This window comes from Lycium barbarum, chromosome 3, assembly GCF_019175385.1.
Source record: "Lycium barbarum isolate Lr01 chromosome 3, ASM1917538v2, whole genome shotgun sequence".
Classification (NCBI taxonomy): Eukaryota; Viridiplantae; Streptophyta; class Magnoliopsida; order Solanales; family Solanaceae; genus Lycium; species Lycium barbarum.
In genome coordinates, this window is record NC_083339.1 from 14,206,002 (window position 1) to 14,278,090 (window position 72,089).

The 72,089-nt window shown below is 38.2% G+C and overlaps 2 long non-coding RNA genes across 2 annotated transcripts; both read left to right on the forward strand.

The window, feature by feature from the left end:
• The first annotated feature begins 28,039 nt into the window (after window positions 1-28,039).
• LOC132633750 (uncharacterized) lies at window positions 28,040-31,201 on the forward strand. Its single transcript, XR_009579782.1, has 3 exons — window positions 28,040-28,323; window positions 29,271-29,321; window positions 30,819-31,201. It is a non-coding gene; the product is annotated as an uncharacterized LOC132633750 (long non-coding RNA).
• Window positions 31,202-32,282: 1,081 nt separating this feature from the next.
• LOC132633751 (uncharacterized) lies at window positions 32,283-35,287 on the forward strand. Its single transcript, XR_009579783.1, has 3 exons — window positions 32,283-32,491; window positions 33,439-33,489; window positions 35,004-35,287. It is a non-coding gene; the product is annotated as an uncharacterized LOC132633751 (long non-coding RNA).
• Window positions 35,288-72,089: the final 36,802 nt, after the last annotated feature.

Here is a 72,089-nt window from a genome sequence, read left to right on the forward strand (position 1 = left end):
ATTTTCCTTTCGGCCTTCCCATTTTGTGAGGACGTATGAGGACAAGAAAGACGGAAAGACATCCCATTCGACTCACAAAGACGCCAAAAATCATTATTTTCAAATTCTTTCCCATTATCACATTGGGCATTTTTTATTTCTCGTTCAAAATGCGTTCGGACATGGGCCCGAAATTCTAAAAACTTAGCAAAGACATCATATTTCCTAGCTAAAGGAAAAGTCCATAAATATTTAGAGAAATCATCCAAGAAAAGAACATAATATCGATGACCCATGGAACTTAAGATAGGAGAAGTCCATAAATCACTATGAATAATATCGAAAGGCATACAAGTGTTCGAAGTAGATGGAACAAAAGGAAACTTAATATGTTTTCCAAGCACGCAAGAACGACAAATACTAGAGCAACTAGAATTATTACATTCAATGCTTTTATTTATCCTAAGAGAATTCAAAACTGACGCTCCCGGGTGACCCAAACGATCATGCCAAAGAGAAGAAGACAAAGCAGCAAAGGTTGATGGAGAATTGGCTGTGTTTGTGTTGGTGGTGGTGATGGGATATAGATCGCCCTGGCTCTCACATCTCATTAGTGGCATCCCCGTCTGAAAATCCTTCACAGAAAACCCATATGGATCAAAATTAACAGACACATAGTTATCAGCAGTGAACTTTCTAACAGAGATTAAGTTTTTAATGAGTTTTGGGGGGTGGAGGACATTTTTCAACGATAAAGGAGGGTTTGGGGGAGGCAAATGAGTTTGACCACAACCGTGAATTGGAATTGAATGACAATTACCAACAACAATACCATGATGATGATTGCTCAAATTAGAATAAGACGAGAGATTACCATTCGTGGATGTCATGTGAGATGTGGCACCGGTGTCCATGTACCACTTCTGGTCCGGAGGATTCAAAGTCATCGTATGCATTGCCGATTCGATGTCTGTGGGAGCATAAGACGAGACATACATCTGCTGAAACGGGGAAGCAGCATATGCCTGCTGCGGAGGCTGGGGAGCAGCGCCGAGAATGCCTGGCTGTTTGGCCGAGGGCCCTTGCGAAGACGTCGGCCAAGTGGACGGATACAGGCAAGGTGGCACGACCCATTGTGGCATCCATCCCCAAGCATAATTGGGAAGCTGCCACGGCTGAGGAGACAGTTGACGCGACCATCTGCTTGGCGGTGGCTGGTGATTTCCGCCGTTGTGACCACGACTGCCGCCACGGCCAGCTTTGCCGCCAGCGTTGCCACGGCCAGTGCCGTTCCGGCGGCCAGAATTGCGGCCTTTGTTGTTGTTATTTTTGCCCCTGTTATTCACAGCATGACCAGACGAATGAATATTATAAAAAAAAATAGTCGAACCCTCACCACCTGTGGCAGCCACCATTGCCGAAGGAGTAGAGTGGGCTGCCTGCATCGCCTGTTCTCGTTCCTCTAGAACGAGTGAGGAGCGCGCCTCGGTGAAAGGAGGAAATGGTTTGCTGTGACGTATCTGCATTTCTGTTATACCCCGTATATTTATACGTCAAATTATTCGCAAGCAAGTCGACTCAAGTTAAAGGCGGAGTCATTTTCGGACACGAAATAAAAACCTTTAAATTTCAATTTTAAATTAGAATATAAATTAATCATAAATTTTATTTAGTGTAAAAATATTATTGGAGGTTAGGAGTTAATTAATTGTGATTATATTATTAAGTGGGAATTAGTAACTAATTAAATTAATTAAAGTTAATTACAAAAGTGGGCCCCACCCGAATTAAAAAAAACAACAACTAGATGACACATTAGGGGGCACGTGTAGGGACCAAGGAACAAGTATATATGTGAAAAAGATGATTCACAAATCATCAAGGCAACATTTCATTTGAATTAGCACAAAAAAGAAAAAAAAAAAAGGAGCAAGAACATTGCCATGGCTGCCAACCTCTCGGCCAGCCATGGCTGTTGGGAAAAAATATTTGGTTCCTTGTTTCGATTAATTTTCAAGTGTAGTACAAATTCAAGGAGGTGATAGCAACATTGGATTTTAAGTTGAAGAAGAAGAAATTGCGAAATTGGAGCAATTAAGAGTAGAAATTCCTCCGAGAAAATTTAGGTAAGATTTTCTTGTTTTATGATGTAATTGTGTTAATAGTATTGTAATGGAATTATTAGAATTGGATTGGACGAAATTGGAATTAAGAAAATGCATGAAATCGATGTTATAGGAAATTGTGGGTTGAAATGGATTAAGAGAAGTTGTTGGGTTGTTAGAATTGTTATGGGCTGAATTGTGAGAATTTTATGTGTATATCGTTGTTGTTGGTATTTCTGTGTTGATAGGAGGACAATTAGAAATTCGGGTTAGGCAAATATATAGGGGAAATGCTGCCCGATTTTCGTTAAGCCCTTAACTAAAGGAAAACCCTAAACGAGAATGTATAGGTTAAAGAACAAGTTCTATAAAGTGATGGGCTACGGATTTACGAACTAGAAAGTATAGTTACTGACGATAACGTTACCTTTATGCTAACTAGGCTAAAAGAGCGACAAAGCGAACAGTTTTGCGATTAGTCGTCAACAGGTATGTAAAGCTGTCCCTTCTTTCTTTTGGCATGTCTTAGATTTAAGTGATGAATGATATGAACTTTGGGGTAATTCCATTCATAAGCTTTGAGTGATATTTATGATTTCTATTCACTTCTTGATATTACAATTCTCAAGTGATTGAGCCTCCCTCTTCAGTTTTCTGTACGTTGGTTAATAGTCGATATATATCCGTTTCTATTCTTAGGAACTCTATGATAACTAGTGACTGGACTTCTATAAGGTGTTTCATACTATAGTGACATATGACTATGATCATTAGGGCTTTGTGATATACTTATGATGACATTCAAGGGATGTTTGATATGTTCCGAGTGACATTCGAAGGTATTTGATACGACTATTGTCCTGATTTTCAAATGGTTGTTATACCCCATTTTAAACCGAGTTAATTTAGGAGTACAACATATTGGTGATTCCTATTTATTTTGTTTTAAGGAGTTGCCACCTAATTAATTTAACGGTGAATTAGGACACCTAGAGATTAACTAAGGCAAAGTTAAAACTAAACCTCAATTAATAGTCTACTTAACCAGTGTGATTCTAGGTAAGGGCTCTATATTATCCTAAAGGGAAGGGTTTAGGCATCCTTTAGAATTCGTTAACTTACGGTTATCCGACCAAACTTGGGTTAATTAATTAAGAGGAGAATTTGTATAAAAGAGGACTTTGAATGCTATTTTAAATAAAACTTGTAAATATTACTAAGGCTTTAGAAAAAATGTTGTTTAGAAATAAAGCTCATAACAGGTAGTTTGCATGAAAGAGAATTTTAAATGCTATTTAAAGAAAGCTTAAAATGTTGCTAAAATATAGTAAATGCAGTTGAAGATAAGATTTGTAGGAAATTTAATGATTTGCCTATAGATAATAGCTTTTGAGAAAAGGTTTAGCAATTTTAAACTTTGGGATAACTTATGTTGTATGAATGTGACAATGTAGAAGAATCTAGACTTATAAATAGGATTCAACAAGAAGTGAGTTTCCTTTATCATTTTATTACTTCTTATTAATTATGCTTAATTAAAAGTATGCATGATTGATTCAAACTTGAGGAGTTATCTATAAAATATACTTTATATTTGCCTATTAGTGACTTCTTGGAATTTCTAGGATAGAAGGATAAAACACAATTCTTTTAATTCAGAATATGCAATCATGCTATTTTTTTTTTTGAGAATCAATTATTCGGAAAGTGAGTTGATCGCTAATTATCTTAGATTATCTACCCATTACTAAACCCACTAATGTCTCTAAGATTCATCTAACTTAGCAAAATAAAACATTAGACATACAAGTTAAGTGTAAAAGATAGAATAGGGGAGAGAGTTAAATGGGATCAGCCCATTTTTTAAAGACAACTGCAATTTGTTTGCCATTGGGCTTGGCCCAGAATTCTTTTTTTGTATGCTTGCGGGCCGCTGCTGCTATGTACATGTTATTGGGCTTTGGCCCAAAACTCGTTTCTTTCTTTTGAATATAAGCTGCGGACAGGACTGGAGAGAGGAATAATATTTTCGTTGGGCCTTGGCCCAACACTGAATGCGGATGACGAGTCTCTCGGACTCGTATGTGAGGTTCATGCATAAAAAGATACGAGAGAAAAAAGATTAGTATACAATCAACAATGCTAAACCTACATAATGTAAACTTGAACAAACAAATCAACGACTTGTATACATACTATACATATTTGAGTATTACTTTAACACCATATTACTTTTTGCAATGAGGAAATATCTGATGGTACAGGTAAGACCAGAATTCATACAACACGAAATATGGCATTAGCAGGGAAGTATGAATACCTATTTATGAGCAGACATGACAACATATATTCAAAGGCTAATCCCGAATCATTTTTATCACCACAACCAACCTCAACAAACATTACCATTATCTCTTAAAGAGGAGAAATATCGTATATCACAGACTTGTAGATACTCATACTAGCATATTATCCCTTATTGAGTCAAGACATATTCTATACCAAATCCGAATCAGTTGATAGCAAACAGGCAGTGTTCATTAAAAGATCACATCAGGGGGCACTCCCAAGTCCAAAGTAATAGACTGCGTAGCTAGACTGATCCATTTAGGACTTAAGCATATAAACATGGTCAATCTATTCTTATTTATACCACACATGCAACCAGCCCTCATCCTAATCAGACAAACATACAACTAAGGTCTGCCATGAGCTTAACACTGGGTAGAGAAAGCAATACTGACTAAGACAAAATCGAAATCCAAAAAAAATACCTCATGAATCAGGCCAGTTTCCTAACATGCAAGATTTTATTTTAGACATGTTTAGGTCAACAGATGATACTTGAATACCTTAAAGACAACACTTGAACACTTTAAAGCGACACGGAACCCATACTCAACACAGTTCTCAGCAAAACAATAGCTAAATGAAATAAGATTCCTTTGAAGGTTACTTAGTTTTAAAGCAGTCTTGGATAAAGAACAAAGACAGAAAAAACATTCAAAACAGCTTAGTGCACAAGGCTTTAGTAACTACCAAACCAGCACAGGATGGGAATGTATCAACTCAACATAATTCTTAAAGAAAATACCAATTTGCCAAGATTGACCATATAGAATAAAACCATCAGGTTCAAAGTTTAGGGCAATGAAAAGGAAAACACACTCAAGGAACATACATTCCAGAGAACACTGATCAAAACAGATGACTCCTTAGAGTGCAAGATAGGCTATTTAGGTTGTCCAAATGCTAAACAACAGCTTACACAATCCCAGCAGGTTCAAACCAATGTTCAAATTAAACACACAGAGGCAGGCAGATATGCAATGTCACAGATAACGAGCAGGGCATTTTGAACAGGGGACATAGGTTTAATAAGAAACGACAGCAAGAGTATACACTAACAAATGAAAGACCAAAATCTGAACTACTTCCTCGTTAAACAGCCAAGTTTGAAACTACCACTAGCAATTATTTAATGGGCATTCAGCTGCTTCTTAACAAGATGAACATATATTTAAGACCACAACACAATTTGTAATGACATAGATTTGGAATACCATGGGCTTAAAAGAATGTGCTCGATCATAATTGAATCAATAGTAAAATCACAAACCACAATATTGCACCTACTAACAAAGTATTACTAAACTAATGCAGGTTCTGCCAACATAGCTTGAAACTAATCAACATCTAATCTTTATTATGGAATGACCAACCTTGTTATGACAACCAAAATTAATCAGCATGGAATGCTTACTCGATATATTACTGATCTAAAGGACACTTAAGGCAGTTGATCTAACATGCTATACCAATCAACCAATTCAACTTTAATATAGCTAACTGCTGCAGGTAGGTCGAGCATAGAGGATCATATTAAAGTAGTCTATGAGGGCCATGAAAACTGGGTCAAGCCGAGATGCCTAGGCAAATTCCATTATCAAACTGAAGCTAAAGTATTAGAAGAAGAGAAATTATTTATGCTGACAACATGAACAGGTTCACACATAATAAGCTTTCATATGCAAAAATGATTAAAGCAACTTGAATTAGATAGGAAGAACACAACTCACACATTTTGAACCGACTAAAATCAAACTACTATGCCCAAAATATCCAATGGCATAAAAAGAACTAACAGGATTGATTACATCCAAACTAATGTCCACATACAAATAGGTTTATCTATTAAACTGAGCTAATCAACTCTAACCAAACCGCATATAGAATAGCGACTGAAGGATGCGAAAACAAATAGAAAAGGGGAATTACCTTCTCCGGGTGCAGCGAAGTGGGTACGGGGCTTCAGATCTACACTCAAACACCAACTCCGAATTTGTATAGATCCGAAACCGAACCCAGAGCATAAAACGGACAGAAATGATTTGATATGTTTTTATCAATCACCAAAATATATGACTACTGCAAATTGATATATTTTTTTTAGAGGGGATTTGGCAACAGAACTACTTGTTCTTCGGGAATTTTATCGATCCAAAAATCTCAGGTCCTAGGGGAGTTTTCAACAATAAAAAAAACTAGGTTCTAGGGGGTTTCACCTCTCCAAAAAAAAAATACCATCAGGTTCTAGGGGGTTTTCACCAATCCAAAAACCATCTATTTCCTGGGGTAATCTCATGAATCCAAATCTCCCTTTTCGATTCCACTCCACCACTATTTATCGGGATATTCTAGGGTTTTTGTGTTGAAGAGAGAGAGAGAGAGAGAGAGAGAGAGAGGAGCGGGGGGGGGGGGGGGGGGGACAAACAGAGGTGGAATGACAGTGAGCATGGGGAACAGGCATGGTGGAGGCGACAGTGGCGTGGAGGGACAGGAGAAGGTGGAGGCGTGGGAGTTGCGTGGAAGAGGAAAGGAGAGGAGAAAGAGAAAGGGGGGTGGCGGCTTGCAGAAAAAATGAAAAATGAACAAGGAACCCTAAAGGTTCCTTGTTAAACGAAAGACGGGTCGGGTATTATTTTAAGTTGGGCTGGTCTGGGTTTAAATGGGTAATGGGCTGGGCAATTAAAATATGGATTGGGCATTAAAATGGACTGGTAAAAATAAAATGTGGACTGGTTCTGAATTGGTCCGAAAATAGTATGATTGATTGGGCTACTACATTTAAATAAAAGACCTATTTAAATAACTTGTGTTAAAATATTACTTAATATAAAATATGTAATTATTAGTGCTCAGATAAAAAATGGCGTTGTAATGGCCATGCAATAATATGTCGAAAATCCACAGTAAATAAACACTATTATCTAATCATGCAAAGATAAATGCGATGCGTGTGCGTAAGCTGGCAAAAATGCCGAAATGATAAAATTGTGAATAATAATAATAATAATAATAATAATAATAATAATAATAGGTAACTGTAATAGAATAATAAAACGTGGGTATTGATAAAAGGCTAATAATTATAGTAAAAAATACAAATATATATTTTATAATTTTCCAAAAATATTAGAAGCGTAAACAGGTATTTCGGAGGAGAGGCGGGACAAAATTGGGTGTCAACAACTTGTTCCTCTTTGCCCGGTAATGATGAAAAGAGTTGTCGGGCAAAGACGTTGACTCAATAGCCTATTTTGTCCCGGCTAAAGGAAACTTGAGAGGATTATGACCGAACTCCGGCCTCTGAGTTGCCTACATATCTCGGGCTGCACGAGAATCAGGTCGAGTGTAGTTCTGGGAAAACTACGACACCTTATGATTAATGATTGGCGCGAATCTTTGCAAAATATTGTCCCAGTGTCGAATTAGAACGACACTGGGTATGATAACAGAACTTGAGAATTTTGAAAAATTGAATTGCTGGAATGCAAAAGAATATTTGTGATTAGAGACGAGTGTTCGAGGTAGATCTTTGACCCGTGTCGGGAAGTCTGATTATCCTTCCCGACAAATTGCCCCAGTTCGCTGCCGAAGAAATAGTTCCACGAGTTGATGAGTGATGCCAACTTCGATATTGTCAAAAACCACCAGCTAAAAACAATTGTTAGCAATAAGGAAATATATGCGTAAATAAGACAGGGTTGGAGAAGTTTAACTTGTAACCCCTGTTTCGAAAGTTGAATCCACAACATACTTTGGAGATGAATTAAATTTATGGCTTCCAATTGAGTTGACATTGAGATCCACTTTAACGAGAGCTAAATCCACATCCACGTTTATTTTAAGGAAAAATATAAATCTACACCCACTTCCACTGTACAAGAAATATAAATCCACATCCACTTCTGAGTTGAAAATTTGAAATACCCGCATCATAAGGTGGGTGCCTGAATCGAAATTGGAAATACTCGCATTATAAGGTGGGTGCCTGGATTGAAATTTGAAATACCCGCATTATAAGGTGGGTGCCTGGATTGAAAATTAAAATACCCGCATTATGAGGTGGGTGCCCGAAATGAAATATAAAATACTCGCATTAGAAGGTGGGCGCCTGAACTGAAATTAAAATACCCGCATTAGATGGTGGGCGCCTGAACTGAAATTTAAAATACTCGCATTATAAGGTGGGTGCCTGAATCGAAATTTGAAATACCCGCATTATAAGGCGCCTGAATCGAAATTTGAAATACCCGCATTATAAGGTGGGTGCCTGGATTGAAATTTAAAATACCCGCATTATGAGGTGGGTGCCCGAACTGAAATATAAAATACCCGCGTTAGAAGGTGGGCGCCTGAACTGAAATTAAAATACCCGTATTAGAAGGTGGGCGCCTGAACTGAAATTTAAAATACCCGCATTAGAAGGTGGGTGCCTGAACTGGAATTTAAAATACCCGCATTAGAAGGTGGGTGCCTAAACTGGAATTTAAAATACCCGCATTATGAGGTGGGTGCCTAAACTGGAATTTAAAATACCCGCATTATGAGGTGGGTGCCTGAATTGAAATTTGAAATACCCGCATTATAAGGTGGGTGCCTGAACTGAAATATAAATCCACGTCCATTTCCACGGTACAAAAATGTAAATCCATATCCACTTCCACAGTGCAGAAAGATAAATCCACGTCCACTTCCACAAACTTTAAAATAAATCCACTTCCACGTCCACAATGTTAATATGAATCCACATCCCCTTCCACCATTTTATTTTTTTATAATATAAATCTACTTCTACTTCCACGTCCACATCCACAATGTAAATCCACGTCCACTTTAAAGTAGTATTGTAGAAATGTATCCACGTTTATATCCCAATCCATGTCCCGTTGTGACGGAAGTTAAATCTATAATTGTCCCACAATTTAATATATGATGCAAGATCTCGATCTTGTCATCTTAGTAAATATCACATTCTAAAAAAAAATAACTTGTTATCGATTTGAAATAAATAAGTATATATAAAGTGATGAAAAAGTTGAGGAATTTAACCCGATAATAGGTGACCATGTCCGTATCCACCTTGAAGAAAGATAACTCCACGATTATGTGCCCTTGATCCATCGAGAAATGCCACGAGCTAAAACAACTGTTAGTGATAAGAATATGTAAATAGTTGGGTTTGAAAGAATTATGCTCACAGCCCTTGGTTGAGAAGATAAATTCATGTCCGCTGTTGCGACCAAAATTTCATGAAGAATGGAACAACATCCACCGTTTAGCGCAAGCTAAATTTACATCCACATTGAAGAATATTTTCCTTTTGCAGAAGGCTAACTCTTTGTTCACGTCCATAACTAAAATTTGAAGAAGAGTCAAATATGCGCCACATCTATGTTAATTGAAACCTGTCTCATCAAAGAAAAGTTGTGAGTTTAAAGAAAATTGGTTGACTTGTGCTTGTTGGGGAACTTGGCCCTTGAATTGATTTTTGCTTCGGTCGCGTCCACGTTCTTCGATGTCCCACCAGATATTTTTCTTTGCCCGGGAGTTTCAGTTATAAGTAATAAAAGTGTATTTTAAGAATAACGAGATTTGGATGACTTCGAAGGGAAATACTTAGTGGCTCTAATAGATAAAATGATTGTGAAGACTCGAATTTGAATTTATCAACATTTTTAGAAAGATATGGGCGGACTTTATTTAAAATCGTCAAACATTTAAGACCACTTTTGTGCTAACTTCTAAAAATTGTCCCAGTTTCAAGTCTTGGAGGCACTTGGTTCTAAACGATTGAAAAGTGAGAACTTATAATGAAAGTTTTTGGAAGCGATTTGACCGATTTCAAAAATTTGTCCCAGTTTCAAGCTACTAAGACATATGAATTTAAACAGTGGGAAGATCAAAATCTTATATAAAAATCCTTATGTATCTTATAGGAACCAAAATGGTTGGACAAACCGAAGATATTGAAAATTTTAAAATAGAAGGGCCGAACCCGCCTCGGGTTGCCTACGTATCCCAAAGGAATCTGGCCAGACGTAGTTCGTGAACAAAATAAGAACTTTTGAGTTTTGTTTAAATAAAAGGGAGGGCCGAACCCGATGTGGGTTGCCTACGTATCCAGAAGGAAATCAGGCCACACTAGTTCAAACTACAAACAAAGACACTGAAATATTTTGAAAAGAGTGGCCGAACCTGATGTGGGTTGCCTACGTATCCAAAAGGAAGTCAGGCCAGACGTAGTTCATTACAAACAAATGACAAAGTCCTAATTTAGAAAGGCCGCAACAAAACATAGAGGTAACATGACCAAAGAAACTAAATGTTCCAGCTGATGCCTCCGGCCTATTACAAAAAGAAATTTAACTTAAATTACTGAAACTCCCGGTGGACCGGGGCTAAGATAAAATCCAATTCTTCAACTCAGGTCCTGGCTCAGCAGCCTACAAGGTCAGTATTTCAGCAAAGTCTTTGATTACCACAGCATGATCATCTTCATCTTCCACGAACAGGTTCTTGATCCCATCCACAATATCATCATAGGCAACTTCAATGGTCAGATCTGAAGTTTTGAAGCTGGCAGGTTTTGAGAAAGTTTGATCAATGGTAGGAATGGGTTTTGGCAGTGGAATCTCCTTCCCTTTATTCTTTCGTGCTTTCTTCATTTCTTCTTCAGTTGGTTCATAGCCCAAACCAAATGTAAACTGTTGTGCAGGGAGAACGACTGGCTCAACCCGCCCATTTAATGTCTTCCCTAGCCCAAATCCAGGTTGATACCCATTTTTCAGCATTTCCTTTGCAACCATGATTGCGGCACATGACCTTTTTGATTCTTGAGTTTGACACACTTCACCCACTTTAGTAACATTCACAACCTCCCAAGCATGGTAAGTTGCTCCATCGAACCCTCCTGTTGCCTCGATGAATGGGATGGATTGCTCTCGATAGATAGACGTGTCACCTTCTCCATGTATGCATATTTGTTGTTGATCCCACTCAAATTTGACCGTCTGGTGCAAAGTAGATGGCACAACTCCAGCCATATGGATCCACGGTCTTCCTAACAGCATGTTGTATGTCGTGGAAATATCAAGTACTTGAAAATCCATAATGAACTCAACAGGCCCAATCAACACTTTCAACTCTATTTCTCCAATAGGACGCCTTTGAGCCCCATCAAATGCTCGAATATTCACATCACTTGTCTTGAGCTCGCTAACATTATATCCGATCTTCTTCAGACTTGTTAATGGACAGATATTAAGTCCAGAACCCCCATCAATCAACACTTTAGCCACAAACATGTTACGACATTTGACAGTTATATGGAGCGCTTTGTTATGATTGCATCCTTCTGGCGGTAGTTCTTCATTATCGAAGCTGATTCGATGACTGTCCAACACGCGCTCGATTATCCCAGCTAACGTCTCACTAGTTGTTTCGCTTGGGACACATGCTTCACTCAAAATCTTCAAGAGTGCATTTCTGTGCACATCCGAACTCAAAAGCAAAGAGAGAATAGGAATCTGGGCATTGGTCTTTTTCAACTAATCCACAACTGAGTACTCACTAGCCTTAATCTTCCTAAAAAATTCTTCTGCTTCTGCTTCTGTCACGACCCTTTTGGGAGGTACATTGGTTTCCTTAGTTTGCCCCAATCTAGCTAGTTCTTCTGGAGTATAGCATCTTCCAGACCTTGTCATTCCTGACGTCTTAATCTTGTCAGTAATCGCTTCCTTTCCTCGACACTCCATCACAGCTTGTTGATAATTCCATGATACGGCTTTAGTATCGAGCACTGGTAACTGATTTGGTGCTTGAACTACTTCCACAGGCGTCGACGAAGCTCCTAATATCTCGATAGGTACACAACCCCTTATCACTACAGCCGGAGAAGCAACGGCTACAAGACCATGATCTTCCACGCTATCCACAGGCACTATGAATTCGGCTGGATCGTCATCATTCTCATCTATTCCAATCATATTTATCGTGGCCCCATCATGGGTCGGGAGTGGATTGTTAACCACATTTGGTGCCGGTTGTTTGACCATGATCTGTTTTGCTTCAATAAGATCTTCAACCTTATGTTTCAGTGCGTAACAGCGATCAGTGGAATGGCCTTTTACCCCCGAATGATATGCACATGTTTTAGTGGGATCAAAACTTCTAGGTAGTGGATCCGGAATCCTACCTTCCACAGGATATACTAAGCCTGAAGCTTGCAGTCTTTCAAAAACAACGCTCAATGGCTCTCCCTGTCACGACCCGACTAGGGGCCGCGACGGGTACCCGGTACTTGTACCGAGCACCCCTTAGCTCGTGTCATACTCTTACTACTAAGTTGTCCACATGAGTTATACCGTTATTATTTTTTTTCTTAATTCTATCATTAATAGCGTGACCGTAATCCGGTGTTAATAAAATCTGCTAGCATGTTATACAACCCCAAAACGAACAATAGTACAAACCATCTGACTGTACATATCTGTCTACGAGCCTCTAAACCTAGCACACATATATATACAAGAAGGGCCGGGTTCTACCGTGCCCGAATATGTACACAAAAGTAGTACCAAGAAGCTGAGGCTCCGGAACAACTGAAGCGCTGACACAGTACTGCTGATGGAGCTTCTAGGAGTCAAATCTGTCTACCTGCTGACCTGCGCGGCATGAAACGCAATGTCCACAAGAAGGGACGTCAGTACGAGTAATGTACCGAGTATGTAAGGCATGAATTATAACATACAGGAAATATAGAACATGGATAACGACATCGAAGAAATACCGAGCATATCATGAGGTAGAAAAATAACCTGTGCATATAAGTGCCCTTGGGCGAATACCATGCATGCTTGACGCTGCGGAACGTGCAGCCCGATCCATATGTGCATATACTATAACATATTGCTGCGGAACGTGCAGCCCGGTCCATATACATATATTACTTTACTTTCTTAGGAAGACATTTCTTTCCATATATATAGAAAATAGAACATGTCATATTGCCGAGGCGTCGGCTCCGATCCATTTAACCATATATCCCGTGTCCGGGACGATATCATGTACCAACTCCAACTGATCAGGTGGCTGTGCGTCTATAGCGCCTTCCTTCTTTTTTCCAATCTTCCCCATATACATATACATATACTTATAACATATAAACATCATGCATGAGAGCCTAAAGAAAATCGTGTCCGTATCGGAGTGACATAAGGTCGGTAACCTCCGATTACCTTATGGAATAACCATGGCTGCTTGTCTCACCTTGAAGGAACGATACTTATAAGATGAGACTATCAACGAAGGACAACACTAAGAAAACATAGAATAAAATTATGGACATCATAAACGTCAATTCATATGCTTTGGAATCCTTAGAAAATAGGGTCATAACCAAGGAATAGAATTAACGATCAAGATCTAGTTTGATACTTTCATGCTCATATTGAATTCTTAACTTAAGGCTCTTAGTCGCAGAATCATTCTTGTCATACTCATCATAGACATATTCTCTTTCTTAACATCATCGTTATCATTATCATCATAGAAATATCCTTATTAGAATAGTCACAACACTTATCGTTTGATAAACGGAAAAATAAAGAAAAATCCGGGAACCATGGGCCCACCTCGGGTCAAATGAGGCGGCGTACACAATTTACGTACGTTACATTTTATGACGTCACTGGTGAGAGTTTTAAGGTAGTCGGGTCTCATTTGTACAAGTTCTAGATGTTTAGGAAGTTTTTTTTTTTTCAACATTTCACACAATTTCTAGTTCAATTCTTCTGGATGAAAAGGGGGAAACTTTAGACGCGGATTCCGGAGAATGGAGTTGTCCCCGAGGCTCATATCCAACCTAGTATGTCTAAGACATGCCAAAGAAGGAAGGGTAAATCCTTACATACCTTTTCCGCTTCATACACGTCTCCAAAATCAAGTTTCAAGTTCGCCAAAATCTACAATTTGGTCACAATTACCAAATGTTAATCGTAAGGCTTTAAGATTTCAATCTTAACCAATACTTGTCTACAAAAATTTGGGCAGCATCTCCCCTATACATACAACATCCCCGAGATTTAACTCGGCTCAAATATCAACAACCATACCAACAACAATACCAATAATCATCACAAAACACAATATAGCATAACTAGTCTCCTTTCCAACAATAGTGTAATAGTTTTCATCCCAACTTCACATTTTCAAATCAATACCAACCTTCTCATATTCATTACTAATCAAGATCATTACAATACAATTTGGAAATGTTTCATATCATTTCTACGAAATATTCACAAAATATACAAAATATACAAACTTTCCACCAAAACCATAATCCATCCAAAACTTCTAATCTTCAATCTACATATTCATAACATATTTCCATCTTCCAATTTCATCAACCATAATCATAATTTGCACCTTAACAATTTCATTTCCATAATTACATAAATCTACCATAAAATCACAAAACTTCTCATAACCACTTAACAACCAATCTTTCATGCCAATATGGACTATTATCCTTCCAAATTCACCAACTAACATAATAATTCACATTTAGAACTCCACTTCCATAATTACATAAAAACTTCATTAAAATCACATAATTTCCTATAACTATTTCCAATAATTTTCCATGCCAACTTGAACCATTTTCTTCCATTTCCAATATAAGGTCCACCACAACTACAACTAGAATACAACATAAAATTCAACTTATCTTATTTATACAACATTACATACATATGCACACATGCAAACCCACTTTGTAAACTTCCATATTTCTATAAATTCTACTCATTTCTACATACTACAACATAAACCAACCTTCATAACATAATAAAAAGGAATTAATTCTTACCTTTTTCTACAATCTTCTTCACTTGACCAAGTTGTCAACTTGAAGAAACAAGTGCTCTTTCTTCCAAAATAATTACACAAAGTTGTAAAGGACCCTTGAATTAGTGTAAATACCACAAGAAAATAATTTTTGGAGAAAGATTTCAAGGGGTGAAATTTGGAGGGTCTTGGCCGTATACCCCTCTTGTTTTGCTCTTCTTTCTTTTGTTTTTTTCTTTCTCTTATTTCTTGAATGTTCTATGGATTAAGATGATGAATATATGGTCCCTTTTTATTTATTCATCACATGGTAATTAATTAATTTTGTGGGCTTGGGCCATGTATGGCCGGCCACCCCCTCACTTGGGCCTCAGTTTTCTCTTTTCATTTTTTTGGGCCAACCCGGTTGGTCCCGAGTTGGGCCTAGCCCACTGACCTTTCTACCTTAAAACGTCCATATCTCCTTGTACCGACGTCACCTGGGAACCCACGACCTATAGTTGGAAAGCTAATTCAATTATCTACAACTTCTATTTCTTGGTATATTTCCAAATTCCAAACTTATAATACCGTTGTTGCCCCCCAAAGTCAGGTCACCCGAAAACGTTTTCTTAAAAATATTTGTTTGGAGGACTTCCACTTTGATTTGGCCCAAGGGTCCTTCTTGAGTTGTGTTTAACTTCACATATGTGATTCATATGACTTTTCAGATGTCCCAAAAAAAATCTCGATGTGTGGGCCCCACCTCAGCTTACAAATAATCCGACGTTCAAAAATACGGGATATAACATTCCCAATGGTGTGAAATTGCGAAACGGTTTATTTGGGCGAGGTGCGGATGCATTGTTTGGATGATGAGATTGTGATGGTGGAGCTGGGTATGTTGGTGGTCGTGGAGCTCGGTATGTAGGCTGGGTGTTGTAGACGGGGTAGGAAATTTGTGATGATTGAGGCGGGTAAGATGACAAAGTTTGGTTGTATGGATGTGACGAATATTGGAAATATGGTGAGTGGAGAGCGTTAGAATTGTATCGCGGAGGTTGTTGATGGTGGTATGAGGTGCTTCATAGAGCCATTACCGCTGCCGCGTCCTTTTCTTTTTTCTTTCCATTTCCGAGAGCACCAGTTTGTATAGCCCTACTAGTAGACTGTAAAGCTGCTAGACTTGTTATTCTCCCTGTCTTAATGCCATCTTCGATCATGTCTCCAGCTTTGGTCACTTCTGCAAATGTTTTTCCGCCCATTGTCACCAAACGTTCATAGTACTCTGGTTCTAGTGCCTGAATGAAGAAAGTAACCATTTTTGTTTCCTCCATGGGCGGGTGCACCCTAGATTCTTCTTCCCTCCACCGTATGGCATATTCTCGGAATGATTCGGTTAACTTCTTCTTTAACTTTGTAATTGAGATTCTGTCAGGAGCGATCTCAACATGAAACTTGTAATGATCCACAAAAGCATTTTCCAAGTCATCCCAAGTACGTTATTTGGTTGTATCTTGTTTGGAATACCATTTCAAAGCTTTTCCACTCAAACTCTGATTAAATAGTTTGACTCTTATCCCTTCGTTCTTCCCCACACCAATCAACTTTTCACAATAGACCTTCAGATGGAAGAAAGGGTTTCCCGACCCATCAAACTTCTCAAATTTTGGAATCTTGTAACCTGGTGGCAATTCTACCTCAGGAAATGCACATAACGCTTCATATCTCACGCTTTGGTTACTACCGAGCCCACGCAAACTCCTCATGGCATCTTCTAAACTTTTGAGCTTTCTATTTATCATTTCATCATTAACTGCCCTTGCCTCATTCTCGACTTCGACATAATGATCAACATCTGTGCGACAATGTCCTTGGGTTTGTGTCATGGGTGGAGCTGTGGTATAAGTATATACCGGCGGAACTTGATGCGTATTGGTAACATCATGTGTCGGCGGTATGAACTGAGCCTTTGAAGAGGCGGCTGTAAACAAAAGAGGAGCATTTTGAGTAACTAGGTGGGCAATGGTTTCGGAATGAGCTGGTTGAGAAGTGGTAAAATAGTTTCCTTGGTTAAGTTCATCCAAATTTGGGAATGGAGGTGGCATAGGCAAAGTCTGACGAACCCCGTGAGATGGAGTCATATGTGGCGGAGTTTGAGAAAATGACCGATTTTGAAGTACCATGTGACTTAATTCAGCAACTCGTCGCTCCAGACGAGCAATGATCTCCAAATGTGTTTCTGGTTCATTAGAGGATGTGGGATCACTTGTGATCGGTAAACTAAGAGATGGCTCAGGTGAAGTGGTTGCATTGATCAAACTTTGCTCCATTTTAGAACGAGTCTTTTTAGTTAACCAGGTGATTAGTGATGAGTCAGAGTCTGATTTCTTGGCTCTAGACCGTGTGAAATATGGATGCTCCGCCAGTTCCCCTTTAGCACAAGTCAACCTTCTTGTTTTAAAAATAAGTTTGAAAGAAAAAAGATAAAATAAGAAAGAAAAAGAAAAACGAGTCAGTATACGGTAAGGACATGTTATTGCACATAAACACATTATTGCACATAATACATCGCGTTCTATAATGCAAGGGACCTCTTTATGCCAGAGGTAGGCCTAACGAACATTTGAAGGACAAACAAGTTTTTTATGTATCATTCCATAACTCTTCCTAAAACTAATTTATAAGAATAATAAAAATTTATTACATGTCAATTAATAATACAATTCAAAGTTAATCTAAGATATCTAATACTTCATCTCCACTGATTTCCTTTAGTTGTCTTCAACCCTCCGACATTAATTGGATGCTCCACGACAACCTGCAACAAAGTGTCAGTTTTTCCTGAAATATTTATCTATAGAGTACTAGGTCCACATATTCCACATATTTGTCCTTCAAATAATGCCCATAGATAGTGAATAGTGTCACTTAGAGTCATAGACTCATTTGGACATTTGGTAAGGTTGACTAATGAACTTAATACACCAAGGGTATTAAGCCTCCTAGGTTTAAAATGATGCATGTCCTTACAAGGTTTTGGTTTTCGCTCTACCTAGGTAGACTAAGAGTGGTTTTCCTATGACACAAGGCTCCCCCAAGCGGACAACTTGGGAGTGGAAAGTCCGTGGCCGTCGACTGCACCGCCGATCGACTAAATCCACAAGATCGATCCAACTAAAGGGGTAATTTAGTAGTGCACGGCCGCGAACCGCGAAACCGCTTTAAGTGTGTGAATTTGTGTGAATTTTCCAGGAGTGGAAGAAGTATGAGCGGAATGCCAATTTAAGGAAAGCAATAACATACATATTACATAGAAAAATTTACATAAGGAATAAAATACAAACACCCAAAAGCATATAAGGGAAAAGCAATAATGAAGGCAAAAAGAAAGCAAACAAGATATTCAACAAATTAACTATTAACCTAAGTCTGTTATGGTTAGAGCCTAAAGTCCCCAGCGGAGTGGCCAAGCTGTTATACCCCATTTTAAATCGAGTTAATTTAGGAGTACAACATATTGGTGATTCTTATTTATTTTGTTTTAAGGAGTCGTCACCTAATTAATTTAATGGTGAATTAAGACACCTAGAGATTAACTAAGGCAAAGTTAAAACTAAACCTCAATTAATAGTCTACTTAACCAGTGTGATTCTAGGTAAGGGCTCTATATTATCCTAAAGGGAAGGGTTTAGGCATCCTTTAGAATCCGTTAACTTACGGTTATCCGACCAAACTTGAGTTAATTAATTAAGAGGAGAATTTGTATAAAAGAGGACTTTGAATGCTATTTTAAATAAAACTTGTAAATATTACTAAGGCTTTAGACAAAATGTTGTTTAGAAATAAAGCTTATAACAGGTAGTTTGCATGAAAGAGAATTTTAAATGCTATTTAAAGAAAGCTTAAAATGTTGCTAAAATATAGTAAATGCAGTTGAAGATAAGATTTGTAGGAAATTTAATGATTTGCCTATAGATAATAGCTTTTGAGAAAAGGTTTAGCAATTTTAAACTTTGGGATAACTTATGTTGTATGAATGTGACAATGTAGAAGAATCTAGACTTATAAATAGAATTCAACAAGAAGTGAGTTTCCTTTATCCTTTTATTACTTCTTATTAATTATGCTTAATTAAAAGTATGCATGATTGATTCAAACTTGAGGAGTTATCTATAAAATATACTTTATATTTGCCTATTAGTGACTTCTTGGAATTTCTAGGATAGAAGGATAAAACACAATTCTTTTAATTCAAAATATGCAATCATGCTATTTTTTTTTTAGAATCAATTATTCGGAAAGTGAGTTGATCGCTAATTATCTTAGATTATCTACCCATTACTAAACCCACTAATGTCTCTAAGATTCATCTAACTTAGCAAAATAAAACATTAGACATACAAGTTAAGTGTAAAAGATAGAATAGGGGAGAGAGTTAAATGGGATCAGCCCATTTTTTAAAGACAACTACAATTTGTTTGCCATTGGGCTTGGCCCAGAATTCTTTTTTTGTATGCTTGCGGGCCGCTGCTGCTATATACATGTTATTGGGCTTTGGCCCAAAACTCGTTTCTTTCTTTTGAATATAAGTTGTGGACAGGACTGGAGAGAGGAATAATATTTTCGTTGGGCCTTGGCCCAACACTGAATGCGGATGACGAGTCTCTTGGACTCGTATGTGAGGTTCATGCATAAAAAGATACGAGAGAAAAAAGATTAGTATACAATCAACAATGCTAAACCTACATAATGTAAACTTGAACAAACAAATCAACGACTTGTATACATACTATACATATTTGAGTATTACTTTAACACCATATTACCTTTTGCAATGAGGAAATATCTGATGGTACAGGTAAGACCAGAATTCATACAACACGAAATATGGCATTAGCAGGGAAGTATGAATACCTATTTATGAGCAGACATGACAACATATATTCAAAGGCTAATCCCGGATCATTTTTATCACCACAACCAACCTCAACAAACATTACCATTATCTCTTAAAGAGGATAAATATCGTATATCACAGACTTGTAGATACTCATACTAGCATATTATCCCTTATTGAGTCAAGACATATTCTATACCAAATCCGAATCAGTTGATAGCAAACAGGCAGTGTTCATTAAAAGATCATATCAGGGGGCACTCCCAAGTCCAAAGTAATAGACTGCGTAGCTAGACTGATCCATTTAGGACTTAAGCATATAAACATGGTCAATCTATTCTTATTTATACCACACATGCAACCAGCCCTCATCCTAATCAGACAAACATACAACTAAGGCCTGCCATGAGCTTAACACTGGGTAGAGAAAGCAATACTGACTAAGACAAAATCGAAATCCAAACAAAATACCTTATGAATCAGGCCAGTTTCCTAACATGCAAGATTTTATTTTAGACATGTTTAGGTCAACAGATGATACTTGAATACCTTAAAGACAACACTTGAACACTTTAAAGCGACACGGAACCCATACTCAACACAGTTCTCAGCAAAACAATAGCTAAATGAAATAAGATTCCTTTGAAGGTTACTTAGTTTTAAAGCAGTCTTGGATAAAGAACAAAGACAGAAAAAACATTCAAAACAGCTTAGTGCACAAGGCTTTAGTAACTACCAAACCAGCACAGGGAGGGAATGTATCAACTCAACATAATTCTTAAAGAAAATACCAATTTGCCAAGATTGACCATATAGAATAAAAACATCAGGTTCAAAGTTTAGGGCAATGAAAAGGAAAACACACTCAAGGAACATACATTCCAGAGAACACTGATCAAAACAGATGACTCCTTAGAGTGCAAGATAGGCTATTTAGGTTGTCCAAATGCTAAATAGCAGCTTACACAATCCCAGCAGGTTCAAACCAATGTTCAAATTAAACACACAGAGGCAGGCAAATATGCAATGTCACAGATAACGAGCAGGGTATTTTGAATAGGGGACATAGGTTTAATAAGAAACGACAGCAAGAGTATACACTAACAAATGAAAGGCCAAAATCTGAACTACTTCCTCGTTAAACAGCCAAGTTTGAAACTACCACTAGCAATTATTTAATGGGCATTCAGCTGCTTCTTAACAAGATGAACATATATTTAAGACCACAACACAATTTGTAATGACATAGATTTGGAATACCATGGGCTTAAAAGAATGTGCTCGATCATAATTGAATCAATAGTAAAATCACAAACCACAATATTGCACCTACTAACAAAGTATTACTAAACTAATGCAGGTTCTGCCAACATAGCTTGAATCCAATCAACATCTAATCTTCTTTATGGAATGACCAACCTTGTTATGACAACCAAAATTAATCAGCATGGAATGCTTACTCGATATAATACTGATCTAAAGGACACTTAAGGCAGTTGATCTAACATGCTATACCAATCAACCAATTCAACTTTAATATAGCTAACTGCTGCAGGTAGGTCGAGCATAGAGGATCAGATTAAAGTAGTCTATGGGGGCCATGAAAACTGGGTCAAGCCGAGATGCCTAGGCAAATTCCATTATCAAACTGAAGCTAAAGTATTAGAAGAAGAGAAATTATTTATGCTGACAACATGAACAGGTTCACACATAATAAGCTTTCATATGCAAAAATGATTAAAGCAACTTGAATTAGATAGGAAGAACACAGCTCACACATTTTGAACCGACTAAAATCAAACTACTATGCCCAACATATCCAATGGCATAAAAAGAACTAATTGGATTGATTACATCCAAACTAATGTCCATATACAAATAGGTTTATCTATTAAACTGAGCTAATCAACTCTAACCAAACCGCATATAGAATAGCGACTGAAGGATGCGAAAAAAAATAGAAAAGGGGAATTACCTTCTCCGGGTGCAGCGAAGTGGGTACGGGGCTTCAGATCTACACTCAAACACCAACTCCGAATTTGTATAGATCCGAAACCGAACCCAGAACATAAAACGGACAGAAATGATTTGATATGCTTTTCTCAATCACCAAAATATATGACTACTGCAAATTGATATATTTTTTTTAGAGGGGATTTGGCAACAGAACTACTTGTTCTTCGGGAATTTTATCGATCCAAAAATCTCAGGTCCTAGGGGAGTTTTCAACAATAAAAAAAACTAGGTTCTAGGGGGTTTCACCTCTCCAAAAAAAAACATCAGGTTCTAGGGGGGTTTCACCAATCCAAAAACCAACTATTTCCTGGGGTAATCTCATGAATCCAAATCTCCCTTTTCGATTCCACTCCACCACTATTTATCGAGATATTCTAGGGTTTTTGTGTTGAAGAGAGAGAGAGAGAGGAGCGGGGGGGGGGGGGGGGGGGGGGGGACAGACGGAGGTGGAATGACAGTTAGCATGGGGGACAGGCATGGTGGAGGCGACAGTGGCGTGGGGGGACAGAAGAAGGTGGAGGCGTGGGAGTTGCGTGGAAGAGGAAAGGAGAGGAGAAAGAGAAAGGGGGGTGGCGACTTGCATAAAAAATGAAAAATGAACAAGGAACCCTAAAGGTTCCTTGTTAAACGAAAGGCGGGTCGGGTATTATTTAAAGTTGGGCTGGTCCGGGTTTAAATGGGTAATGGGCTGGGCAATTAAAATATGGATTGGGCATTAAAATGGACTGGTAAAAATAAAATGTGGACTGGTTCTGAATTGGTCCGAAAATAGTATGATTGATTGGGCTACTACATTTAAATAAAAGACCTATTTAAATAACTTGTGTTAAAATATTACTTAATATAAAATATGTAATTATTAGTGCTCAGATAAAAAATGGCGTTGTAATGGCCATGCAATAATATGTCAAAAATCCACAGTAAATAAACACTATTATCTAATCATGCAAAGATAAATGCGATGCGTGTGCGTAAGCTGGCAAAAATGCCGAAATGATAAAATTGTGAATTATAATAATAATAATAATAATAATAATAATAATATTAATAATAATAGGTAACTGCAATAGAATAATAAAACGTGGGTATTGATAAAAGGCTAATAATTATAGTAAAAAATACAAATATATATTTTATAATTTTCCAAAAATATTAGAAGCGTAAACAGGTATTTCGGAGGAGAGGCGGGACAAAATTGGGTGTCAACAATGGTAATTCGTGTTGATTATTCTATTGAGTCTTTGAAAATGTTTTTAAATTGCATATAGTTTCTCACTACTCTGCTCGTGCCTGCCTCAATATGTCTTTCACTGAGTCCCGGGCCAGGATATGTATTCGTGCACAGTTTCACTGCATTGTTCACCGAGTCCCTCACTAGAGGGCCGGGTACGGTATATATATATATATTATGGTGTTATGCTGTGTTATGGTGTTATGCTATGTTATGGAGTTATGCTGTGTTACGGAGTTATGCTGTGTTCTGGAGTATGCTGTGTTATGGCGCCAAAGACGGGGTGGCGACCATGTTCACCGAGTCCCATAATGGGCCGGATATGATATGTGATATTGACATGCATGATTTATGTTTCAAAGGCAAGCATTTTGGTATTATGGTTGTTGTACTCGTTTTCTGTACTCCTTATTTCCGTTATGATCCTGTTTACTGTATTTCATGCTTTACATGCTCAGTACATATTCCGTACTGACCCCCTTTCTTCGGGGGGGGGGGGGGGGGGGCTGCGTTTCATGCCCGCAGGTGCAGATACTCGCTTTGGTGATCCGCCAGCTTTGGACTCCCTTTCTACTGTCTTGGAGAGCTCCGTTGTTCCGGAGTCTAGACTTTTGGTTTGAATCTTATGATATATATATGTATATGCTATCCAGGGGTACGACGGGGCCCTGTCCCGTCATATTTTGCTATTCGTACTCTTAGAGTTCTGTAGACATATGTGTGGGTTGTGTATGGGTTCTGTTCAGCTGTGTCTATACGATGTGCTGTGGTATGATGTTCGTCTCTAGTAGCAGCCTTGTCGGCTTGCATACGATATTGATATGTGATGGCGGCCTTGTCGGCTTGCGTATTATTTCATGATATGATTAGTTGTGACTCCTCAGGAGACCATTGATCTGGAAGTATATATATATATATATGATGTTACGAACTTTGGAGTTCCTTTATAAGTTTCCGTATTGTCGTAGTTTCAGTTTGATGTTATATGTAACAGGTTGGAAACCGGAGCCCCCACATTTTTTAACTGATCGGAGTTGCTCTTGAGCCTCTGACAATACGCAGACGCGTTCGAGAAGTCTTCCATCCTAGTTGTAGAAAACTCTTGTTCGAGCATAACGGCACGAGAGTTTTGATGGTTCTGGAAGATATCACGTAAGCGATCCCAGGCTTCCATGGCCGTTGCTCCAGGTTCAAGAATTGTAGTAAGGAGGTCATTCGAAATCGTAGAATAAATCCACTGGAGCACAGTCGCATCAAAGGTCGACCAAAGTTCTTTGTCGTCATCGGAGGGAGGGGTTGCCTGCTTCCCTTTCTCTGGTGCGATGATATGGTGTATGACCCTATGGGATATGGCGTGGATCCTAAACAATTCCGCCCATGTGCCGTATTGTGCATTCTCCATTTCAAGAACCACAGGAATGTGATTACGGATGTTGAAAACGGCGAAAGCGGGGTGGAAGGAAGATTTAGAGGTGGACATGGTGGCAGAAAAAAAAATGAGAGAGGTGGCAGCCGACGGAGCTAGGGCAGCGGAGAGGAGAGAGGAGAGGAAAAAGAAGAAAACCCTAGACTTCTGATACCATGAAAGAATATTTTTCGTAGTTTCCTTTCATTCCTTGAATTGGTTAATATACAAAAATATCCTACTCAAAATAGGAGAGTATAAAATATTACAAAATATTCTATCCTAAATAAGAGATTACAAAATATTACAAAATATTTACATAATATATCAGCGAGGAATAATTAAATTTCCTAAGAGGGGTTGAACGGGTTTTTAATTAACTTACCATATTAGGTTAATCAAGTTGGATTTGCAATCCATAAAAAATGGAAGAAAAGGGAATACATCATATGCATGCCATTAAATTTTTGTCATAATCTTGTCATTGATTTTGCTATAAAACCCCCTAAACCTTCAACACCATTATTTGTACAAACCATTAAACACTTTGCTTCATATGAAGAGGGTCATAAGAAAGGTCATATGAGTGAAAGGAGACTCCCATATATAATTTTTCTACAAGTTGATTTGTGAGTTTTAATTTTTTCTTATGTATTTTGAATGCTTATATTTTTGACTTAAGCATGCACGTCATACACTATGTAGAATGAGAGTTTTTAAGGGCTTCTCTTATACAACCGCATGACAGACAAAGAATCTTGGTAAGACTATGTAGAATGAGAGTTTTTAAGGAATGAAGGAAGTTAGTAAATTCTTGTTCTCCTCCCTCACTTATCTTTATTTTAAAGTTCGTTTAATTTAATTATTTGGGGTTGTCACGATAATAAAATTAAAGCATTTAAGGTTCAATCTTTGTTCAGTATGGAGTTTAGTTATTGCAAATTCATACCAGTATTTGGTGTTATACAAAAATATTAATTTAAACAGTTAAAATTAAGATGATTAAGAAAGGAGAGAGTTTTTTTGTTAATCTTATCATATTGACAGTTTTGAGGAATCTGCTCCTAGATTCCTAGATATATAGCTCATTGATGGAGCCTTCTTGTACCGAAAATGAAAGAGGCTAAATGATCTGTAGAAGTCGTGGGTTGTCAAAATACATCATTGGCGACATTTTAATTCCTTGTCCACTATTTACAGTATTTTTTGAAAAACAAATTTAGGAATAAAGAATATATATCAAAGAAAAGTCTAGCTATTTGAGTCATTTTTCCCATTGCTACTTGGTACAAATTGGCCAATAACATTAGTGAATGAGATGAAAATGTGAAAGAGAGCAACTATTTAAACATACTGAGATAAGATCTTACGTAATGAATAAGTTGTACATATCTACAATTCTTGAAACAAATTTATTGTCACGACCCAAACAGTAGGTTGAGCAGGCACCCACACATTCTCTTCTTGTGGGCGAACCTCTCCCTTACCAACATACAATCTAACAAGCGGAAGATTAATAAAATATTAATAAGTCTCCAAATATTATAAATAAGATAATCAGTGTGCAGGGGCGGATGCAGTAAGAGGCCAGGGTGTTCACCCGAACACCCTGGATAAAAAATTACAGTGTATATTTAGGGTAAATTTTTTGTGTTCATGTACATATATTAACTTTTGAACACCCTGAACATATATTACAATATATATTTAGGTCCAGTTATTTTTCCGAACACCCTGAGTGAAAATTCTAGATCCGCCACTGTCAGTGTGGAAAACATAACTACTCAAGGCATCTTGTCTATATGAGCACAAGAGTTACTAAATAATACATAAGTCTGAAGAATAAATACATAAGTCTAAATATGAGTATCACTGTCTGAAATAAGGATAGATAACAATAATAGATGGAAACTCGGGCTGCAGATCTGGCAGTGGCTCACCCTAAGTCTCCAAATGGAATCGCCTTAGAATCACTCACGAGGGCCTGAGTTAGAACCTATCACAAACTCTACACCCTGAAAAGAAGTGTAGCAAGGTAGCATCAGTACAAATAACACGCATTGAGTAGGCATCATAGGCCGACAACAGCTAGTTGACATAAATAAAAGAAAGACATAACAAGTAAGCAATTAAGCATTCAACACCAACAAAATGGTATTAGTAAGTTTCCAATTATAGAAGTCATAGCCTAAGTGAAGTGTCTACTCCCCAATTTAGCAAGTTCAAGTAAGGTTTCACATCACAGTACATAAATCAATATTTAATCCAATACATAAGACAAAAAATCAGGAAGAGGTAGAAGATGCAATGCAAATGGATGGTGTGCAATGCAATGGCCATAACAATCCTATACACACATGAAAGCGGGCAGAAATCCTCCACGCCTCGTCAGTCATGACCTATGGGGGACTCGCGAAGTCCATATACCCTCGTCATTCTACATTCAACCAGGACATGGCTTCCATATATCAGCCACTCCGTACATATTCTAGAGGCAACTTACAAATCAAACTTGTTCGCGTTCCTTCCGCTCCGGTAATGACCTTGGATCACAGATTTCCATCTCTCTTTAACAATCCGACAAGATTTTGGATATTTCCTTTCTCACTTATCATCATTAATACCAATCACAGTTATGTCAATGTATCACATGAAATGAGTATGAATGTCATGCATAATATCAACACCAGCAGCAAAACATGATCAAGAATCGCATTTGTGACTTTTATAAGCATATATCATAAAGTAACTCATTATTTGTTATATCCCGTATTTTTTTTTTTCGTCAGATTATTTGTAAGCTGAGGTGGGGCCCACACATCGAGATTTTTTTTGGACATCTGAAAAGTCATATGAATCACATATGTGAAGTTAAACACAACTCAAGAAGGACCCTTGGGCCAAATCAAAGTGGAAGTCCTCCAAACGAATATTTTTAAGAAAACGTTTTCGGGTGATCTGACTTCTAGGGGCAGAAACGGTATTATAAGTTTGGAATTTGGAAAATACCAAGAAATAGAAGTTGTAGATAATTGAATTAGCTTTCCAACCATAGGTCGTGGGTTCCCAGGTGACATCGGTGCAAGGAGATATGGACGTTTTAAGGTCGAAAGGTCAGTGGGCTGGGCCCAACTCGGGATCAACCGAGTTGGCCCAAAAAAAAAAAAACGAATTAAGGCCCAAAGAGAGAAGGGTGGCCGGCCAAGCCTAAGGCCCAAACCATGATTCTAATATTTCCCATGTGCTAAAATGAATATAAGGGTCATTTATCCATTAGAAAGTTCTTGAAACATAGAAGAGAAAAACAAAGCAACAAGAAGAGCAAATTAGAAGGCCATACACGGCCATGACCCAAGAAAATTCACCCCTTAAAATCTTCTCCCAAAAATTATTTTCTTGTGGTATTCCTACTAATTCAAGGGTCCTTTACAACTTGGTGTAATTATTTTGGAAGAAAGAACACTTGTTTCTTCAAGTTGACAACTTGGTCAAGTGAAGAAGATTGTAGAAAAAGGTAAGAATTAATCCCTTTTTATTATGTTATGAAGGTTGGTTTATGTTGTAGCATGTAGAAATGAGTAGAATTTATGGAAATATGGAAGTTTACAAAGTGGGTGTGCATATATGTAAGTGGACATATATGTATATTGTTGTATAAATAATATGAGTTGAATTTTATGTTGTATTCTAGTTGTGGTTATGGTGAAATTTATATTGGAAATGGAAGAAAATGGTTCAAGTTGGCATGGAAAATTATTGGGAATAGTTATAGGAAATTATATGATTTTAATGAAGTTTTTATGTAATTATAGAAGTGGAGTTTTAAATGTGAATTATTATGTTAGTTGGTGAATTTGGAAGGATAATAGTCCATATTGGCATGAAAGATTGGTTGTTAAGTGGTTATGAGAAGTTTTGTGATTTTATGATAGATTTATGTAATTATGAAAATGAAATTATTAAGGTGCAAATTATGATTATGGTTGATGAAATTGGAAGATGGAAATATGTTATGAATATGTAGATTGAAGATTAGAAGTTTTGGATGGATTATGGTTTTGGTGGAAAGTTTGTATATTTTGTATATCTTCTGAATATTTGGTAGAAATGATACGAAATGCTTCCGAATTATATTGTAATGATCTTGATTAGTAATGAATGTAAAAACATTGAGATTGGTTTTGGAAATGTGAAGTTGGAATGAAAGCTATTGCATCATGTTGGAAAGAAGACTAGTTGTGTTATATTGTGTTTTGTAGTCATGGTTGTTGTCATTGTGTTGATAGTTTGGCCGGGTTGAATTCCCGGATTGTTGTTGAAAAAAAAAATTGGCTAAGTTGAATTTTGGGGATGGTGTATTTATAGGGGAGATGCTGCCCAAATTTTTGTAGACAAGTATTGGTTAAGATTGAAATCTTAAAGCCTTACAATTAACATTTGGTAATTGTGACCAAATTGTAGATTTTGGCGAACTTGAAACTTGATTTTGGAGACGTGTATGAATCGGAAAAGGTATGTAAGGCTTCACCCTTCCTTCTATGGCATGTCTTAAACGTAATAAGTTGGATACGAGCCTCGGGGACAACTCTATTCTCCGAAATCCGCACCCAAAGTTTTCCCTTTTTCATTTAGTAGAATTGAATTAAATATTGTATGAAATGTTGAAAAATTGCCTAAACATCTAGAACTTGCACAAATAGGACCCGACTACCTTAAAACCCACACAAGTGACGTCATGAAATATAATGTACGTAAATTTGGTACGCCGCCTCATTTGACCCGAGGTGGGCCCATTATTCCCGGATTTTCCCTATTGCTCCGTTTGACTTATTTTGGAGTAGAATCCAAAGGAAACTTTTGATCCTCGTTCCGATTATCAAACGATAAGTACTGTACCATTCTAATGGAAATATGTATATGTATATAAAATATATATATGTATATAAGATATGTAAAAGTATATAAGACATGTATATGTATATAAGATATATATATATATATATATGTTTATAAAATATGTACATGATATACGTATATGTATACGATGAAAGATCCAGAGCGCTATAGACGCTGATATATGTACGTGATACACGTATATGTATATGATAAAAGATCCAGAGCGCTATAGTCGCTGATATACGTACATGATACCAGTATATGTATATGATAAAAGATTCAGAGCGCTATAGACGCTGATATATGTACATGATGTATGCATATGTATACGGGGAAGATGGGAATAAGGGCAGAGCGTTATACACGCATATCCACCTGATCAGTTGGCATTACATGACATGATATCGTCCCGGACGCGGGATGCCCGGACGCGGGATGTGTATTTATGGCTAAATGGATCGGCTGCCGACGCCTCGGCAATATGACATGTTCTATTTTTATATATATATGAACAAGAAAAGATTTTCAACGGAAAGCTAAGCTATGATATGATATGCTATGATACGCTATGCCATGATATGATACGCTACGACAAGCTATGCTATGATATGATAAGCTATGCTATGATATGACAAGTTACGCTATGGCATGATACCCTATGACACACTATACTATGACATTGACATGATATAACACGACACGACATGCTGTAGTAAGACATGACATTACACGATATAATATGCCATGATAAGACACGATAGGATACGACCTGATATGCCACGATAGGATACGACCTGATATGCCACGATAGGATACGATAGGGCACGATAGGACACGATACGACAAGATACGACATAATATAAGTTCTATTTTCTACGTTCATGGAGGGGAAACGTTTTTAAAAGGGAAACACAAGCCATGCATGATAGCCGCCCAAAAAGGGGCCTTCCTATGTACAGGTTACTTTCTTTCCTCGTTATATGTCCTGTGACTCCATGATATTATTAATCGCACTCTATGTTATTTCTTGCATTGTCTTCCATGCCTTACATACTCGGTACACTATTCGTACTGACGTCCCTTCTTGTGGACGCTGCGTTTCATGCCGCGCAGGTCAGCAGACAGGTGGACTTGATCCTTAGGAGCTCTACCAGCGGTACTCTACAGTGCTCCAGTTGTTCCGGAGCCTCACTTCCGCGGTACTATTTTGTGTATGTATATTCGGGCACGGTAGTACCCGGCCCTTTCTATGTATAAGTGTACTATGTCTAGAGGCTCGTAGACAGATACGTACAGTCAGTCAGGTACAGATATATGTATAGTGTTTTGGCATGTTAATATTGTTGTACAAGGTAATAACGGAGTTTATTAGTTTATGTTCAAGGAAAAGATGGCTCGGTTTACACGGCTTGCTAAGAGGTACAGGTAATACGATAGATAAGGGGTGCTCGGTACAAGTATCGGGTACTCGTCACGGCCCCTAGTCGGGTCGTGACAGAAGTGGTATCAGAGCAGTTCAGTCCTAGGGGTTTGTCTACGAGCCGTGTCCAGTAGAGTCCTGTTTATGGGTGTGTAGCGCGCCACATTTATAAACAGGAGGCTACGGGGCATATAGGGATTGTTGACCTTCTTGGTATCTTAGATCGTGCGATAGAGCTGAGTTATAAGAAAATGAAATTCCTTATATGAGCTTTACATACGACAGGAGAAGGCAAGGGATGACATGGAAAGTCATAAAGGTAAGTTTTGAAGTATTTATTTTGTTATCTAAAAGTTGAAAGTTCAGAATGGCTGGAATGTGTTATATAGCTGTATGCTTTGTAAGGTATTGTTGATATTGTTGATATTTGTCGCGTACAGATTCTGAATAGTAAGGATGATAAAGGAAAATAGGGTAAAGGATAAGGAATGGGCATGAAGAAAAGGACGACTAAAAAAAAAAAAAAAAAAGGGACCCTCCCCGAAGTATTATAATACACTATGAGGCCAGTTTGACATTCGAGGACGAATGTTCTAAAGGGGGGGAGGATGTTATATCCCGTATTTTTTTTTTCGTCAGATTATTTGTAAGCTGAGGTGGGGCCCACACATCGAGATTTTTTTTGGACATCTGAAAAGTCATATGAATCACATATGTGAAGTTAAACACAACTCAAGAAGGACCCTTGGGCCAAATCAAAGTGGAAGTCCTCCAAACGAATATTTTTAAGAAAACGTTTTCGGGTGATCTGACTTCTAGGGGCAAAAACGGTATTATAAGTTTGGAATTTGGAAAATACCAAGAAATAGAAGTTGTAGATTATTGAATTAGCTTTCCAACCATAGGTCGTGGGTTCCCAGGTGACATCGGTGCAAGGAGATATGGACGTTTTAAGGTCGAAAGGTCAGTGGGCTAGGCCCAACTCGGGATCAACCGAGTTGGCCCAAAAAAAAAAAAAAACGAATTAAGGCCCAAAGAGAGAAGGGTGGCCGGCCAAGCCTAAGGCCAAAACCATGATTCTAATATTTCCCATGTGCTAAAATGAATATAAGGGTCATTTATCCATTAGAAAGTTCTTGAAACATAGAAGAGAAAAACAAAGCAACAAGAAGAGCAAATTAGAAGGCCATACACGGCCATGACCCAAGAAAATTCACCCCTTAAAATCTTCTCCCAAAAATTATTTTCTTGTGGTATTCCTACTAATTCAAGGGTCCTTTACAACTTGGTGTAATTATTTTGGAAGAAAGAACACTTGTTTCTTCAAGTTGACAACTTGGTCAAGTGAAGAAGATTGTAGAAAAAGGTAAGAATTAATCCCTTTTTATTATGTTATGAAGGTTGGTTTATGTTGTAGCATGTAGAAATGAGTAGAATTTATGGAAATATGGAAGTTTACAAAGTGGGTGTGCATATATGTAAGTGGACATATATGTATATTGTTGTATAAATAATATGAGTTGAATTTTATGTTGTATTTTAGTTGTGGTTATGGTGAAATTTATATTGGAAATGGAAGAAAATGGTTCAAGTTGGCATGGAAAATTATTGGGAATAGTTATAGGAAATTATATGATTTTAATGAAGTTTTTATGTAATTATAGAAGTGGAGTTTTAAATGTGAATTATTATGTTAGTTGGTGAATTTGGAAGGATAATAGTCCATATTGGCATGAAAGATTGGTTGTTAAGTGGTTATGAGAAGTTTTGTGATTTTATGATAGATTTATGTAATTATGAAAATGAAATTATTAAGGTGCAAATTATGATTATGGTTGATGAAATTGGAAGATGGAAATATGTTATGAATATGTAGATTGAAGATTAGAAGTTTTGGATGGATTATGGTTTTGGTGGAAAGTTTGTATATTTTGTATATCTTCTGAATATTTGGTAGAAATGATACGAAATGCTTCCGAATTATATTGTAATGATCTTGATTAGTAATGAATGTAAAAACATTGAGATTGGTTTTGGAAATGTGAAGTTGGAATGAAAGCTATTGCATCATGTTGGAAAGAAGACTAGTTGTGTTATATTGTGTTTTGTAGTCATGGTTGTTGTCATTGTGTTGATAGTTTGGCCGGGTTGAATTCCCGGATTGTTGTTGAAAAAAAAAATTGGCTAAGTTGAATTTTGGGGATGGTGTATTTATAGGGGAGATGCTGCCCAAATTTTTGTAGACAAGTATTGGTTAAGATTGAAATCTTAAAGCCTTACAATTAACATTTGGTAATTGTGACCAAATTGTAGATTTTGGCGAACTTGAAACTTGATTTTGGAGACGTGTATGAATCGGAAAAGGTATGTAAGGCTTCACCCTTCCTTCTATGGCATGTCTTAAACGTAATAAGTTGGATACGAGCCTCGGGGACAACTCTATTCTCCGAAATCCGCACCCAAAGTTTCCCCTTTTTCATTTAGTAGAATTGAATTAAATATTGTATGAAATGTTGAAAAATTGCCTAAACATCTAGAACTTGCACAAATAGGACCCGACTACCTTAAAACCCACACAAGTGACGTCATGAAATATAATGTACGTAAATTTGGTACGCCGCCTCATTTGACCCGAGGTGGGCCCATTATTCCCGGATTTTCCCTATTGCTCCGTTTGACTTATTTTGGAGTAGAATCCAAAGGAAACTTTTGATCCTCGTTCCGATTATCAAACGATAAGTACTGTACCATTCTAATGGAAATATGTATATGTATATAAAATATATATATGTATATAAGATATGTAAAAGTATATAAGACATGTATATGTATATAAGATATATATATATATATATATATGTTTATAAAATATGTACATGATATACGTATATGTATACGATGAAAGATCCAGAGCGCTATAGACGCTGATATATGTACGTGATACACGTATATGTATATGATAAAAGATCCAGAGCGCTATAGTCGCTGATATACGTACATGATACCAGTATATGTATATGATAAAAGATTCAGAGCGCTATAGACGCTGATATATGTACATGATGTATGCATATGTATACGGGGAAGATGGGAATAAGGGCAGAGCGTTATACACGCATATCCACCTGATCAGTTGGAGTTACATGACATGATATCGTCCCGGACGCGGGATGCCCGGACGCGGGATGCCCGGACGCGGGATGTGTATTTATGGCTAAATGGATCGGCTGCCGACGCCTCGGCAATATGACATGTTCTATTTTTATATATATATGAACAAGAAAAGATTTTCAACGGAAAGCTAAGCTATGATATGATATGCTATGATACGCTATGCCATGATATGATACGCTACGACAAGCTATGCTATGATATGATAAGCTATGCTATGATATGACAAGTTACGCTATGGCATGATACCCTATGACACACTATACTATGACATTGACATGATATAACACGACACGACATGCTGTAGTAAGACATGACATTACACGATATAATATGCCATGATAAGACACGATAGGATACGACCTGATATGCCACGATAGGATACGACCTGATATGCCACGATAGGATACGATAGGGCACGATAGGACACGATACGACAAGATACGACATAATATAAGTTCTATTTTCTACGTTCATGGAGGGGAAACGTTTTTAAAAGGGAAAGACAAGCCATGCATGATAGCCGCCCAAAAAGGGGCCTTCCTATGTACAGGTTACTTTCTTTCCTCGTTATATGTCCTGTGACTCCATGATATTATTAATCGCACTCTATGTTATTTCTTGCATTGTCTTCCATGCCTTACATACTCGGTACACTATTCGTACTGACGTCCCTTCTTGTGGACGCTGCGTTTCATGCCGCGCAGGTCAGCAGACAGGTGGACTTGATCCTTAGGAGCTCTACCAGCGGTACTCTACAGTGCTCCAGTTGTTCCGGAGCCTCACTTCCGCGGTACTATTTTGTGTATGTATATTCGGGCACGGCAGTACCCGGCCCTTTCTATGTATAAGTGTACTATGTCTAGAGGCTCGTAGACAGATACGTACAGTCAGTCAGGTACAGATATATGTATAGTGTTTTGGCATGTTAATATTGTTGTACAAGGTAATAACGGAGTTTATTAGTTTATGTTCAAGGAAAAAATGGCTCGGTTTACACGGCTTGCTAAGAGGTACAGGTAATACGATAGATAAGGGGTGCTCGGTACAAGTATCGAGTACTCGTCACGGCCCCTAGTCGGGTCGTGACATTATTCCTTCCTTTTCCGATGATAAGTGACATAATAATATAAGAGATATGAATGCATCATAAGCACAACAATAGCAAATAGGATAACAAGCCCAATCATATCAAATAACGGCGGCAAGCCCAATCATATAGCAATGGTGACAAGCCCAAATCATATAACAAATGCGACAAGCCCAAATCATATATCAATGGAGACAAGCCCAAATCATATATCAATGGAGACAAGCCCAATCATATAACAATGGCGACAAGACCAATCATATCAATCAACAATATCAACCTAATAATATGCATCCAACTTCTTACCCGAAGATTTTACATGCTTTCGCCGTCACAAGATCTCTACATATGTTTCACTAAATGGAGTCTAAATAAAAGATAAGTCGTAACCTACCTCTTGCTGAACAGGTGCCACGAACAATCACGGGAGAGCCTTACCCTTGCGAAGAGCCTCTGAATACTCAACCTCTGAATACTCAAAGTCTAACCAGAATCAAAATCTAAGTTAGAAATGGAAACTAACAATACCCATATTGCTACATAATCGTTCTAATCGCAAAATAACTTTTAAGAGAGAGAAAATCGGCCCACAAGGGTAAAACGGAAATTTTAAAGGTAGAATTTGTAACCCAACAAATATGTTCAATACTATCCTCCAATTGCACATTAGACACCTTAATCCTTCAATTTCATCATTAGAACCAAAACCCCCAATTTAGACATAAACCCTAATCATCCATAATCACTTTCTTAATCTAGACTAGAGTTTCAAGCTTACAATTCATTAATTCATGAAATACCATCCTAATATTAGCAAGATTCATCAATAACACTGATTTGTGAAGCCTAGATTTCAAATACCAAAAACAAGGTTTGAAGGTCATCTTCTCCAACCAACCCCATTCATTTCCACCATTGATTTCAAGCCTAGGATGGTAAATAATCACAAGCTAAGGTAGAAGATCTTACCCCAAAGATGAAACAACCTCAAAGACTCTTCAATTCGCTCTTAATGCTCTTTAGACCAAAGATTTAGCTAATGAGGGAAATGGGTTCAAACTTAGGAAATAAAAAGGGTTCCGATTCAGCGATCCCGCTCCCACGACCAAGGGATCCGCTGTAGTGAAAGCGCCTCGACGGAAAATCATCCGTTGGGGAGGAATTCATTAAATATTCAAGAATTTTCCACAAAAAGATAGGCTCCGCTGAAGAGGACATGCTACGAGTAAAGAGTCTTGCTGAGGCGAGACACCAGAAACCGGTGAAATTCTGGTTTCACCATGTTCACCCCAAAATCCCGACATCAATTCGAGGCCCCCCCGGATACAAACCAGATATGCACAAACACTCAAAAAAACGTTATGAACTCACTCGTAGCCTCAGAATTCCCAACGAAGATCTATTTGACTAAGTCAGCTCCCAAACAGCCAAAACCCACTTTCCAACCGATTACACAAAACACTCTCGGGTGCCTCGATAACTAAACCGAATATCCCACCAAGTCATAATGGACCATCCGGACCTCACAGAATTGACAAATTTTTGAAAAGAGTTACGTTTACCCAAAAGTCAACTATTGGTCAAAGATTTTTCACTTTACGGCTTAAATTTCCATAAGTCACACTAGGACTCGTGCGATTACCTTGGGAACCATGTCGACCATCCCTGCAGGTCAAAATCAAACTACCGGGTCTCGGGGAAGGGTCAACGGGGGTAAAATAGTGAAAACGCAATAACGACCAAACGGGTCGTTACATTTATCATGTGTTTGTGTTTTATGTATGACATGCATGTTTATAAGTCAAAATATATGCACCAAATACATAAGAAATATTTAAAAGTTAGGATAATTTGATTCTTTATTGGATAAATGGCCTTCCATCAAGAGTTATTACCTGATTTTCTATTTAAAAGTATTTATTTGAAGCAACCAGTTAGATTTATATATAATAGAGGTAGAATATGTACCTAAGCGCAGACTCAAAATTTGAATAGTGGTAGAGACAACATTATCGACAGCAGAAAAGAGGTTTTGACCCTGAAGTCCTAGAATGATGATGAGTTTGAATTTAAAGAATCCATCGTCATTCAGTCAATGAGAATCAAAACATGGTTGAAGATGGAATCACCATCGGCGCCGTCCCACCACTTCCTAACATCGGCACAGAAATTCTGATCAAGATAATCGAATACCTCAATAGGCACTACTCCAATTCAGATGGAGAAGACATCAAGAACTACGACGAGGGATTCGTGAGTACTAGCTTGAAAACCATCCTTACCGTGTTATTAGCCACAAATTTCTTTTCATTAGCGGTTTGCCCGAGTTGTGCACCCAGACAGTGGCTAACAGGATTAAGGATGAGTCATTCGAGGTTGTTCGAGAGATGTTCAATATCACTTGTGATTTCACCCAGAGGAAGAAGCTAAGATCTGAAACGAGAAACCTTGGGCCTTTGGAGGGGATTTTGACCACTCTTTGACTAGGTCACATTTGCTATGTTTATTGTTTTTCATTTAACAAAGTACTCATTTTTTGTTTTTCTTTTGACCATATGTCCGATGCGTAATAGCATATGGTATATGTTGAGGTTTGTAAGCGAAAATGTTTGGCAAATTCAGAGGTCAACTAAGTATTTTGCATGCTCTATATGTTTTTTTTTTCTTCCTTATTAATTACATCTAATGAATTAATTTACTTTTATATCAGTTGGTGGTTTGGAATTTTATTATTGATAACTTTGTTCACAAGAGGTGCGAATTAGTTTGGAGTGAATAACTTAAAAGGTCATTTTAACTTAAGTAAATTTACAACCAAATTCATTTATGTTTGTTTTGTATCAATAAGATCACTCAAGTTAGAGTGATATATCAACAAAGTCATTATAACCAAAAAGCGAAAGTAATAATTACATAAACCTCCCCCTAAGTTTGATTTTGTGTAACTTACCTCTTTTGTGGTTATGCTTACCCCTCTCTCTCCCTCTCTTTTCATAATAATTTTTTAACCTACCTATTACTATTCGTATAAGAAAATATATTTAACTAATTTTTCCTTGATGATATATTCTATTGTTTAATTAGAAAAATTATTTCCAACTCCATTATTATTCACATGACATATATATCTAAATTCCTTTTTTTTTTTTGTCTTGAAACATCTAGAGTTAAAAAGTTATTTAAGAATGAGTAAAATTAATTTTTGAAACACTCGTAAGTCTAATCTTCACACATTTGTACTATTAATTAATGACTGCCAAATAAGATGATTCTCGAATTGACAGTCATGCGCGAGTTCATAATCTCTTAAAAAAATGCAACAAGCAGCTTAACTTTTTAGGAAAGCTATTTTCGTCCAAAAGAATAGTGCTAGAATCCAAAATATATTGATCAAAATAATTTTCATCATGAATTCCACCAATTTACATAAATAGTTATGTCAGTGCGACAAACAATCAAAATTCTCATTGTTAAATAATTTGTTATCTCTAGATATTGCAAGTCAACAAAAAAAAAAAAAATTGGATATATATGTCATGTGGATAATAATGGAGTTGGGAATATTTTTCCTAAAATATATTAAATTATATTTTCTTATACTAATAAAATAGTTAGGTTTAAATATTATTACAAAAAGAAATTAAAATATCAAAGGTAAGCATAACCACAAAAGATGTAAGTTAAACAAAATCAAACTTAAGGGGAAGTTTATGTAATTTTTTTTTTTTTTTTATTATAATGACTTTGTGATATACTGTTTAACCTTAAAATGGAGAACAATTAAATTTATGCGTAATGCCAAAGATATGTGCCTAAATTCAATTCGAGATTAGATTGCGAGATAAACAAATAAGTAAATAAGAAGCAGATCTGACCAAATATTAATTATGACTGGCCTCGGGAATCGGAACCGAGGTCGAACCCCTTGCCGGGTGCTTATACGATGAATAATGAAGATAAGCTTAGAAACAATGTCAATGAACTCAGATGATTCTATTACTTTTTGATGTGAACTCCTTCTCTCTTTCTGTTGCCCAACACCCTACAATGGATGGGAACCTCCTCTTTATATAATAGAGAAGTCTTAACCCTAGTACAATTCTAAGTAAGGAAAAGAAATCTGGTGACAGTTGTTTCCGAGATCGACGCCGAAATATCTGGTTGAGGGCGGATATTTCGGTCTTCTCGTTATGGTAGTTAACCGCCTCTCCTTTAACGCCTCGTCCTAGATCGAGCTCGAAGCCTCATTCTCGATGAGCCGGTCGTATCGTGCCCGAGCATAACCATGACAATGGGAAACCGAGCATGTCTGTATCCTCGGTTTTTACCCGTATACATATACCACTCTTAAAATGGGTGACTTTATTGATACAAAACAAACATAAGTGACTTTAATAGTGAATTTGCTAAATTTGAATGACCTTTTAAGTTATTCACTCATTAGTTTGTTAACTAATTTTTCACCTATAGTTTATCAATTATCTTTTTTTTTTTGGATTCGCACTCGGTGTCCGGTACCTGCATTGGAGCCCGACTGTATTTGGATTCGCACCACGTAGGGCTCCATTCGGGGAGAAGCACTCCTTACTAAGGATTTTTCTATACCTAGGGCTCAAATCCGAGCCCTCGGGTTAAGGGAGGAGCAGCCCCATCCGCTGCACCCTAAAGTCGGTCCTTATAGAACATCCAATAAAATTAAAAAGATACAGAGAAAACTAGTATAAGAAAGAAGTCGAGAAGTAATGACTTTCATATCCATCGTTACAGAAGGCTTGCAACTACTTGTCAGCATCAAATTTAGTCATATCTTTAGCTTTGAGATTCATCCTAGCTGCTATTTCATCACCCGATTTTATGTCCATTAATCCACTAATATCTTTCTTAGTGAGTCGAGCCGAGCGGACCCATATCGGCTTGCCCCAATCAAAATTAGCTTCATACAGGGGAAATTTACAAAAACTTGAAAAACTGAGCGATGTCATGTGCCCTTTTCTTTTGGCATTTGCTCTCTCTCTCCGGAAGGAAAATACAAATGGTGTTGATCATTTTTCTAGAGTTGTGATACAAAATTACTGTTAATTTCCTGCATAGACTCTCTTACTTGGTTCATAAAACTGAAAAGCTTCGTCTTCACTATCTTTATCAAGGAACGGTATCACAAGCGCGGACCGCATTATGTTACCGAACAAAGATTCGGGCAATGGCAGATCAGTCCACGCACACAAATTACTGAGTGCGTCACCGCGTAAATCTCGTTCGGATCCCTTATGAAATGAACGATCTCCATGAAACGGTTCCACAAAAACGTCGACAAATCTAGAATCCTCAAAGGGCGTGCAAATACGTTGCCCTTCTTCCTCATCGATCTCTACGAGCTGAAATCACGGAGTTAGAAAATATGAATCTTTTAGTCACAGTGTTTTCTTTCCCAATTATACACTTTTTTTTTTTAAATCTATTTCCTCCATCTCTATCTCTAGAGGATGGAATCAAACTGCTTTGATATTCTAGTTCCTGATATATTGAATGTAACATTTATGCATAGAGGGAATGAATAAAGTTATCAGTATCTCTTTATATTGTTTAAACACTTCAAAAATATCGCCGAGGGTGTGTGTTGAATCCTCTAAAAGCTATATATTTTTGATGGACCCGACACGAGTGCAATAAGATTTTTAATAGTTCCAGCAACACGGATATCATTCCTCCCAAAAAACGAATGACAAGAAAGAATTCTGTAAATCAAAAAGCAAGTGGAATGTTTTCTATGATTAGCCAAACCGGAGTGAATGTACATATCATAAATGGAAGGGGAATAGGTTCAAGTGATTGTAATTTAAAGAAAAACATGAAATCTGTATAGTGATTGGGGCTGGTCCAAGTGGCCGAAGGAGAATTCAGAATTTAAGCACTTTGTGGTCGATTGGTACGCAGACAAAGTTATGCTGGGATTATAATTCTAGGATTATAATCTTAGGACTAAATTGTAACGACCTGTTTGGTCGTTAGAGTCTTTCCGGCATTTTCGCCCCTTTTCCGAGCTTGGTTAGCTCACTTTTGACCCGAGGGAACAGTTGGCATGCTTCTCGAGGTGTCTAGATTTGATTCGGGCAACTTTTTGTGAAATATGGGCTTAAAGCGAAAAAGAGTTGACTCAAAGTTGACTTTTGGGTAAACGGACCTTTTTCGAAAAGAAGGGTGTTATGAGGTTCGGGAAGAGGGGCAAGTTGAGCCCTAGGTATATTGGTCCATTTGAGATTTTTGACCATGTGGGCGACGTAGCTTATGAGTTGGTATTGCCGCCAGACTTGGCGGGAGGTCATCCGGTTTTTCATGTTTCGATGCTGAAAAAGTACCATGTCGACGGTACCTACATTGTTCGTTGGGATTCTATATTAATTGGCGAGAATTTGACCTATGAGAAGCCTATTGCTATCTTAGATAGGCAGGTTCGGAAATTGAGATCGAAGCAGATTGCTTCTGTGAAGGTACAATGGAAGCATCGTCCTGTGGAGGAGGCTGCTTGGGAGACTGATTCTGACATGCATAGTCGACATCCCCAGTTGTTCGCCGATTCAGGTATTTCCCCGCTCTTTTCTCTTCTTCGCTCTAGGACGAGCGATGGTTTAATTGGTATCTGATGTAACAACCTGTTTGGTCGTTATAATCTTTCCGACATTTTTGCCCCTTTTCCGAGCTTGGTTAGCTCACTTTTGACCCGAGGGAACAGTTGGCACATTTCCTGAGGTGTCTAGATTTGATTCGGGCAATTTTTGTGAAATATGGGCTTAAAGCGAAAAAAAGTTGACTAAAAGTTGACTTTTGGGCAAACGGACCTTTTTCGGAAAGAGGGGTGTTATGAGGTTCGGGAAGAGGGAAAAGTTGAGCCCCAGGTATATTGGTCCATTTAAGATTGTTGACCGTGTGGGCGACGTAGCTTATGAGTTGGCATTGCCGCCAGGCTTGGCGGCAGTTTATCCGATTTTTCATGTTTCAATGCTGAAGAAGTATCATGCCGAGGTACCTACATTGTTCATTGGGATTCTATATTACTTGATGAGAGTTTGACCTATGAAGAGCCTATTGTGATCTTGGATAGGCAGTTTCGAAAGTTGAAATCGAAGGAGATTGCGTCTGTAAAAGCATAATGGAAGCATCGTCCTGTCGAGGAGGCTACTTGGGACACTGAGTCCGACATGCGTAACCGATATCCCCAGTATTTTGCCGATTCAGGTATTTCCCCGCTCGTTTCTCTTCTTCGCTCGAGGACGAGCGATGGTTTAATTGGTATCTGATGTAACGATCCATTTGGTCACTATAGTCTTTCTAGCATTTTCGCCCCTTTTCCGAGCTTGGTTAGCTCACTTTTGACCCGAGGGAACAGTTGGCACATTTCTCGAGGTGTCTAGATTTTATTCGGGCAACTTTTTGAGAAATATGGACTTAAAGCGAAAAAGAGTTGACTCAAAGTTCACTTTTGGGTAAACGGACCTTTTTCGAAAATTTATCGATTCCGAAAGGTCCGGTGTCACGCCCCAAAACCTACCCTAGACGTGACCGGCATCCGACATCATGAACAACATCGGAAGAACCTAAACAATGCAATAATAACACATGAACCCGCCAGGTTCAACATTCGCCTCCAACAATTTATAAAATAAAGGTAGCCAAATCATGCATATATGAACTAAGTCAGCGGAGGTCTTCAATATAAGTAATAGTCATAAACGTGGCAAACACCCATTAAGTTGTACGAAACTTTGACAATCTACCCACAATTCTGACAACTATCTATGGAGCTTCTAAGAGACACAACAATCGTCTAACTTCGGGACGCAGCCCAAAAAACAAGAATAGTAAATAAATATGATAAGGGGTGTCCCACGAATGAAGATGTGGGCTCACCAAATCAACAACAGCAGCAAGTTCTCCTAAGCGTCGAGAGTATCACGAACCCGCTCTTCTTCGTTTCCTAACATACCATCAAAAACAACAATGGTATGCCTGAGTACTTTCGTACTCAGTGAGTGCCTCGGGGACAACAAGTATTATGAAAATAAAATATAATAATACATAAAGAAATCAGTTCTGAAAAGATGGCATAAAAACAGTCATTCCACTTTGTGATTCTTAATATCATTTGTTAAACAGTTTACAAAGCCATTAATCAATATAAAACAAGTATTCAGCATGTGTACCTCAATAAGAATTATCAAAACCGATTATAAAGTCTTTTATCAAGTTACAACTTTCAATTATTCCTTTCAAATTGATCATGATTGTCAAAAATAGTTCCATGAGAGATTACGAATATTGCACATGCCGATACAGGCCCAAGAATCAATCACATCGAGGGGATTACCGTAGGGTTCCCTTGTCACAACGCACCACACCGGATTATAAAATCCTCAGTGACTACTCATCCTCCCGAATGGCTAGGCATAAACACACCGGAATATGAAATCCTCGGTGACCACTCATCCTCCCGAATGGCTAGGCATAAACACACCGGAATATGAAATCCTCGGTGACCACTCATCCTCTCGAATGGCTAGGCATAAACACACCAACAGAGTTCATAGCATAAAAGCCGAATTACAATTCATCTCAAGGTAGTCACATCACCATTTACCATTAAGGTTCATTATGCCATATCGTAAAGATAAATCATCTCAAAGAATGTTTTGAAAACGTATAACTTCTTTACGAAATATTCCATGTCCTAATTCATCAATGAGAATATCATTACCAACCCTTAACCATCATTATTAAGCATCTCCTAAGAGGAAAACATTCATAATATCACATACATATGTAGGGTTTGTTACAATCTAGGTTTAATGTGGGGTTGTCCCCTCACACACATTAACCATTAATCAAAACATATAATAGATTTCAAGAGTGTAAAACCAATTCATCACATCATTCAAAACATGCTTTTATAAAGAATCGATCTTTCAAGAAATTTTGCAAAAGAGACATATAAATTACCTTTATATTCAAAAAGGATTTTATTTTTAAGGAGACATACATTAGGGTTTTGTATGAGAAGTTCACCCTTTTTATTCAACAAAGAACATTCGAGAAAAAGACATATATCCATAATAAGGTTTTTAAAAGAGAGACATACCTTAATTTGTTAAACAAGGTTTAAAAATTCACTTTTCTAATGAAGAACACCCAAACCCTAGCTTGAATCACTTTGGAAAGAATTATGTTGCAAACCCTAGGTTTTTGTCACAAGAATCATGTTAAGAATCATGGGTTTGATGTTAGAATGAATTATTAATGTTAAGGATGTCCTTAACTTTGATTTGAAGACTTGGAGGAATGATTTTCGTCCTTAGGGTTGTTTAGAAAGTGGAGGAATAAACAAAACAAGTGTCTTATTTATATTTTTCTGGTGAAAACGGGCCAAAGGACGCCTCTGAAGGACGGACCGTCCTTCGTGTTACAGACCGTTCTTTGGACCGTCCCTTAGTGGGAATTTCCAGAGAGTTCTGGAATTTTTTGAGACGTTACGGCTCCATGTTACGGCCCGTAACACGTGTTACGGTCCGTAACGTCTCACCGTAACACAGGCCAAATTTCCAGCGAAGACAGGCTTTAGTAAAACGGGCATAACTTTTTGTACGCAACGTTTCTTGGGCTGGGCGACCTACAGTTGGAAATATATTTCAAAGATCTACAACTTTCATCAAGGAAGTTTTTACAAATTCGCAACACATTTTTATGAAAATCGCCCAGAAGACAGACCTACCAAAACCTAGGCGAATTTAAGAGGCCTTAAGAACTTCACTAGTTGGTTTGGCTTTAAAACGACCATCTTCCACCCGAATTCATCAAGAATGGTTTCATATAGATATAATATCATCTTAACACTAGATTTTTACAAATTCACACCTAGTTCAAGTTTACGGGCTGTTACATCCGGATGGTCATTTAGAACTTGTGTGCATATCTGGTACAATTCTCAATGCAATTGGATGCATTTTGGAACTTGGGTTGGGAAATTGGAATTAAGGTATCGCAGGTTGACTCGGTCGACGAGACCTCCGCTGGGAATTCCGAGGCCACGAGCGCGTTCGTAGCGTGTTTCAATGTGTGTCTATGTATGTGGTATGTGAGCAGATGGCCTCGAGAATTAGTCGAAAAATTGGATTGAAGTGTGAAACTTGGTGTAGGTTCTGGTGTCTGGTGCCCGCTTTTGGCGACACAAGCACCGCGGCAGCGGTATCGCTAGAGCTGTCCAGGCCATTTGGGCTTGACCACTGAAGCGGTCATTGCACCGCTGGAGTGGCCATAACATCACCCAAGCGGGTGACGGGCAGTGAGTTCATTTAATGAAGTGTTAAAAACCCTTAGTTTATCATTTAATACCATTCCGAAATTAGAGCTCTTGGGAGCTATTCTTGGGGATTATTGGTGAAGGTTCTTGGTGGTAAGTTCTTCTAATCCTTTTTCTATTTCGTTCTCCTAATCCTTTTGCTATTTCATTCTCCTAATCATCTTAAGGGTTCCCCTTTCCTTGTTAGCCCTTAGAAATCGAAGATTAAAAGTGGGTTTTGATGGGTTTTTATATCTAGGCTTATTAATGATGAAATTGATAGAGTTCATGCTAGATTTTGATGAATCTAAGGTTGTTAATCATATATCTTCCATTATTAGTGTTGAATTCTTAAATCAAAGAGTTAGGGTTTACACCCAAAATTGGGGGTTTTGCTTGAATTTCGAAATTAGGTGAATCCATGAGTTAAATTAGCAATTAGTTGTTGGGATATGATCACCTAGTGCTTAATTTGATATTTTACTCCCGAATTTTTCTTTTTGACCATGTGGGCCCCGTTTCCCCAAATTCTATGGTTGGATTTGACCTAAATTGAATGATAGCAATATTAGTATCGATCTTCATGATTTCTATTCTAGATTTCGAATATGCCTAGACTTTATTGATCTTGAGGCTCAACGGAAGGGGAAAGCGAAGAAGTGATTGTCGGTGTTTGTTGTTAGGCCATCCAGGTAGGTTATGGCTTACCCTTGGTGAGACTTTGTATAGCGAAGCATATATTTGGTTTATATTGTCGAAGAAAGCATATAAACCTTCGGGTATGAAGTTGGGTTGGATATTGTATTAGGTTGGACCCTGTTGTGTGATTGCGGCTAGCCACCCCGTTGTGTTTGTGATTGATTTGTCCTATTGATTGTGGGCTTGATGCCGCATAGCGATAGTGAATATTGGAGACTATATCTTGGTCATGATATTGTGGTGCCCCACTTGTTGGCATTTGATTTTGAGGATAGTATTTTATATGACGTGTATAGTCTTTCATGATATTGTTGGCGTACCCATGTTTGGTACTTGTGATACTGATCTGATTATTCATATTGACTCATACATCGCACGTATTCACATCTCTCATGATATATTGTTGATATAGTGCTGACACTTGATGAAATACTGTGATGAGCTGAGCTCAGTTTGCATGAGAGTGATGTGAGTAGTCCGATATCCAATGGTTGTCCCGGAATCGTGGATTGTGTGCGAGTGATGTGAGTAGTTCAATGTCAGCTGGTTCTCCCAGAATTGTGGATTGTGTGATGTGAGAGTCTGATGTTCGATGATTGTCCCGAAATCGTGGATGAGTGACTACATGGACTTCACGGGTCCCCCATGGGTTGTGCTACCGGTACTTCGATACTTCCATCCGAAGTACATGTGTACATTGCATTGCATTTACGTTCTTACATCCTTCCATTACATTGCATGTTGGCTTATATTGTGATGATCCGGTGTTGTACTTGTGTTGATTGATTTTGGATGGGATATATATTGAGACTTGGCATGCTTGGGTTTAGATGCTTCAACCTAGGTGATGATGGATACCTGTTTCTAATTGTGTATGACTTATACTTGTTGATTTATCTGCCTATCCTGCTTTATTGGCTGAATTGTGTTAGCTATACTTCGTCGGCCAATGATACCTACCAGTATTGTTGTTTTGTACTAACTTGCACTTGTGATAACGTCCAAATCCACTCCTTAAAGAGAAAGTGTACACGGTCGTATGCAATATAATTTACCCAACTATGAGTCGGGATCGATCCCACAGGGAATAATATACTAGGCGATTAAGAAAGTAAGAAACTTTCACTTACCAAGCTAAGCCAAACGATAGATAATATTTTGGTTTTTGATTTTGAAACTACCAAAGATAAAACTAACCTAGAAAGCGAGTAAAATGATCAAAGGCCACAAGTTTGGATACAAAGGAAATTACGCTCAAGTAACGATCCAATATATTTTATGATATTACAACTAAGAGCAGGTTTATGTTAATAGATAATGGTTTCTAAAATCTCATTGAAAGTCTTCCAACCAAATCAATGAATTTCACTCTAAGCTTTTCCAAGCCTTATAGTGTGATATCAAGCACAACCAATTGAATCTCAAGTAACTTTCCTATTCCTAGCTCAAGTTATTAGATGGGTTTAATGACCCAAATTCTTGTTAATTAATCTTTCCCAACCTAGATTTCCTCTTCCGAGCTCAATCAAAGTAAATGGGCGAGTCTTAGGGTTAGCTAATCCCTTAAGAAACATTAAATAATAAGATTAATTAAATCAACAAAGACCCACTTCAATAGGAATAAAAATCATTCAATACATAAGCAAAACAAGAGTTTCATCCAACACTTTAATCATAGAATATTTCCATAAACAAGATTCAAGTGAAGAGAATAAATACTACACACTTAGATATACAATACAAAACAAGGAATTGAATAAATGAATTAAAGGTTTAAGAAATGTTCAACCAAATCTTCAAATCTTCAACCCCAAAGTGTGGTGTAGGAACCTAGTCTCCGAAACTTGTATGAAATGGCCAAAGATGAGTTTTACAAACCCTACCATTCTATTTATAGAAGTTCCAAAATGGGAACAAAATCTGGACAAAAATACCCTGCGTGCACAACAGGCTACTCGCATCTTGTGTCGCATGTGCAACATGCCAGTCGCATGTTGCACCAAACTGTAGCATGTTGTGCAAATATTTCTGTCAGCACATGCTGCAGCAAGTGCTGCTCACATGCACAACATGCTACTCGCATGTACTGCTAGCATGTGCCGCATTTCAGCTATTTTTGCTCCATTTTGCTCCGTTATGCTCTCCGGACATCTTATCCTACAAAACGACATAAATACACGAAAAGTAACAACAAAAGTGCTTGAAGAGTCACAAAAGCTTAAGGAATTAGCATCGAATATCCCGTAATTTCACGGCACATGAATACCCCCAACTTAAAGTCTTTGCTTGTCCTGAAGCAAATCAAAACCAAAATCTCAATGAGGATCCACTTTAAGCACAAAAACATGACTTTGATTGGTACAAATAATTAGGCTACAAGCATGTGAAACTTCAACCAAATAACTCCCTCATTTCAAAATACAATTTCAAGAATGCAATGGAGTTTCAAAACAATCAAGCGACAACACTCAAGCCTCAATAAGTGTCTCAAAACCACTAGCTTACTAGATATGCTCATTTGACTCAACTTGGAATTTTTTGACATCACCAATCTATCGTAATTGATATACCCTCACAAGAAAGAAAGTCCCAAAATCACTACATTCACAACAACAACAACACAAGGGACATATACACAAAGTCACTCACACTCAACAAAGAAATTCTAGTGCTAACAAATATCACACCATAAGCTTGCCCTTATTTTCAATCATCACTAACTCAAGAACATTTGGTTGGAGATCACATAGGGACTTTTTAAGCTTGTAATGTAGGCTTAGGGAAGGGTAGGATAAGTATTTGGAATACAAGTGACTACACCCTCCTTGAGCACTACACAATACCTTTTTTTTTCCGTTTTCCTCTTCATTTCAAAACATCACTCCTTCCTTTGCATACTAGTTTCCCCAATTATTCCAACTTCTTTTTGTGCAACCATTTTCTTGATTTTTTTTTGGCACAAAAAGTTTGCAACCTTTTTGTATTTTTCATTTTTTCTTCCTTTCTTTTGACTTTTCCACAACACCAACCTTCACCACTTCTCAAGCAATACTAACACCCCCCAACTTAGGCTTTTGGCCTCAAATTCACAATTTCATATTCAAGACGGGAAAGGTTCAAAAGAGAGACTTTTCATCAAAAAGGGTAAAGGCTTGTAATGTGGCAATCAAAGAAAAGGCCATAGGCTCAAATGGGGTTACTAGTGATATTATTTATGCAATGGTAGGCTAGAAAGGCTAAAGAGGCTTTTTCAAAAATCACAAAGATAGCCCAAGGTCATCTCTCCAACCAACATAATAAAAATTAGCATTGAACGACTAACGAGGCAAGTTCTAGATGATAAAAGTAAACACAAGAATTATTCAACAAACACTCACCACACATGGCATATGAACTAGTCAAGATGGATCAATTTTACTTCCTAAGCAAGAACAAATAGAGCAATATCTCATCATCTCAAGTAAAACTCATCTAGTAGGTAAAGAGTCACAAAATGAGACAAAAGGTTTTCACAAAGATCATTCCTTCTATGCATCTTGCTTCTCTTTTCACTTAAAATTCCACTTGGAGGGGTATGCTCAATTAAACGCTTCACATGCAAGAGACTAACTCTATTAGTACCAAACAAGCCAAGAGTTTCCACAATTTTTCCTCAAAGGATCACCTACACCTAAACTACAAGACTAATTAAAGAAGCTAAGAAAGAAAATAAAATAATAAAAGTGACTAATTCACAACATGCCAACAAAACAAAATCTTCAAAAATTTGAGCAAGTTTCATTTGCAACAACGTCTATCCACAGCCACACCAATAGTCACAAAACAAACCCGGCAAGGGCACACAATATCCATATATAAGACAAAAGCCCTGCAAGGGCACAATTTATGCATAACCAAAATATAATGTGCTACCACATGCCACCCCCAACTACAAACATTGCAGTGTCCTCACTGCACATAATCAAAACAAAACATAAAATAGTTTGAGGGAAAATATTTTTTTTTTTGTCAGCACCTGCGATTCGCAGGCATGACCTGCGGTTCGCAGGTGATGTCACCTGATTTGTTTTTTTACCGTCAGCACTTGCGAAACGCAGGCATGACCTGCGAATCGCAGGTGATGTCACCTGAAAACGTTTTTCAGCAGCAACTACTGGTATGGGGCTGCTCTAAAAACCCGACCTGCTCAAAACAACTCCAAAAATTCTAAAACTATGTGGATTAGTCAAAAATAATCTACTAAGCTATTCTAAAAAATAAAATTTCAAAGAAGATTTAAAATTTTTAAAACGATGGGTTGCCTCCCACCAAGCGCTTAAGTTAACGTCGCGGCACGGCACGACGGTTACCTTTACCACTTTTCTCTCCATTTGGAAGATATGAATTTGCGCCCCAACTTTGAATCAAGATTCCGGTGATGCTCGTGAGGCGGTGGTAGGAAAGCAAAGAGGCCAACTCTCGGGTGTCGCATTTTGCACTTCTTGGCCCGTAAGTGAGGCATGCCATTTTGTCTTCTTGGCATAGCAAACTTCAAAATGAAAACGCTTTCTTCTTCATCTCCAAAATTCTCCATAGGCTCGGTTAGTTAAACTTCCATTTCACTAACCAAGCATAATGTTGAAAAATGGTTGGAATGTGGTCTAAGGCGCTCCATTTTCAAATTCGCTCCATTTTTGACATCCTGTCACACCCGTACCAGGAGTATGACGGGCTCCGACCAGTAGGCCGGGAACCATCTGACTTATTCGTTACTTTGAACATTATAAACCATAACCCAAAGAACACCTGCAGGCAGAAAAGGCCCACCATAGGAATATCCTATCATTCAACACATATGTATATATACGGACCGACAAGGTCGCCACAACACAGCGTATATCATGAAGCCGGCAAGGCTAACAGTAAAGTATCAAGAGCTCAAAATAAGGCCGACAAGGCCACCAATATGTTATACCAGAACAGGAACCGGTGGAGATACAAAACATCTAACTGTACATACACGTCTACGAGCCTCTACATGGAATACAAATGATCATAAGGACAATACCAAATAGACTGCAGCTCCGAAGAAAGTGGAGTGCTCCTGAGAATCCGCTGATAGAAGACCTACGAGTCTGATCCATCTCCCTGCCTACCTGCGGGCATAAGCGCAGCGTCCACAAGAAGGGACGTCAGTACGAATAATGTACTGAGCATGTAAGGCATGAATAACAGCATAATGTAGATATGAAAGGTAACATAGAATATGAGAGATAACCTATACATATGGATGCCTCATAAGGCGGATGCCATGCATGCTTAGCCTTAAAAAAACATTTTATACATATACATAGTACCATGCCCGGCCATTAAGGCTTGGTGTCATATATATAGTATCATGCCCGGCCATTAAGGCTCGGTGTCATATATATAGTATTATGCCCGGCCATTGAGGCTCGGTGTTATCATCATTAGCCCGCGTTCGGGGCAATATCATAACATGCCCACTGCAGTGGTGTGCACATCTACGTGCCATGCCCGGCCGACTATAGTGTGGCGCGGTGTGAGAAAATACATACATATATATATATATATATATATATATATATATATATATATATATATATATATATATAAAGCATGCATGAGAGCCAAATAAGAGCTATAAATACATCGGAGTGACGTAAGGTCGGTAACCTCCGATTATGTTATGGAATAATCATCATCGTTCTATCTCACCTTGAAGGAACAATTATTATAAGGCGAGATCAACAACAATGAATAAAAATCAAGAAAATCACGAAAATAACTCAACATTCTCATATTTACATTGAAATCATAAGCTTGGGACTTTTAAATATGAAATCATCATCGTCGTCGTAATCATCATAGAAACATTCTCATCTTTAGCATCGTCATTAACATTGTAAAAACATGTCTGTTGTTGTTGTCATAAAAGCTTATAGAATCATAAATCTTTGACTCGGAAAATAGGGACATTTTGGAAAACATTTACGGATTATCGGGAAAGGAATCATGCCTTGGAATCATAGACTTCTAACTTTTGAAAACAAAGAAGTTATGGAAGCATTTATGAAATCATAACATAGGAATCATGCCTTTGAAAGAAAGGGACGAGCCTTAACATACCTGTTCAGCCTCCAATTATCTACACTTATTCGTCCGAGCTCGCAAGTCTACATTTAAGAGGATTCACACAATCGTTAGACTCATCATTATACGCTTGTCTTAGTCCTCCAAATATATAAATCCATTTAAAATCTGCCGAAATTCGGGCAGCACCTCCCCTGTTTATATGCCTAGCCCGAAATCACAATCTAATAACCAACAACAATAACAACAATACCAACATCAACAACAATAATATCAACACCACGATTCCCCATTAACATCCCACATGATGTTTATTCAATTTCTCCATCAATAGTTCATTATACGATCATTTCATAACTCTATCTCCGTAAATAAACTGAAATCAATATTAATAAGAAGAGATTCATACCTTATTCTTGCTAGAGCAGCAATCTCTTAAATATTCACTTTGAATCCAGCCAATTCCAACGCAAGACAACACTATAATTGCGACTAAACGTTACCTGGACCTCGATTAATATTCCGTCACTCGAAATTACTCAAAATCCTCACTTTTATGAGGTAAATATGCTCTATTTTGTTGCTGATTTTCCTGGATTATTTGGGAGATTTTATGACCAAAAAAAGGGGGTTTTTCCCCTTATATAGGGTGCCAAAGTCGGCATCACTGTAGCAATACTGTAGCAGTGCTGTTTCTGATATGCCCGCATAACTTGTAACGTCCATAATTCTCTTCTCCGATGTCCTATCGACAAGCGGTTTGTTGAATTAGAAACTAGACTCTACGAAATTCATTTTAGGATTTTGAAAAACCTTAAACCTCCTAATATACTAGGAGATATGCCCCTCCAAAGTTGACTAAAAATCTGCCCAAAATCTTGTCAACATTTCTCAAATTTTCGTCGAACTTATTTTCTTCAATTTGCTTGATCTCGAAATCTTCTGAAACTCTCCATACATGATATTTATCATCTATTATACTTGATAATTTCCATGTTCTTGTGTTTCAAAACAGTCTTTCCCGATTACGACTTACGAGATCGTAATTCATCATTTACTTCATTGTTACATACTTCCTGTGGCTTGTACCTTCCAAAACATCATGGGATGTCTCCAATACTCCGTTACTATGGTGATGTACGTGGCATGTGTTATACCCCATTTAAACGGGTTAAAGTAGAGTAAAACGTATTGGAGATTCCTAAATTGCTTATTTTAAGGAGTCGCCACCTAATTGATTTTAAGGTGAATTAGGGCACCTAATTATTAACTAAGGTAAAGCTAACTAAACCCCGTTAATGGTATGCTTAGCTTTAACTCTAGGTAAGGGTTCTAATTATCCTAAAGGGAAGGGGGTAGGCATCCTCTAGGATCCGTAACTACGGTTATCCGGCCAAACTTAGGTTAATTAATTAAGGTTAAATAAGGTGCATAAATTTTAAGAAAATGACTTATAAATATTGTTGAGGTTTTAAAGGAAAGGATAAATATGCTATTTAAACTAACTTGTAGAAAATATATAGTGATTTGCATAAAGGAAAGCTTCAAATGCCTTTAAAAAAAAAACAAGACTTATAAATGTTGTTAAGACTTTAAATGAGAATATAATAATGCTATTTTAAAATAAGACTAATAATTTACATAAAGGAGATTTTAAAATGCTATTTTAAAATAAAGTTTATAAATGTTGCTAATGCCTTAAGTGGAACTATAATAATGCTATTCAAAAAAAAAAATTGCAAAATATGATAGTTTGCATATAAGTATAAGAAAAGGCGGGTTTGTGCAGTGTTTCACAAACCAAATGATGAGGTATTAATTGATTTTGCGGTTTAGGAGTATAAACAAAATACAAAAAATAGCAAATGGGTTTTCTTTATCCTTTCATTATTTCTCACTAACCATACTTAACTAAAAAATATGGGTGATTGATTCAAATTTGAAGAGCTATTTACGAAATATACTTGAGTTTATATTTGCGTATTAGTGATGTTTTGAAATTTCTGAGATAGTAAGAGTAAAATATGGTTCCCTTAACTCAAAATATATAGTCATGCCATTTTGAAAATCACTTATTCTAATAAAGACAAATATTAAAGGTATTATAGATAATTTTAACGTAAAATAAAGATGATGAAACTTATGGAATTAATTGGTCTTCCTTAAATTAACTACCCTTTACCAAAACTAAATTCCTTACTAATCCCCTTATAATTCATCTAAGCTAAGTAAAAACAACACAAAGTGAAGTAGCAATCACACAATATAACTTAAGTGCACAAAATAAAGGAGCAAATATGATCAAATGAGCTCAGCCCATTTTCTAGAGCTGCTGTAATTTGTTTCCTACTGGGCTTCGGCCCAGAACCGTTCTGTTTTTTCTTTTATGTAGGCTGCGGATGGCTGCTGTTGTTGGGCTTAGCCCAGAAACCCTTTTTATTTTGCTACGGATGGGTTGACACGGGAATGACTCGATAATATTACGTTGGGCTTTTAGCCCAACATCGAATGCGGAAGAGGAACGAGTCCCTCGGACTCGTATGCGAGGTTCATGCAAAGAAATGAAAGAAAATATTAGTATACAATCAACAATGTTAAACATATGCAATGTGAACTTAAACAAACAAATCAGCGACTTGCATACATGCTATGCATATTTGAGTATATTTCGTATATATGTTCATAAGGAGGCTTAGGGGGTTAATATCGGAAAGCTTTTGCCCCCGTCTTCCCGATGTTGCACAAGTTCCAAGGGATTTCATGAATCCCCGGCATGGCTAACACCAGGGAGGGTTCAAGCTTGATCCATAATGACCAACTAACCTCCCCATAAGCGTATTAACTAAAATATACTGATTATATACATGGGTATACGTGATTCAATCAAACACGACGTGCTCACATTGTGAGGATCATAAAGAAAATCGAACAGGCAGCAACATGATTTCAGTGAACGTATTACAACAGTCCATTAACGACCTAATGACTTAATTAAAACAACAAACTGCTTTAGTGAATATATTAATTGCTTCCTAAACAAGACAGTAAAAGGAACAACAGAAAACAAATGCATCAGCCCAACCTCGACTCAATTGTTCACGACAAGTTAACATAATAGGAGGCATAAAGGGACATAAAATACAATGATAAATAAGGCTGCTATGCTTTCGAAGATCATGCCCAATCGTTGATGATGGCAGTGTTTCGGAATTAAGCAAGAAAGAGAAAAAATCAGAGGTCCGGACATTACTCAAACAAAGCTGAGGATGATAGTGAATAGGCAAAACTTTACATGAAAAGAGGCTAACCCCTACGAACATCTAAACAAGTGCCTTTGATTCAACTCTTATATGCACATCTAAGTCTCAGGTTGAGCCTAAAAATAGCCAAACTATACCATCAAATACATAGTAAAGACAGCTAGAACTAGTATAGGTACTATCAGATTTCATACAACACAAAATATGGCATTAGCAGGGAAATGTGAGTATATATTTATCAGCAGACATGACAACATACTCAAAGGCTAATCCTGGACCATTTTCATCATAAAAACCAACCTCAACAAGCATTACCAGTATTTCTAAAGATGAGAAATATCACATATCACAGACTTGTAGATACTCATACTAGCATATTATCCCTTATTAAGTCGAGACATATTCCATACTAAGTTCGAATCAGTTGAAAGCAAACAGGATATGTTCATTAAAAGATCACAACAGAGGCATTTCAACTCAATACGCTACAGGTTTTGGTCAAATATAAATGAAACCATGCCCAAAACTATACTGGATAGTTCCATGCCGCTTAAGTTCAATTCTAACAAATGGAGGACCTAGGCGATGAACTCAAACCCTATTTGAACACTGCCTGGACTAATACCGTTAAGGAATCGTCAAATGATGGACATTCTAAGCAAATCATAGGTTAACTAGACCCTCAAAGAAACCGAAAATAAAATATAGGTTGACAATAGCATTGAACACTACAGTTTGAGAGTTAAATCCCTACATACTTATCTAAACCTCAACTGAATCTGAGTGTATAACCATATTGGACTGCTACTAATCACCAAAGGACCATGCTAAAAGAGTTGAATAAATATGTAGCCTATGAACCAATCTGAACATATTAATCACTTTAACACCATATTACTTTTGCAATGCGGAAATGACACGTTTATACATCAAAGGAGCTGGACTTACATTGACTAACACTCAAACATATGTGAATTTTGGATTCGACACACATAAAGACTAGTTAATCAGTACATCCTTAAACTTAACCTTAGCACTAATCAAATTAAATCAAACTAATCATACAACACAATCATTAGCCAGCACATAAGAATTTAAATGACACTATATTAGAACAAACCAACTAACTAGAAGTATCGTACAAGAAACATGGCTTAACTGTACAAACTGTATCAACTAACACAGAAGTGTATCTAACTACACAAACCGAACTTAGCGCATAAACACATGAATATATCTTAAACTGCCAAAGCCGAGATCAACTAACTAAGGAAGAATTGTTCACATGCTTAAACAAACTAAACTAAATTGTCACAAATAAACATGCTTAAACACACAAACAGACTAACACAGAAAGATGCAAACATACTTGTCTAACTTAACCAATTAACATGCTTTAATCTCATAATAACAACCTAAATAACACAGAGCAACCAGAAAATGTAAAAACGGGAAGGGAGAATCACCTGCTTCGGGTCTCCGATCTGCCTCGAAACACCACAAATTCCTTAGTTGGTACCACTCGGGTCCGAGACAGCGAAAAAGGAAAAATGTTTAGTATTTTCGAATAGATATTAGGCGATATGGTGACTGCTAAAAAAAGACAACTAATATTTTAGAGGGATTGTTAGACAACTTAAAAGAACTCTTTTTTTTTAGGGGGGAATTTTGTGACTCAAGAACTTAATATTTTCGAGGATTCAAGGAGGCTAAAAACAGATTTCACTTTTTAGGGGATTTCCGCCGCTAAAAAGACCTCCTCCTCTACTTCCGAAAATGAATATTTATAGGGGATTTGTTAGGGTTTCTTTTGGGTTCCAAATTGGGGGGATTTGAAAACCCTTTCAAACACAAAACGCTAAAACCCTTCTGTCATTGATCAGAAACCCAGAAGAAGAAGACAATATTCATAAAGATTTTGTACTCGAAGTCAAAGGAATGGATAAAAAAAAGACGATTTTGGGTTCAAAACAAAAAAAACCCATTAAGGTTTTTCAGAAGAAAGCAGGAAAGAAAAAGACGAAAACAAAATTCGTACCTCTTCAACGGTTGAAAAATCGATGGGGAAAGGACGCACATTAATTGCCTTTCCCCTAAATGGCCATGCGTGGCCTGGATTTATGAAAGCCCACTGCAAATTTGCTCATTTTATCGAAAAAAGAGAGAGGAGGAGAAGGGAAAAGGACGAGTCTGTTGGGGTCTGATAAACGTTTAACGAACGGACAAGGCTTGCACGAAGAGGGAGTGGACAAATCTGTCCATGGCTAAAGAGCGATTAGGGTTTGCAAAAAATGGAAGGGAAGGGAGAGAGGAGCGGGGGGAGGTGCGGCGGAGAGTGAAGAGATGAAACCCTAGGGGTTTCATTTCTGTTAAATGAGAATTGAGTCGGGTCGTGGGTTAATGGACTGGGTCAATTTTTTCTTTTGGGCTACGTATTATAACGAATGGGCTGGTAGTTGAATAAAAATGTGGGTTGATCTCATATAAAACAGGTTTTAACCCAAGTAATTTGGGATTGATTATGGACTTCTAAATTTAAATAAAAGACCCGTTTTAATTAACTATATTCCAACGTGTGTTAAAATATTACCTAATATAAAAGTATGTATTTATTAATACTCAGATAAGAAATAAAATTACATGACGTCGTAAATAGCCGTGCAATAATATTTTAATAGTTCAACAGTAAATAAACGCTATTATTAAATTGTGAAAAATAAATGCGATGCGTGTGCATAAGCCGGTAAAATGCTGAAATGATAAGAATGCGAATTATATTGATACTGGTAACAAAATAATAATAATAATAATAATATTAATAAATAATAATAATAATAGTGATAATAGTGGTAGTAGTAACGGGAATAAAATAAAAGATAATAACAGTAGTGACTACAACAGGATAATAAAACGCCAGTATTAATAAAATTTAATAATTATAGTAAAATACAAATATTTTTTTTTAAGTTGCCGAAAACATTAGAAGCGTAAATAAATATTTCGGGGAAGACGGGACAAAATCGGGTGTCAACAACTTGTCCCTCTTTGCCCGGTAATGATGGAAGTATTTTCGGGCAAAGACGATGACTCAGTAGCCCATTTTGTCCCGGCTGAAGCATTTTGGCGGATTTAAGGGTAAAGGAAATTTGAGAGGATTATGGCCGAACTTCGGTCTCCGAGTTGCCTACATATCTCGGGCTGCACGAGAATCAGGCCGTGTGTAGTTCTGGGATAACTACACGCATCGCATTTATTTTGCACAATTTAATAATAGCGTTTATTTACTGTTGAACTATTAAAATATTATTGCACGGCTATTTACGACGTCATGTAATTTTATTTCTTATCTGAGTATTAATAAATACATACTTTTATATTAGGTAATATTTTAACACACGTTGGAATATAGTTAATTAAAACGGGTCTTTTATTTAAATTTAGAAGTATGTATTTATTAATACTCAGATAAGAAATAAAATTACATGACGTCGAAAATAGTCGTGCAATAATATTTTAATAGTTCAACAGTTAATAAACGCTATTATTAAATTGTGCAAAATAAATGCGATGCATGTGCATAAGCCGGTAAAATGCTGAAATGATAAGAATGCGAATTATATTGATACTGGTAACAAAATAATAATAATAATAATAATAATAATAATAATAATAATAATAATAATAATAATAATAATAATAAATAATAATAATAATAATAATAATAATAATAATAATCATAATAGTGATAATAGTGGTAGTAGTAACGGGAATAAAATAAAAGATAATAACAGTAGTGACTACAACAGGATAATAAAACGTCAGTATTAATAAAAGTTAATAATTATAGTAAAATACAAATATTTTTTTTAAGTTGCCGAAAACATTAGAAGCGTAAATAAATATTTCGGGGAAGACGGGATAAAATCGGGTGTCAACAACTTGTCCCTCTTTGCCCGGTAATGATGGAAGTATTTTCGGGCAAAGACGTTGACTCAGTAGCCCATTTTGTCCCGGCTGAAGGATTTTGGCGGATTTAAGGGTAAAGGAAATTTGAGAGGATTATGGCCGAACTCCGGTCTCCGAGTTGCCTACATATCTCGGGCTGCACGAGAATCAGGCCGTGTGTAGTTCTGGGATAACTACGACTCCTATGAATAGCGAATGCCGATTGACGCGGATCTTTGCAAAATATTGTCCCGGTATCGAATTATGATGACACTGGGTATTATGATAGAACTTGAGAGTTCTGAAAATTGAGTGTGTTGAAATACATGCGGGGCATTTGGAGATGGAGGCGAGTGTTTGAGGTAGATCTTTGACCCTTGTCGGGAAGTCTGCTTATCCTTCCCAACACATTGCCCCAATTCACTACCGAAGGAATAGTTCCACGTTACGCTAAAGCTCCTGCGAAACTTAAACTAGATAAAATAGTCAGTAAAAATAAATATCGAAAGTAGAGCGATGTAAAATAAATCCACGAAAGAGCTGCAATGATTAAAATGATAGCCTTGCAGAGGCTGATGCAAATGAGGTTCTAGGCCGATGATTCATGAGAATGATGCCTTTCGGCGATGATTAATGAGGCCTAAAACCGGATGGGCTATTTAAGACTAATGCTAAATGAGGAATGAGGCTTTCTAAGCCGGCATAATGCGGTGCGTTTGCGATAAATGTGTAGTGCGTTTGCGAGCATTGATGCAGTGCGCTTGCAGTGCATCCGGCAGTAATAATGCAATGAAGGTGCGGTGCGTTTGCGAGCATTGATGCAATGCCTTTGCAGGGCATTTGAATGCAATGTGTGTGCGGTGCGTTTGCGAGCATTGATGCAGTGTGCTTGCAGGGCATCTGGCAGTAATAATGCAATACAGGTGCGGTGCATTTGCGAGCAATGATGCAGTGCTTTTACAGGGCACTTGAATGCAATGCATGTGCTGTGCATCTCCGAGCAAATGTAGTGCCTTTGCAGGGCACTTGAATGCAATGTATATGCAGTGTGTTTGCGAGCAATGATGTCGTATGTGCGGTGCGTTTGAAAGCAGTAGTGCATGTGCAGTGCGGGGCATCTGAAAGCAATAGTACGTGCGCAGTGTATTTGAAAGCATTTATGCGAGGCATTTGAAAGCAATAGAAAATATTTGTGCATCGACACGTTTGAAAAATCATTTGCAAGACTCAAGCAGTAGTTTGTTGCAAATCCCAAAAATTATTGATACTCGAGAGGCATAATTGTTATAAGAAAACTCAAACCGTTCGACGTGCAATCCTTGCAGGGCTGCAAAGATTATATATTTGGGCTTCCGCAACTTGGAAATCTGCATCCAAAGAAAATTTGTAAGTTTTTTGGGGGGAGGTCGATTCGCGTTGACTTTGAAGATCTGGCTCTTGGCGATTCATGCTTCCAATTTTGTCTGGACTCGTAACCTCCGCCTATTTCTAAGTCTTGGCCAACTAATAAAATTATCTAATTAATAGAAATCATATTATTTCAAAAGAAAATATGCATAGTGAAATACGTATATAGTGATAAACAAATTCTGCCGAACTTGGAATTGTGACACATTGTGAAACAAAGTGAGCGTCCTTTCTCCAAAGTCTTCCTTTTTGCTTGATGACTCTGTTGGCCATATACTCTTTCATGTTTCTCGATGTCGCTTGCGATGATGCCCTTAAAAATTGCCCCAGTTACTGACATAGGAGGACATTGTTTTGCAATGATGCCTCTTAAAAATTGTCCCAGTTTCTGGTATAGGAGGATGTTGAGCTTTTGCAAATGACGAGACAGAGCCTGACATAGGCTGCCTACGTATCCCACTAAGGGAATCAGGTCAAGCGTAGTTCAAATTACAAAGCAAAATAAAATTGAGATTTTCTAATAATGTGACCGAGGCCCGTGTAGGCCGCCTACGTATCCCACCGTGGGAATCAGGTCAGGCGTAGTTCATATTACAAGCAAAATAAGATTGGGATTTTCTAATAATGTGACCGAGGCCTGTGTAGGCCGCCTACGTATCCCACCGCGGGAATCAGGTCAGGCGTAGTTCATATTACAAAGCAAATGGAAATTTTGGAAATTTTTATCTCAAAAGACCAAACCTGATATAGGTTTCTCACGTATCCCGCCGAGGGAACGTAGCTTCATTACATAGAAAGGCATTACAAAACATTACATACAAATAAATGAAAGCTCCTAGACAAAGTATCTTTTGACGGCATCTGTGTTGATAGCTTTCGACCAGACTTCGCCATCCATTTCTGCTAGAATTAATGCTCCTCCAGTCAGTACTCGATGAACCATGTAAGGTCCTTTCCAGTTAGGTGCAAATTTTCCTTTAGCTTCATCTTGGCATGGGAATATGCGCTTCAATACCAACTTCCCCGGTTTGAACTGTCTCGGCCTCACCTTCTTATTGAAAGTTTTGGCCATTCTGTTCTGATAAAGTATCCCGTGACAAACTGCATTCATCCTCTTTTCATCGATGAGCATTAATTGTTCATATCGGTTCTGTATCCACTTAGCATCACTCAACTCAGCTTCTTGGATAATTCTCAAAGATGATATTTCTACCTCCGCAGGTAACACATCCTCTGTCCCGTAGACCAAAAGATAAGGTGTTGCCCCAGTTGAAGTCCTTACGGTGGTGTGATAACCGAGAAGGGCCAATGGCAATTTTTCGTGCCAATGCCTGTAATTATCAATCATCTTCCGTAATATTCTCTTGATGTTTTTGTTGGCTGATTTAACTGCTCCATTCATTTGAGGTCGATAAGGAGTGGAATTGCGGTGAGTAATCTTAAACGTTTCGCAAATCTCCCGCATCACATCACTATCAAGATTAGCTCCATTATCTGTTATAATCGACTTCGGAACTCTGAATCGACAAATGATGTTGTTGCGAACAAAATCTGCCACCACCTTCTTCGTTACTGACTTGTGCGAAGATGCTTCTACCCATTTTGTGAAGTAGTTGATGGCTACCAAAATGAACCTGTGTCCATTTGATGCGGCAGGCTCAATAGGGCCAATGACATCCATGCCCCAAGCTGCGAACGGCCATGGAGAATTCGTCATGTTTAACTCATTTGGCGGGACTCGAATCAAATCGCCATGAATCTGACATCGATGACACTTTTGCATAAAACGGATGCAGTCCGATTCCATGGTCATCCAGAAATAGCCAGCTCGCAGAATTTTCTTAGCCAGAGTAAAACCATTCATATGAGGCCCACATGTACCGCCATGCACTTCTTCAATCAACTTGACTGCTTCTTTGGCATCAACACACCTTAGCAGCCCCGAATCCGGAGTCCTCCTATAAAGGATTTCTCCACTTAGGAAAAAATGGTTTGCCAACCTTCGAAGCGTTTTCTTCTGAACACTGGTTATGCCTTCTGGATAGTCTCCTGCCTTGAGATACTTCTTAATATCATAATACCAAGGTTCTCCATCAGGCTCTTCATCTACATAGAAGCAGTAAGCCTGTTGATCGTGCACATCCACCTTGATAGGATCTATGTAATTCTTGTCCGGGTGCTGAATCATAGAGGACAAGGTTGCTAAAGCATCCTCGAACTCGTTTTGAGTCCTTGGAACATGTTTGAATTCCACCTTGATAAATCTCTTACACAGATCTTTCACGCACTGCAGGTACGGAAGTATCTTCACATTCTTAGTGGTCCATTCGCTTTGCACTTGATGAACCAATAAGTCAGAATCACCTATAACCAAAAGTTCTTGTACATTCATATCAAAGGCCATTCTGAGCCTAAGAATACAAGCTTCATATTCTGTCATATTGTTGGTGCACAGAAACCTGAGCTTTGCTGAAATTGGATAATGCTGGCCTGACTCTGAAATTAAGACTGCTCCAACGCCGACTCCTTTGGAGTTTGCTGCCCCATCGAAGAACATTCTCCACCCTGGATATTTTTCTGCAATATCTTCCCCGACAAACAACACTTCCTCATCAGGGAAATAAGTCTTAAGAGGCATGTATTCTTCATCTATGGGATTTTCGGCAAGATGATCGGCTATTGCTTGTCCTTTGATAGCCTTTTGAGTAACATATACAATATCAAACTCATTTAGCAAAATTTGTCATTTGGCTAGCTTCCCAGTAGGCATAGGCTTCTGGAAGATATACTTGAGTGGATCCATCCTTGAGATGGGATAAGTAGTATATGCAGACAGATAATGTTTCAACTTTTGTGCAACCCAAGTCAAGGCACAACAGGTGCGCTCCAATAAAGTATATCGCGCCTCGTAAGGCATGAACTTCTTGCTCAAATAGTACATTGCTTGCTCCTTCTTCCCCGTTTCATCATTTTGTCCCAACACACATCCAAACGCATTCGCCGACACGGAAAAATACAATAACAAAGGTCTTCCAGCTTCTGGCGGCACCAAAACGGGCGGATTAGACAAATACTCTTTGATTCTGTCGAAGGCCTTTTGGCAATCTTCTGTCCGTTTGGTGGCAGCATCTTTCCTCAACAATTTGATTATTGGCTCACATATCATCGTCGATTGTGTTATGATTCGACTAATGCAGTTGAGACGACCGAGGAAGCTCATCACGACCTTTCGACTCTTTGGGGCAGGCAATTCTTGAATAGCCTTTATCTTCGAAGGATCCAATTCTGTGCCTCTCCTACTCACAATGAAACCCAATAATTTCCCAGCAGGAACACCAAATGCACACTTGGCGGGATTTAACTTCAAATTATATCGCCTCAGCCTGTCAAAGAATTTCTTCAAATCTGTCAGGTGATCTGAACTCTTTCGTGACTTGATGATGATTTCATCCACATAGACTTCAATCTCCTTATGGATTATATCATGAAAAATGGTAGTCATGGCTCTCATGTAGGTGGCACCTGCGTTCTTGAGCCCAAAAGGCATCACCCGATAATAGTACACTTCTCAAGGTGTGATGAATGCTGTTTTCTCAGCATCTTCTTCATCCATTAGAATTTGGTGATATCCTACGTAGCAATCAACGAATGATTGCAACTCATGCTTCGCACAATTATCAATGAGTATGTGGATATTCAGGAGGGGAAAGTCATCTTTCGGACTAGCCTTGTTGAGATCTCGATAATATACGCACACTCTGACTTTGCCATCCTTCTTTGGTACGGGCACAACATTGGCTAGCCAAGTGGGGTACCTTGTAGCTCGAATGACCATTGCATCAAATTGCTTGGAGATCTCTTCCTTGATTTTTAAACTCAAATCCGGTTAAATGTTTCTCTTCTTTTGTTTTACTGGAGGACAAGATGGATCGGTAGGCAACTTATGCGAAACAATGTCAGTGCTTAAACACGTCATATCATCGTAAGACCAAGCGAACACATCTATATATTCTCTCAAAAGGTTGATCAATTCTTCCCTTTGTGACGGAGTCAAATGGACGCTGATTCTTATTTCCATCACGATTTTTGAATTTCCCAAATTTATAGTTTCTGTTTCATCCAAATTTGGTTTTGGCTTATTCTCAAAATATTCAAAATCCTTAGTTAACCCTTCAGGTTGCATATCCTCTTCATATTCTTCAGAGTCTTGCTCGGCATTTACTATGGGCTCGCTTGTTTCATTATGTGTCACATTCACAGTATCGGCAGATTTATTAATTTGATTACTGAAAAATAAAAGAAAAATTAATTAAACAAAGACGGAATATTAAATAAAAGCATAGCTTGAATTTTGCATTTGAGCTTTCAAAAGTTTGGAGGATAACAACAAAATCATAAACACGATTCAAGCCTCAGTTTTAAATCGTGTTATTTCATCAAATATTTAATACAAATTGTCTACCAAGACTCCCGGAGAACCGGGCTCGGGGTACAAGTCTAGTTGTTCAAAATGTATCCAGGCTCAGCATCCCAGATAGTCGGGCTTTCAGAGCATTCAACCCAAGACCTCGACCGGGCTAGAAGCCATTCTTCAACATTTCCCATGCCACCATCATAAGCACCTGTGGCAATTTTGCCCGTCCCGCTTGATCAGCACACATAGTTTATTTGATATGGAAGACAGATCCATCTGGCCTTTCTACACTTTCGATAACCGGAATTGAGCTTTCGGGATAGATTGGATTGTTGCCTTCTCCGCGGATCACAATTTCTCGATGATTCTAGACGAACTTCAAACTTTGATGCAGGGTAGAGGGAATCGCACCAGCCATGTGGATCCATGGCCTTCGTATCAGCAGATTGTAGCTAGCAGATATATCCATTACTTGGAATTCCACCATGAACTCCACAGGTCCGATTTCCAAGGCTAAGTCAATCTCTCCTACGACACCTCTCTGGGCTCCATCAAAACCTTTGACTCTCACCTGGCTGTCACGAAGCTTCCCAATATCAATTCCTAAGGCTCGGAGAGTTGTGACGGGACATATATTCACAGCTGAACCCCCATCAATCAACACTTTAGAAATAAACTTGTCTCTGTATTTGACTGTGATGTTCAGTGCCTTGTTGTGCCCCAAACCTTCAAGTGGCAATTCGTCATTATGAAAAGAAACTTTGTGGGCTTCAAAGATTTCTCCCACCATAGCTGAAAGTTTCTCGCTGGAAGTCTCAGGCGGAACATAAGCTTCATTCAGTATTTTTGCTAAAGCGTTCCTATGAGCTTTAGAACTCGTCAACAATGCCAATAAAGAAATCTGGGCTGGTGTTTTCTTCAGTTGTTCTACAACAGAATATTCTTTGGTTGGAATTTTTCACCAGAATTCTTCAACTTCAGCCTCAGTAACAACCTTCTTTTGGCCATTTTCCTTGCCTGGTGCTCCTCGTGCTACCTCCTCGGGGGCATAACACTGCCCAGATCTAGTCATTCTGGCCGCAACAGTTTCCACAACCAATTTTCCTTTCGCTCTGTCCCTTTTATCAGACTGATAATTCCAGGGAACTGCTTTGGTGTTACAAGACGGCGCTTGAGCAACTAAGGTCGTGATTGTAGGCCTTGGGGTGAGCACTTCTACTTCAAATGGGGCCCTCATTTGGACCTTGATCACTGGAGCAACAAAGGTAGATGATTCAACCTTCTCCCCTTTCTTAACCGGCACTATAGTCCCTTCCAAACTGCAATCTTCGTCAATGGTAATCATACGCAGATTCGCATCGCCATGATTGGGCAGCGGATTGTTGTTTATATTTAGGAGAGCTCCTTTGAGCTGGATGACCCCTTCTTTGATCAATGCTTCGATTTTGTCCTTGAGAGTAAGGCAATTTTCAGTATCATGCCCAGTAACTCCTGAGTGATACGCGTAACATTTAGTTCCGTCATACCATCCAGGAAGGGGATTAGGAATTTTCCCTTGAATTGGTTGGAGTATCTCTGCGGTTCTAAATCTTTCATACAACTGGGCTAAGGGTTCAGCTAACGGTGTGTAGGTTTTGGTTGGATTTCTTTCGAAGTTTGGGCGAGGTCTAGGTGCATTTTGTGGACGGTTTGGTGATTGGTGTTGGGGTTGAGATGAGTAGGTTGGCTGGTATTGTGATAGGCTTTGATGGACGGGTGCTCGAGGTGGGTGATATGCTGGTTGGGTATGGTAAATAGGAAGGGGAGTGGGTGGAGGTTGGTAATAAGGCTGAGGGGCTTGGGTGTATTGGTTGTAGTATGAAGGCTGAGATGAAGGGTATTGGTAGGTTAACATTTGGTTTGGTCTTCGTTTCTGGATGGTCATGACCGCAGACACTCTGTCCCTCTTCCTCTTAGCTGCATCTGATTGAATTGTCTTACTTGTTGCTTGCAAGGCCGTAAGATTTGTGACTCTTCCTGTTTTAATGCCTTCCTCTATGAAGTCTCCCATTCTGATGACTTCGGAGAACTTTTGTCCGATGACACTTAACAGTCCTTCATAGTATGTGGCATCTTTTAAAGACTGCACAAAAAGTGTAGTCATCTCACTCTCCACCATTGGGGGCTGGACTTTTGCGGCTCTGCTCTCCAGCGCATGGCATACTCTCGGAAAGTTTCTGTCGACTTCCTTTCCAGCTTCATCAAGTAAAACCTATCTGGGACAGTCTCAGTGTTAAACCTAAATCTGTCCATGAATTCTTGAGTCATTTCTCCCCAACTGTGCCATTTCTGCGGGTCTTGGTATGTATACCAATCGAGCGCTTCTCCCATCAAACTCCTTATGAACAACTTCATCCTGATAGCTTGATCTTTCCCCACTCCGACAAGCTTATCGCAGTATGACCTCAAGTTAGCCCGAGGATTTCCCTTCCCATCAAACATGTCAAATTTTGGGATTTTATATCCGATGGGCAGCTCGATATCAGGATGGATACACAGATCTTCATACTCAAGTCCTTCACATCCTTTGTTGGTTTTGATATTTCTAACTACTTCTCTTAGATTGCGAAGCTCTTTTGCTACATTCTCGTCCGCTCTTGCCCTGGCTTCCCTTTCTATCTCTTCATAGGGGTCAACCTCTGGATGTTGCACAGCCTGCAACTGGGTAGTGAAAGGTTGAGCTTCTACTACATATACCGGTGGCACATACTGCGTATTATGGTTGGCGGTGTGTGCCAATGGTATGTGTTGAGTTTCTTGGTAGTTCTTGGTAAGTGGGGTAGTTTGGGTAACTGTAGGTTGACGAATGTAGGGAGTGGTGAAAGGTGGCGGATTGGTTTGTTGGAAGTTAATTTGCTGGGGGTTGGCTTGTTGCGGGATGGTTTGATGTATGTTGGTTTGTTGCGGGGTGGTTTGTGGCGGGATGGTTTGTTGCGGGTGGATCGGTGGTGGAATGGCTTGTTGTGGATTTGATTGTTGTGAAATGGTTTGTTGCTGGCTAGTTTGTTGTGAATCGGTAGTATTTTGATGGACTGTGTAAAGCGGAGGGTTTAAGGGAAAGGCCTGAGGAGCGGGCGAGTCAACAAGTGAAAAGGATGGTGGAAATGTCGCATTTGTTCTTTGTTCGTGGTGAGGAGTATTCAGGGTGATGGATAGATTGGTAAGATTTCGCAGTCGCTCGATCTCAGTTTTCATATTGGTTATTTGCTGCACCAGTTGGGCAATGAGTTCGTCATTCCCTCCTCCCGAAGCTTCGGGTTCATCTCTTGGAACGGTGACAAGTCCCAAGCCAGTTTGTTCGGATGCCCCTGAATCATTCATATCGCTGGATGCTCGTGCCTTTGATCTTGTGAAGTACGGGTGGTCTGCTAGTTTGCAGTCAACGCGAATCAACCGTTGGGGGGGGGGGGGGGGGGGATAATAAAAAGTAAAATAAAACCTTCAAAAAATGAAGAAAACTGCGTTAGTATGGTGCGAATGATTGCTGCTTAAAATAATGCGAACATTGAGCAAACAACGTTGAAAGAAACACATATTGCACAGCAAACAAAACACATATTGCATAGAAAACAAATCACATAGTAAAAGGGATATATACCAAACACAACGCGACCTATTATGCAAGGGACCTCTTTTGTGCCAGAGGTAGGCCTAACGCGGATTTGAAGGATAAAATATGCAATTATATGTCATCCCAATGTACTATTAATTGAAGGCCCCAAAACATAAAATGTTTAAAATTTAAAATCCCGATGCAAAAGAAATTATTACAATTATTACTTGACTTTCATAAGCTAATTAAAATGAGAAAGGCCTTTCATTGCTCTTGAGCCTCTTGGTTGCCTGGATTGATTGATCGATCTTTCGGCGATTCTGGGCAAGGTATGACATAGCTAGAACTCCTCCCATTTTGATGCCTTCTTTGATGCAAGTGTCTTCTTGCTCAGCTAGAAGTGTATCCAATTCTTGCATGCTTTGCTCGTAACTAAGTGCCTACTGCTTCCATTTCTCTGCCTCCCTTTCCCTTTCTTCAAGTTGTGCATGGTGCTCGACTTCAGAGACAAGACTTTTCTTACGCAATTGCCGGAGTAAGATGTATGCTTCTGCTTCCCCATCCTTAATTCGTCCCCTCAGACTAACGCCAGGTTCGATTGATCCATCCGAGTTAGCGGTCAGCCACTCCAAATAGTTATCCTCACATCCAGCTTGGTATCTATTTGGCTCAATCGAATCTGCTTTCATGGTTTACCTCGATTTCCACATGCTTATAACTTCTTTTGCGAAAGGAATTTTTCCCTCTTTGTAGTCGGCTCGATAATGATCCATGTCTGCCACTAAAGGTACGTTTTGCTTTCTTCCAGACTGCCTTAAAACTCTCAGTGGGGTGTAAGGTTGCAAGCCCCGAAGTCCCATCAAAACTAAAAATGGCACGATCTTCGTACGAAACACCAAACCCTCGGATGGAAACCAACTGAACATCCGTTGAATTGAATCATCGTTCAAACGGCTAAGAAGTCCTACCCACCCTTCTACACAATTTGTCTTTTCAAATGATCTACTCGTCAAGATAGCGCCTGGAACATGCCCAGAATGTGATTTTCACCCGTCGGCTTTCGGAATGCTAGACCCCTGTTGACCTTTTGAAGATGTTCTATCAACCAAATCTCTAAAAGCAAGTTGCATCCCTCAAAATGTTTGTGCCCATGCTTGCAACGTCCTAATGCTCGATAGATATCTGCTACGACCATAGGGAACACAATGTAGTATTTCCCGTCAATGCCACCAAATAGAGCTTCAGTCACAGTAATGAGACGGGTGTGAATATCTCTTGTTGTTCCTTTAGGGAATACCATAGTTCCCAAAAAACATACTGCGAAAGTGAAGCACCGTTTTTGTTTCGAAGAGTCATATGAGAAAAATTCGTCTTGATGATTGGTGAAACTTTGTTGATAACCAAATCTATGATACAAGTACTCAAATGGTATCATAGACCCTTGTAAACACTCTACGCCTTTACCCTTTCTGAACCCGAGGCTGTCAACAAATTCTTTTGGTAAAGGTTCCTTTGGAATAATCATGCCACAGTTTTGCCATTTTTTCTACTTATGTAATAGAGCAGAATTTTCTACATAGCCTCCTATTTCTTCTAACAACAGAGTCATCTCAATGTTGCCAAATCTAAACACGACCCTTTTCTCATCCCAAAACACAGTTACCGCCTCGATGATGTCTCTACAGGGTTGGATATCCATCAAAGACGGTAAGTTCCCCAACGCTCCATGTACCACAGGTTGTCCGTAGTCCCCCAAATCAATCCACCATGCTTTCAGTTGAGGAGGAACACTCAAAACCATACATTACCAACCTCATCATAAAAACCAACCTAACCAAGCATTACCAGTATTTTTAAAGAGGAGAAATATCACATATCACAGACTTGTAGATACTCATACTAGCATATTATCCCATATTAAGTCGAGACATATTCCATACTAAGTTTGAATCAGTTGAAAGCAAACAGGATATGTTCATTAAAAGATCACAGCATAGGCATTTCAACCCAATACGCTACAGGTTTTGGTCAAATATAAATGAAACCATGCCCAAAACTATACTGGATAGTTCCATGCCGCTTAAGTTCAATTCTAACAAATGGAGGACGTAGGCGATGAACTCAAACCCTATTTGAACACTGCCTGGACTAATACCGTTAAGAAATCGTCAAATGATGGACATTCTAAGCAAATCATAGGTTAACTAGACCCTCAAAGAAACCGAAAATAAAATATAGGTTGACAATAGCATTGAACACTACAGTTTGAGAGTTAAATCCCTACATACTTATCTAAACCTCAACTGAATCTGAGTGTATAACCATATTGGACTGCTACTAATAACCAAAGGACCATGCTAAACGAGTTGAATAAATATGCAGCCTATGAACCAATCTGAACATATTAATCACTTTAACACCATATTACTTTTGCAATGCGGAAATGACACGTTTATACATCAAAAGAGCTGGACTTACATTGACTAACACTCAAACATATGTGAATTTTGGATTCGACACACATAAAGACTAGTTAATCAGTACATCCTTAAACTTAACCTTAGCACTAATCAAATTAAATCAAACTAATCATACAGCACAATCATTAGCCAGCACATAAGAATTTAAATGGCACTATATTAGAACAAACCAACTAACTAGAAGTATCGTAGAAGAAACATGGCTTAACTGTACAAACTGTATCAACTAACACAGAAGCGTATCTAACTACACAAACCGAACTTAGCGCATAAGCACATATACACATGAATATGTCTTAAACTGCCAAAACCAAGATCAACTAACTAAGGAAGAATTGTTCACATGCTTAAACAAACTAAAATAAATTGTCACAAATAAACATGCTTAAACACACAAACAGACTAACACAGAAACATGCAAACAGACTTGTCTAACTTAACCAATTAACATGCTTTAATCTCAGAATAACAACCTAAATAACACAG